The 65,043-nt window shown below is 29.7% G+C and overlaps 6 protein-coding genes across 7 annotated transcripts in view; 1 reads left to right on the plus strand and 5 right to left on the minus strand.

Annotated features, from left to right (window-relative positions):
- Positions 1-31,022: 31,022 nt before the first annotated feature.
- On the minus strand, positions 31,023-36,581 carry LOC123294650 (phosphoglucomutase-2). The gene is made up of 8 exons (XM_044875749.1): positions 36,243-36,581; positions 35,640-35,808; positions 34,620-34,972; positions 34,426-34,557; positions 33,834-34,039; positions 33,234-33,532; positions 32,371-32,597; positions 31,023-31,948 (listed from the first exon to the last, which is right to left on the minus strand). Exons 1-8 carry the CDS (start codon positions 36,575-36,577, stop codon positions 31,846-31,848), a joined length of 1,824 nt encoding a protein of 607 aa, XP_044731684.1. The 5' UTR covers positions 36,578-36,581; the 3' UTR covers positions 31,023-31,845.
- A 296-nt stretch (positions 36,582-36,877) lies between these two features.
- Positions 36,878-39,382, plus strand: LOC123295801 (START domain-containing protein 10-like). 2 transcript variants are annotated; one of them, XM_044877260.1, is made up of 6 exons: positions 36,878-36,938; positions 37,253-37,362; positions 38,046-38,244; positions 38,311-38,443; positions 38,505-38,769; positions 39,251-39,382. In XM_044877260.1, the coding sequence occupies exons 2-6, from the start codon at positions 37,255-37,257 to the stop codon at positions 39,302-39,304; spliced, it is 759 nt and encodes a 252-aa protein (XP_044733195.1). In that variant the 5' UTR covers positions 36,878-36,938; positions 37,253-37,254; the 3' UTR covers positions 39,305-39,382. The 2 variants fall into 2 exon arrangements, with proteins under 2 accessions (XP_044733195.1, XP_044733196.1); XM_044877261.1 differs by lacking the exon at positions 36,878-36,938 and adding an exon at positions 37,061-37,121.
- A 4,481-nt stretch (positions 39,383-43,863) lies between these two features.
- On the minus strand, positions 43,864-45,346 carry LOC123294486 (peptidoglycan recognition protein-like). Its single transcript, XM_044875533.1, has 4 exons — positions 45,197-45,346; positions 44,930-45,137; positions 44,685-44,803; positions 43,864-44,173 (listed from the first exon to the last, which is right to left on the minus strand). The coding sequence occupies exons 1-4, from the start codon at positions 45,255-45,257 to the stop codon at positions 43,992-43,994; spliced, it is 570 nt and encodes a 189-aa protein (XP_044731468.1). The 5' UTR covers positions 45,258-45,346; the 3' UTR covers positions 43,864-43,991.
- Positions 45,347-47,366: 2,020 nt separating this feature from the next.
- Positions 47,367-48,871, minus strand: LOC123294485. The gene is made up of 3 exons (XM_044875532.1): positions 48,642-48,871; positions 48,477-48,573; positions 47,367-47,763 (listed from the first exon to the last, which is right to left on the minus strand). The coding sequence occupies exons 1-3, from the start codon at positions 48,759-48,761 to the stop codon at positions 47,387-47,389; spliced, it is 594 nt and encodes a 197-aa protein (XP_044731467.1). The 5' UTR covers positions 48,762-48,871; the 3' UTR covers positions 47,367-47,386.
- A 6,890-nt stretch (positions 48,872-55,761) lies between these two features.
- LOC123296430 lies at positions 55,762-57,379 on the minus strand. The gene is made up of 4 exons (XM_044877902.1): positions 57,204-57,379; positions 56,864-56,989; positions 56,404-56,499; positions 55,762-56,033 (listed from the first exon to the last, which is right to left on the minus strand). The coding sequence occupies exons 1-4, from the start codon at positions 57,295-57,297 to the stop codon at positions 55,861-55,863; spliced, it is 489 nt and encodes a 162-aa protein (XP_044733837.1). The 5' UTR covers positions 57,298-57,379; the 3' UTR covers positions 55,762-55,860.
- Positions 57,380-64,861: 7,482 nt separating this feature from the next.
- LOC123294880 overlaps positions 64,862-65,043 on the minus strand; it is a 14,445-nt gene continuing 14,263 nt past the window's right edge. The window contains exon 4 of the mRNA XM_044876064.1: positions 64,862-65,043. This exon is cut by the window's right edge and continues 469 nt beyond it. The gene's annotated coding sequence lies outside the window, so the exon portion shown is untranslated.

Consider the following 65,043-nt stretch of genomic DNA (forward strand, 5'->3'; position numbering starts at 1 on the left):
GTGTTTGTACAATTTGTGTTTAGAGAGTGAGCAATCCGGGGATGGACTTGCAGGTGGCCTTAGCGAGCGGGCTAAGCATAAAGAAATTGTAGGTAAAACGAAATTCACTGAGTCTATTATTAATCGAGTATTCAATAAAGAGAATGTGGTATCCGAAAGAAGGGTACTTCTGTCCGACTTTATCGGCATAAATCGTACAAAAGCACAGGTTCGTGTAAATGTGATTTTGTTGAGTACACTCATAAAAACATTTTCCACAGGCTACTCTAAAAATCTACTTGGGTGGAGTCGATTCCTGGGTGAGACTGTTTTTTCGGTTTAATTTCCTCGATTATATACCTGCCCGTTTGCTTTATTCTAATACCACTCTTTCTCCATACATACATTTCAACTTTTTATTTGAGTGCTTGTTTAAAGATTCATATTATTTGTTGTTGATTCTTATGGGAAATCGAAAAATATATACATACAGAGTAGGTAGACATGGTACTCTGAGCTGTGAACAAAAAGTCATTGCCATACAAGTTGATAAAATGCTATGTAAATAACATTAACAAAAATTTAAGCAAACATGTTCCAAACGGCACTCAATGGGATTCAAGTTGTACACAAAGTGTGATAAATTTCACTAATTATTTCAGTTTTCAACTCAGAACAAAGATTTTAATAAGAAAAATCTTGAAAGATTTTACAAACGTTTACATTCTTCACGTACATAGTAGTGCGCCATTTTAATTTCTCTTTAGCTTACGAACTGGAAAAACCATGCTGGAAATTCCTTAACTGTTAAACTTACTTTTTTCTTCGTTTCATGCTCAAATCACGAATAAATTGAAGAAAAATTAGTTATTCATTTGAGGAAACTACCAAATGCCTAATATAAGTTTTTAATTTTTGCGATGTATTTTGAATAACGATAGACTTTGAAATGATAGCTGCAGCGCAACTCTTAGACCATAAAAGTTCTCTATAAAAGTTCGAGTAGTAAATATTCTGACATAAGCTTATTTTTTATACTTCAAAATACAAAGACAGTTACACTTAAAGTGATTGGAGCACACTGATTTTGTGCATTCTGAGTAATATATTTAAGATTGTTTTAAATTAAGAACCTCATTATTTAGTTTCTGCCTTGAACGGGAATGCATTGCGTATCAGAGTTGGCTAATTGGCTAAAATAAGTTGAAATTTGCGATTTAACTTTTAGGACAAGATATCCATAATCTTACTTGAGAGACATCTATAATCTTCCTTGAGCATTCGCAAGCCTTATACTATATTTTTGTGTATCTCATCAACTTCTAAAATTCTAAAATTCAAAATACAAAATCCCCTGTTAATTAAACCCATATTTGTGTTTTATTTTTATCTACGGATCCTCAAACACACAATCACGAATAACAAGATTGATTGACTAGTGGGTATACCCTAAATAAAGAATATTTTCAAAGGTTAGAAAAAATTGTAGCAAATAAAATACAAGTTTGTTAGAAAATCTTTTGCGGTTCAATTTTTTTATTACTTTAAATGAAATCCTTATTTATCTATCTATCAAGTAAGTCCCCTAAAGTAGGTAGGCATATGTGTAGAATATTTTGGTGTAACTTGTTATTTCTGGCAAGGCCATGGTTGGAGATTAGATAGACGTACTTTTAAAAATACAGGATGATTTTGAAAAGTTTACAGCCTTTATTTAAAAAACGGAAAACAGGTTTCGGCTCAATAGTTTTCTTAGTTTTTTTATGCAAGGGTGCCTTCATGATCAAGGGTATAACTTTTGAAGCAGATTCTTTTTCTTTACCGTAAAAGAAGCAAATTTCTATCTTTAAAAAAATTTACCACAGATTCTATTTGTTAACACCTGAATTTATGAAATTTTGATTTCAAAGTTTCCACCAATAAAATTTTCATCCAGCAAAATCTCAAAATAAATTCTTATCAAAAAATAAATAACTACGACAAAGAAGGAGATTCTGCTACAAAAAAATGCAGTCCTGTTAAAAAAAAAAGTAGAACCCTGTTTAATCATGAAGACATCCCCCTATAAAAAAAATCTAAATACTGTATTTTCGTCCTGAAAATAAGCCGATTCGTATTTTTGTGACTTATGATTTTCCATTCCTTATAAAAGCCGTAAATGTGGAAACTTTTTAAAAAATCACTCTGTATATCTCGTTTATAAATCTCGTTGGTAACAAAGCTTACCTTGACTTTCTTGGAGGCATTTTATATAATATGATGTTACAAATTTCAATCAATCTGATTGATTGAAATATTTATATCAACCATATGTGTTAACAGTAAACAGTAAAGTGGTGTTAAAAAATATAAAATATTCAAAAAATTATACTTAGAAATTCATCTTTTAGGGATTGGTTGGAATCGATTCTTGAAAACTCAAACCACAGGAAGAAATATAAAAATCTGAATACCCTATACTACGTTCAATCGAGCCAAGTATAAATGATTTTTTTTTTCGATTGACGTAATATAAAAAGTTGTCTAATATATGTTCTATAAACATGAAATTAAATTTAATTGCGATAAAGAAAAAGTAATTTTGATTACAAAAATATATCCGATTACAAAAAATATCGAATATTTTAAATTATACTTCATTTATTTCCATAAACATGTAATATTTACGTTTCCTTGTTATTAAAAAGTAAACTTAATTGCTCAATTATTAATGTACCAACAATATTTTATTAAAATACTTTTTTTTTAATATTTTTTTGTGGTCATAATAATGTTCAAACATGCGCATTAAATATTTTGATATTATTTATTATTTATATATCGTTAAATATGAGTTCATAGATTGTATCCCAGTGTTGTCAACTCTACTAGTGACAGATTTACACACTTTCCGCTAGTAGGCTAATCAATTTTTGCCACCTTTACTAAACTCAAAATAAATTCCCTTTATAGACCAATAGTTTTTACTTTCTTTCAAATTTTCACACCTTATTCCTTTTTTTGAAGGTTAGGTTAGGTTAGAGTGGCTGTGCTGGAGTGGGACGCACTTAGACCATGAGGTCCGTTGTAATACCGAAAGAGGGTTGGCCCATCCCCGGCCACTACTCCATGAACCATTTGGAGCTGTTTAAGAACAGCAGAAGAGCTTTGGCGCCGACGGACTTCAGGTCGGAGAGGTCGTTAAAGAGAGGCTGGCTCAAGTAAGTCCATTTCCTCATGACAAGAGCTGGGCAGTGACATTGTCCCCTCCTCCTCACCAGTGTGACAACTCCTGCAGTAGTCGTGATACACTGCCAGGTCCAGGCGATCAGCATGCCTGCCGCCCAACCAGTACTTTTTTGAAACTTTGTACTAAAACTTTATTTTTTAGCAAAGACCAAAAGTTTTATAGCTAGCATGATGCTTTTAGTTTTCAAATACCAGTTTTCCTTTGCCCTTTTTCTACGCGAAATACTTTTTCAATTCACACTTATCATATATCTTTACTCCATGTCTTATCTCATGTCTTATCATCATTTGTACTAATTTAACCAATTTCATGTTAAAAGTCGTTTACCTAAGTTAAAAGTCGTGATCTTTTATCTATTTTAATCATACTTTTACTTGTGTCAGATCGATAAATAGTACATGCATCTCGATAGTACTTTCTAGCTACACTTAGATAAGTACACCAAGATAAAAAGTACATGTACCTACACTAAGACAATCTCATAATTATTTCATATAATCTATGTCAACAAGTTGAAAATTTAAAAATTTCATAATAATTTTATTAAAATATATAAATTATAATTTTTAATAACATATATATGAATTAAAACATTTTAGTTGAAACAAAGGAATTCATATGAATGAATGTTGGAATGAGAAGAATAAGTGGGTATATTAAATTACTTATACTTAAAACATAAATATATTCACGTAAAATAAAGGATTTTTTTGTATTATATACTTTGTACGTTTAATGCTATAACCAACTCCTTAATACATATTTTTATATATATTCTTTTTAAGTACGGGAGAGTATTGAACCTTGGGTCATTATTAACATGAGCTAAATATGACAGCACGTCAATAAAGATAATCTCTCCTTGTAACACTATTATATCTACAAATTATGTATTTTTTTTGAGAATTTAATAAGAGCAAGTAAGAAAATTCCATAAACTAAACAAGAGGTACATTATGTTTAAAAATAAAATATGGCATAACATTGTCTGATTTAAGTAAGGCGTTTCGTTACCAAAAATCTGAATTTTCGTGTGTCAATTAATGTGTATTTAATACGCCTTTTGTATAAATTTCAAGTCAATTCTCTGAAGTTTCTTGAAGTTTTAAGATTTATAATCTTACATACCATATAAGAACTTTTTCAGGTCTCATTATTTAATAATTTAAATAAAACTATGCATAAATATAAAATATAAAAAAAACTCAGTTAAAAATAAACGCAAAACGTAAACCATTCTAAGTGCTATTTCTATAACACTACATGCAATTCACATGTACTGTTATAGTTATAACACTTAGAATGGTTTACGTTGAGTGTCACTCTTTTATACGTCTTTTGTGAAAAATTCATATCCATTCTCTGTACGGTTTGTGAGAAATATGTTCTTTACTTGGTAAAAACACTTTGGTAGTTTTTTTCTGATCAATGATAGTTTTTTCTCATAAATATCATTTTTACGGTATCGAAGGTTAGGTTAGAGTGGCTGCCCTGGTGGTTGGACACACTTAGACGATAGGGAATTTTTTCTTCAACTAAAAATTTTTATTTTCTCTTGTTTATCTTCTAGTAAGTGAAGTTTGTCTTTATAAATTTGCTGCCTAATAGATGATAAAATCTTTGAAGGGTTATCCACAAGTAAATTTCCCCAAGGCACAACATTTTACCTACGTATTATATGCGTTATACATATACGTATTTATATAAAGAAAGAAATTGTTGTTAATGTCGGTACCGTACCTTTAAACTTTCAAATACATAATTACCTTATAATTTGTGTTAATTAAAAGACATATTTTATTAGGTTTATTATAAAATTGTATTCGTTTCGTTTGTAATTAAAATCTTATATAACAAACAAAATACAAAAATCAGAATATATATTCATTCCTACAGAAGAGAGATTAAGAGAGTATTATTTTTGTTATAAAACTGTTGGAGAATTTTTTGTATTCTTTACTTTAAGTATAGTAATCTTATTTCGTTACGTCTACATTTTATGTCTTTGAATTCTATGTACAGAAATAAGAAAGTATTTTATAATCGAGAATATAATGTTATTTTATAAAGATATTTACTTTGGTTATATCTTTCTCCAATGGGCTCAAAAATGTTTAAATTTCATTTTATTCATAAATTGACTCATCTAGAAAATTTGTTTATTTAAAAGAAAAAAGATAAAAATAACACTTAACGCAAACAATTGAAAAATAACAAAATATTCGGGCCATTGGCTATGGTAAAATATTATTACTAACAGATATAGATTTTTAAGGTAGCTTTGATAATTTCGACATGCATATTTTAGAGTAAATCAAATAGTTTTTTCTTGTTTATCATAGGAAAATACAATTTTCTCGACCGCATTTAGCTCCGAGAAGAGCGACTATTATGCTATTTTTGTGACTCGGTAGTATAGTAAATCATTTTTCAACTACGGAACCCTAAAAAAGCATATCTAAGAACACTCTCCATTAAATTGCCTTTCAAACAAAATCAAATAAATCAAAATCGATCCATTCGTTTAGGCGTTATGATGCCACAGAGCGACAGACACATACACATACACAACGGTTAAACTTATAAGATCCCTTCTTTTTAGGCCGGGGGTTAAAATAAACAATATATATTATTCAAAACTAAACTTATTTTAACATAAATTGTATTTTATTTTGTTAAGATAATATAATTTTATTTTGTTTTCCCAAAAATAATTCATAAATAAAATTTTGATTTTATTTTCACAGTATTTTCATATCTCTTGTCATATCTCTTTTCTGTATTTTGTGAAAATAAATACCACAAAATATTTTAGTATCTACCATCGACAGGCAATCTATTATGGGTGTAGCTTACGTTATAAATACCCATTAGTAAATCTATAATGTCAACATTACATTTCCTTGTGTCAAATTTTGCGATTTACAATTTTACTGCAATACATTTTATAAGGCGAGTAATATTCACCGTTTATTTCATGATTGCAATGTGTGTGTGTCTGTCTGTGGCAACGTAGCGCCTGAACAGATGGAACAATTTTAATTTTTTTGGTTTTATTTGAAAGGTAATTTAACGGAGAGTGTTCTTAGCTATATTTCTAGTGCGAGCTTAAGGTTTCGTACCCGGAAAAACTAAAAAATTGGCAATTATGACATATAATTTTAAAATTTAAATAATAATTACTATGGAAATGAATGGTCAAATAAACATGGCTCAATTCATTTCGAAAAGTGAAATGGTAAAATAATTAGAGAATTCAAAACAATAATTCAAAATAACAAGATCAACTCAAATATTTTAATTTCAATTAAAATATTTCCAAAAGTTTGTCCCAAAAAATGATAGCTCTGTAAGTATCCTTTTCATCTCATCTGATGTCCTTGATCATCACTTTGATATTGATTTAAGAATGAGTGTTATAAGTTTAAAGTGTTTATCTGTGCGTCCGTGTGGTTCTCAGTGGCATCGTAGCACCTAAACGGTCAAACCGCCTTGATTAAGAACATTTAATAGCTAAATTTTCAAAATTGCAAGGAATAAATCGCATTAGTCAGGGGTTTTTTAAATTTTGTAAATTTCACGAAATTCTTGCTTATTATTTTGTGGCTGGAAGTCTGGAACTCTAAAATTACAGGTAATTCAATAATCTTTACCTGAGATGGTAGAATAAATTTAGTCAATCATCCCAATTATCTACATATTTTTCGTTAAACAACTTGGAATAAATTATTTTTGCTATATAACCAATATCTTTTATATTAGTCCAGTAAATATGTATGAAAATATGGGGTTGCTGTGCAAAAGGTCGGGTAGTTTTGATTTTTTCCTATGTTGTTAGTGTTAGGCCCATGACTTAAAATCCAAGTTTTCCACCTCGGGGTGCCAAGGCGCGCCGCGGGGCGCGCCACTTTTTAATGAAATATCAAAAATTTGACTATTCCTAAGTGAAATCTCGCGAACGGTTTATTTTACAGAAAATATTATTTTAATAAATTAAAGGGTAATAAATTTGTGACAGTTTAAGCCCAACACCAGGTTTGTAGCGTAAATAATGGCTGAATTATAGATCTTCAAAATAAATTAACTAAGATAATTGGGATCAATGATATAGGTTGGTAAACCTGCATTATTAATTGATCAGCTGAGTGTTAGTAGTTTAGTAAAAACAAATTAATTATTAATAATTTATATTTATCCCATGAGATAATCTTCAATGAAAGCACATGTCCAGTAAAATCTCAAGAAGAATTTTAGCTAATGAAAGCAACAAAGTGCGTTTCATTGAGCTCTTGAAAACATTTCTGCAAGAAGCAAATGTAACAGTAAAGCAAGTAGAAGAAGATACAGATGTACTAATTGTTGACACTGCTATTTCTGTTACATCTCAGTATGACAATATTTTCGTGATTGGCGAAGACATTGATCTTTTAGTTCTCATAACGGGGTTAGCTTCAAAGAAAGAGAATCTGTACTTCCGAAAATGTGGAAGAGGGAATACGCCTGATGTGTTATATTCCACAACATCATTTAAACACCAATTCAGTGGAATAATTTTGTTCATTCACGCTTTCAGCGGATGTGATACGACAAGCGCATTATTCGGCCATGGGAAGAAAAAATTTTGCTCTCTCATAGAAAAAACCCGACACCTGGAAGAAAAAATTCAAGTGTTCTTCGACCCTGATTCTACCAAAGACCAAGTTGCCAAGGCAGGTGAAACCTTTTTAATACATTTATATGGAGGTAATCTCAGAGAGCCTGAACGTGATCTCAATCACTTGCGCTACACGCTCTTTACAAAATCAGCAATGAAAGCACGTTTCAATCTAGAACGTTTACCCCCAACCGTAGATGCAGCACGATTTCACGCATTAAGATCTTACCTTCAGATACAGAAGTGGCTAGGTCAAGAGAAAAACCCTCTTGAATGGGGCTGGGTATCTACCAGATTTGGGCTCTCTCCCCTCAAAATGGACAGAGATGCAGCTCCTGAATCCCTTCTTAAAATGATATCTTGCAATTGTAAGAAAGCGTGCAAGAACTCATGTGGTTGCCGTAAAGCTGGTCTTATATGTTCTTCTCTATGCACCTGTTCTCTAGGAGAATCTTGCGAAAACGTTTCGGAAATAAATCCGTTTGAGGGGAGCTTTGAAGACGAAGACGACATGCTGGCGTCAATAAATAACTCTAAACATGAAGATATAGGAGAGTTAAATTTTCCACTGGATGAAGAGAACAAGGAGCATCAGGCAGAGCTTGAGCATTTCCATCCTGGCCCATCAAAAATGCGAAAATTAACTAAATAGGACATTGATAAAAAAATGTTAATATATAACTCCTACAAACACACTTTTCATTCTTTCTTTCATAATTTTATTAATACTTTCTTTTATTCTTTTATAGCAAATAAACTAACATACACAATTAATTTATACGGCGTTTGATTTAAACAATTATATTGTGGAAATATTTTTAAAAAATCACGATTTTCACAAATCTTTGAAAAATTGGTTTATTTTGAAGGTTTGTATTTCAGCCATTATTTACGCTACAAACCTGGTGTTGGACTTAAACTGTCACAAATTTATTACCCTTTAATTTATTAAAATAATATTTTCTGTAAAATAAACCGTTCGCGAGATTTCACTTAGGAATGGTCAAATTTTCGATATTTCATTAAAAAGTGGCGCGCCCCGCGGCGCGCCTTGGCACCCCGAGGTGGAAAACTTGGATTTTAAGTCATGGGCCTAACACTAACAACATAGGAAAAAATCAAAACTACCCGACCTTTTGCATACCACAATGTATTATTTTACTGGATTATATTTACTAAGTCAGATCTTCTCTAATGGTTGTGTAATGTTCTATCATCCACACTGAAGTACCTATTTTTTTCGAGTATTCGATATATATTAAATGAACCACATCTTCAAAGAGAGCTCTCGATATATTAACGAAGCCTGACATACTAAATAAAAATAAACACTAAAAGAAAGAAAAGCTGTCATAATATTTGTCTTTTCACATGATAACTATGTTCAGATACATACATATATTCATGGCATGTTTACAAATCGCTTAATTTGTAAATCAAATTAAACTGCACCAAAAATATTTTCAATTAAATTTAAATCAAGAAGTAAACATCTGATTATACCATGTATATGAAATATATTAAGGTATACTAAGTTTAGTCCCAAGTTTGTAACGCTTAAAAATATTGATACTATGAACAAAATTTTAGTACAGGTGTTCATAAAATCACCTAATTAGTCCATTTCAGGTTGTATGTCTGCCTGTCTGTCGTCTGTCTGCCCGTCTGTCATCACGATTACTCAAAAACGAAAAGAGATATCAAAATTTCCGTTTCGGACGTAAAAAGTGAGGTCGAGTTCGTAAATGAGCAACATAGGTCAATTAGGTCTCGGGTACGTAGGACCTATGTTGTAAACCGTTAGAGATAGAACAAAAGTTTAAATGTAAAAAATATTTCTTATAAAAAAATAACCAACTTTTGTTTCAAATATTTTTTCGTAACCATCACTGTTTACCCGTGAGAGCGCAAATTATGCCCAAATTGTATAGTGTGTAATATATAGAAAATAAGTTATATATGTGTGACATGTATGTATGTATTATGTGACAGAGTAATGAACCATAGTCTATACATGGTATTTCAACAATTAACTCAGTCAATTGTTTGTTTTCACTTTTTTTTATAGAATTTTTAATAGACTTAGAATAGGTACAAAGTGCTTGGCAAAGGGGGTAGGTGAGAGCAGCTACTTGCCGCAAAGATTCTCGAAAAAGTTGGATAAAATGTCCCATATATGAAATATGGAATTTAAACACACCCGCGTAATAAAGGAGCCAGCAATTTGGAATCTCACTTGCTCTTGTTAAAAGAACAAAAGCAATAATTTTAGAAAATATTCTTTACATGATTTTAAAATTTGCAAGTTTAACCTTAGGTGCCAGCTTTACTTTAATTCTAGCCGAAAAGCAACAGGTTACGGCAAGCAGCAGCAAATTGTTTCTCAGTGCTCCTTTAATTTAGACTCAGTTCTCTACCAGAAGCTACCAACAGAATTTTGGTGTAAGTAAAAACGCATGTCCACCAATTTTTTTTAATCTTTTTTCTTTTTGGAAGATAACATTCAATCTAATTTTTCGAATTAACAATCGAACCACAAGAAAGAACCAGTCACGAGATTTGTAGTTATATAAAAGATAGTATCGTTTGATAATAAAAAGTCGAAACCTTTTCTATTAATTATTGTACTAACATAGTAGATCAATTTTTATGACTGAATGTGTATAAAAAACATTCATCTATCTTACAAGCGTTTCCTTACTCAAAACAAAACAAAAAAATCACTTATATCCCCAATTGAATTTATTATTTGAATAAATAAAACCACACACTAAAAAAAAACTTTTAATGTGGCTATTTACTTATTATGCCATAATAGTCTTTGTGGAATATGGAATGGAATAATAAAATTAATGTTTATGGTGAGGTGAGGTTGAGAAATATAGGTACAAACCTTCAAATACAACCTACGTCAAATACAGAAAAAAATAGTTTTCTTTTTTTCATATATAAAGAAATATGAGATACTTTCTTTCCTCTGTAACATGAGGTGAAAAATGAAATAAAACTTAAACAAAAAAACTAAATAAATAAATATAAAAAAAAATATATAAAGATGATGACTATCCGATTTCCGAATTCCTCTGGACAAAATTAATTAAAAATAGTATGTATAGGACTTAGAAAGTTAGAATATAAGGTATAGCATGTCTTGTGAAAAATAATTTACATTCCCGCTTCGACATTTACTTTAGTGCCTTTTGCTTATGCGAAATGATTTGTAAATGAAATTGCCTGACAAAAAAAATCTTCAAAATTAGAAAACATAGCACAATAATTAAAAATTCGATTTCTACAAACACGATTCACGACTTACACCTCATTTTTGTTTCCAAAATTACCTTTACCTACAAATCGTTCAAATGGAAGAAAAACATTCTCTTTTACGACATTCGCTTTCGCAAGAAACGATGCAAATGTTTCAAGAAAATGGTATATACTCTTGGCTTCAATTATATATTTATAATAGCAAACTAACCTCAAATCAAATCAGTAACTTTTTATTGGACTTATGTGTTTATTAACTTCCCAGAGAAAGTTGATGTAATGGGACCGATTTTAAAAATCTCCAGTTTTACATATTTCCGCGGTTTCAAGGTCGCAATATCCGAATTCAAACTTCTTCAATGTGATATCTGTGTGTGTGTGTGTACGTATATGCGAACCAGTTAAGACATTAAAATTGAGCTTATTCGACGTGTAATCGAGTATTAAAGAACTGAAAGAGTTTTCACCAGAATTAGTTGAGTCGTTTTTTAATGGTAATAAAAACAGAACTCAAAGGGGATAAAACACACCATTTATCAATGGAGATAATGATCGTTCCAGCATAAGCTGCAGTACATGTTCGAAGAATTATCTAATCTACGTTTAAAAGTTAATAGCCGCATTCGCGAATATTGAAGATAAACATTCGAATTAACTATCAATAGTGAGGATAATAAAATATAAAATGTAAATTATTGAAATTGTGAATTCGTGTGTGTGAGTGAAACACAAAAGAAATGGTGTGCCATTAGTTTTCAACAGGTTTCATCCAGCGTAACAATAACAACAAAAACCCCGTAGAAAAGATAATATAACAAAATATATCGAGGTGCTATACAACTAAATATGGTCTATAAGAGATGACAGGGGTATAGTGGGTGAAAGAATGAGGTGGAATTGAATAAAGAAAATAAGGAATGGAGAAATATATGAAGGAGGTAAAATACAGACTATGTAATAAATGTATAAAAGGTGCGGCATGGTGGTTGTTGTAACCTTACATCGAAGTTATGTTGCGCCTTCTATATATAAAACGAGTTTTGTTTGATAGAAGGTAGAGCGCATACATATAGTGTGTCTCCCGGATAGGGGTAACTATACTTGTAAATTTTGCATTTAAAGAAAAAAAGTCATTCTTTATAAAAAATTTTGCTTTTTCTGAAAAGTATGTTGGAATAATTAAAACTTCTAAATAATGTACAGGATAGCCAAAAATCACTTTTTTTTTGAGTAAACTACCCTTCCCTTTTATAAGTTGACAAAATGTTACTAAGAAGAGTTGTTCGAAATTAACAATTATGACCCAAGATGAAATTCCATTCTTAGTGAATGATTATCCGAGAAAATAAATTTTCTTTTTAATTTTTTAACCTAGTCCACAAAAAAAAATACACTCTCGAATAGTACATGTTAATTTATTTATTATTATTATCTTTGTTACCTACGTTTTTTTTTTTGTAATTACAACTTTTGTTCAAATAAAAAATGATGCTTTAATTAAAGTACACGGATCCTCTTGATATTTTGTATATAGAGTTATAATTGTTAATTGCGAGCAACTTTTCTGAATAACATTTTGTCAACTTATAAAAAGGAAGGATAGTTTACCAAAAAGAAAAATAGTGATTTCAATTTTTTTATTTTTAAGTTTTAAATATGCTTACATACTTTTCAGAATAAGTAAAATTGTTTATAAGAAATGACTTAAAATGCAAAATAAGACAAGTGAAAACAAACAATTGACTGAGTTAATTATTGAAATACCATGCATAGTCAGTGTTGATTTCTTTATCATATTACACATACATACATGTGACACATACATAACTGATAATCAAGTATAGTACATATCATAAAATTTCCGCCTAATTGGCGCCCTCACGGGTAAACAGTGATGTTTACGACAAAAGTTGTTTAATTTTTAATAAGGCACATTTTTTACATTTAAACTTTTGTTCTATCTCTAACGGTTTACAAGATGGGTCCTACGGACCCAAGACCCCATTGACCTATGATGCTCATTTACGAACTTAACCTCACTTTTTACGTCCTGAGTACGCTGTAAAAATTTCAGCTCGATATCTTTTTTCGTTTTTGAGTTATCGTGTCCACAGACGGACGGACGGACGGACAACCGGAAATGGACTAATTAGGTGATTTTATGAACACCTATGACAAAATTTTTTTCCTAGCATCATTATTTTTAAGCGTTACAAACTTGGGACTAAACTTAATATACTATGTATATTTCATACATACATGGTATAGAAATAGTGATTTCAATATTTTGGCTACCCTGTACATTATTTAGAAGTTTTAAATATGCCTACATGCTTTTTTTATAAGGAATGGCTTTTTTTCTTAAAATGCAAAATAAGAAAATTTACAAGTATATAGTTACTTCTATCCGGGGACACACACTGTATATAGAAAGGAAGGAGCTATATAGAAACTAACACACTTACATACACACATACACACATATATATATAAGAGCTACCTAAATATATATATATATATATATATATATATATATATATATATATATATATATATACAGTGTTGACTGTTTTGTATGTAGGACAAACTAGTTGCTTACACGCCATTTCTAAATTATTGAAAACTTTGTTTTAAAAACATTTCTCACTCATTCTCTTACATTGTTTTAATAATCAAAAATAATATTATTATATTTTGTTCCCCATTTTAAATGAATAACTTGTTATTCATTGTTTATGCCTTGTGTGTACTTACATAGACATAATTTAAATGTGAACCGTAAGATAAAAAGCTTGATACTGCGTTTCATAAATTATGTTTAACTTACATTGTTTTTTATGTTATATGTGGCATAGTTGTTTCTTATAATTGCTGAAGTTGCATTAAACATACAATAAACATTTTCAGTCAAGAAGAAAAGAAGAAAATACCCCATAAAAAAAATACAAAAAATCGAAAAATTTTTCTTTTCCAATTTCGATAAAACTCAGTATATAAGGTAATTTTGATCCAAAAATTACAAAAATCGGGTGCATTTGTTGACTGGTCGAATAGTTTTTGAGTTACGGACGAAAATCGATCCAAATATTGCGATATCTCAGAAACTCTGCATCCAATCATTAAATCAACCAGATTTTTATACTTTTTGGATCAAAATTACCCTATCCACTGAGTTTCATCAAATTCCAAAACAAAAATTGTTTTCCCGATTTTTTCGATTTTTTCAAAGGGAAAAAAATTTCAGAAAATCGAAAAATTTTTGTTATCTCCGATTTCGATAAAACTCAGTATATAAGGTAATTTTGACCCAAAAAGTACAAAAATAGGGTGCATTTGTTGATTGGTTGAATAGTTTTTGAGATAGGGACTAAAATCGACCCAAATATTACGATATCTCAGAAACTTTGAATCCAATCATTAAATTAACCTGATTTTTATACTTTTTGGATCAAAATAACCCCATCCACCAAGTTTCATCAAACTCCAAAACAAAATTTTTTTTTGCGTTTTTCTCGAATTCTTCAAAGGGAATTCTTAAAAAAATTTCAAAAAATTGAAACAAAATTTTAATCTTCAATTTCGATAAAACTTTGTATATTGTAAGTTATTTTTGACCCAAAAAGTACTAAAATCGGATTCATTTGATGACTGGTCGAATGGTTTTTGAGAAACGGACTAAAATCTATCGAAACATTACGATATCTCAGAAATTCTGCATTGTAACTTATTATAGGGTGAACTAATTTTTAAAATCGGATAAGTAGTGAATTCAAAATTTTCATACAAACTATCGTCCTCTTTTCGGCACCAAAATTACGTTTCATATAAACTTTTATCCCCAATTTGACCTTCTTAAAGAATGAATTTTTTGAAAATCGTAATACAGGAAACTTTTGTAGTGAACTATGCTCATATATCATTTTTTACATTTCTATCTTCAAAATTGACCAAACTTTGATACAAACTTCCAACAATCATTTTAACATTTATTCTGAGTCTGTAAAAAATAGTAATCCAAATCTGTCGACAAGTACTTTCATGCTAGAAACACCTTATGCTACACCCTGTATTAAAGGACACAAAGAGAAAGTTCTCTGAATTTATATAATTCGATACAAAACAGCCACAGAGAGGCGTTTTCACTTTATATACGATAACATAATGAGTATAACAAAAAAAACAAACTTTATACCAAATTTCAGGAAAATTATACACATAGCAGCAGCTATCTTCCGACATTTATATAAAATAAAACACATACTAATTATGATCGATGTGTTATGTTTTTACAAAATATCTGACCGTCTATATACCTAAAAAAAATTTTTTTTTTTTGGCGAAATCATTTTTTTGTAAAATTAATAATGCTGAAGAAGCTTTTTCCTTCCATGCTTAAAATTGAATTCAATTCATTCACTATTCACTATTCATTAAAAGCTTTCAACATTTCAACAAAATTTCTCAATTGAATTAATTTTATGATATAAAGACATAACAGGGTGATTCCATATATGACTGACACTACATTTGATCCGAAGTGCGTTTTATTTGGAGCCATATTATGGATACTTTTATGTTAACTGTTTTATTTTAGCATAGTTTTATGGTTGATACTGCATTTATCTAAAGGGATCGTTTTACTAACCTTGTAAGAATAGGTCGGTAAAATGTTGGGTAAATTGTTCTTTTACATTGCATCAACGATTAGAATGAAAACAAAAATCACTGGTAAAATCAGTAAATCAACACATTCCAGATCCGCCACATGATGAGAGATCATTTTGCCTATTACAATTATACACACAAAATAGGGATCATTTTAACGTATATAAAGGGGATCATTTTACCCGTAGCGATATATTTGAATATCGTCATAAAAACTTATCTTAAAATTTATTATAGGTACGCCTATCAAAATATATTATAATATTATATATTAAAAGTCAACAGAAGTCAAGAGTCAAACAGCCAGTCAGCGAAAACTAACACGAAAAAAGAAATTTTACGTTGAAATTTGTCTTACCATTGATAAATGATAAGTAATCAGGTGGTCTAAATTGGAATTACTGAAAAAGCAATCCACTTCCTGTTCTGATTTGAAATTGAATATACTTTTATTGACCTTAAAAAATAGTATGTACAAGTATTGCCATCTGGTAGTTTAAATTGTAACTACTAAATTCGGGTCTTCTTCTGATTTTAATAAGTACGAATTATTATCGCCAGGTGGCGAGTTGCAACTCACAATTATCAACAGATCTTATTGTTTCCTAAGCAGTACATTTTTAGAACTATTTTATGGCATTACCCAACACAATAAGCCTTAAAATGAGCGACAAATCATAAAATTTGATAGAGGAGGAGAGCTTATGATCAGAATCATCCATAAGAACATTTTCCTATCTAATATTGCGGGGTCCTGTAAGCGGAATATTGAAAACCAACTACTGATATACCATCCTGACGTATATACAGGGAATATAAATAATTATATGTGTTAGTTTTTACACTTCTCTGCTTTGAAATAACTAATCTTTTTTTTCAACTATCTTCACGAAAAGAGTAGAGTATATATATATTGTATATAAATACATTCTAAAAGTATAATGAAAAACTATAAGATTCTGCTTTTTCTTTTTATATTAAACGATATGATTTTTTCCCTTTTCATAATATGAAGAAAACATTTTTCTTAATGAAGTTATTTATCTTTGTAATCAACAAAACATAAAAATAAAATTGAACAATATTTATATATATGTATGAGTAAATTCTTGTTTTTTTTTTCTTTATTTCTTTATGAATTTGTTTATTTTATTTATTTTATCACCATTTTTATTGTACTTAAAAAAGTAATAATAATAAAATGCTGCAAGTTTGTATTAAAATGTCAACAATCATGAATATAAATATTATCGAAGATAATAAATGAGAACTCTAGGATATGTCGAAATAAATTTCGATTTTTGCCCCAATTCCTAGATCAGTTTTTTGTATTTTTAAAATACGTATTTTCGACTACCAAGTAGTCATCATCAGTAAGAATTAGCTAGTGAATGTTACTCTTTGCTAATTTGGTGGCGGACTGCACGGTGCAGTCCGCCACCAAATTAGCAAAGAGTAACATTCACTAGCTAATTCTTACTGATGATGACTACTTGGTAGTCGAAAATACGTATTTTAAAAATACAAAAAACTGATCTAGGAATTGGGGCAAAAATCGAAATTTATAACAATCATGAAAGCTATTAAAGCTAGCACATAAAAGAAAAAAACGTAGGTCAAAGTTTCGGATTCGAATTTCTGACATATTCACGCTCGAAAAACGTGCTTTAATGAGAACCGATATTTTGCGGTTGCCGGGAAAATGGTAATTTAATGGAGAATGTTGTTAGATACGTTTCAAGGGCGAGTTTAGCGTTTCGTACCCGAAAAATTTGTCGTGGTTTTTTTAAATTTTGTAAATTTCACTTGTTACAGCCACTTAAGTGTGGGCTCTACAGCCACCCTATATGTGTTTTACCACCTTTCCGCTGACAATTTCATTTATCAGCTCCTCAATTTCAGAGGCTGAGTGCACCTCCTTCATGCATATACCATGCACTACACCAGCCCATCACAACTATTAATCAAATTAATTTTGTTGCGACGGCGAGATTTAATTAATATTGTACATTTCTACTTCTGATTTGTGCAGTTCTAGACTATTTTCTTTGCAACTCTCAAAATTCCTTTAAAAGTATTCTGATTTATTAGCTCCAAGACTGTATATTCAATGAAAATTTATGGAATTATGTCATTATCGATCACTATACCAGCTTAGATAGTTTTAATTTTTTTTTTTTTAGTGAAAACTACTTTTGGCACGGTGGCTTTGTAATTGCCAGGATGGATTAGATCACAATTCGGTCCACTACAAAAGTGGACCAAAAAATTAAAACCCATAAATGGTGGAAACGCATATAAATGATGCATTATATTACGTCTGACTATGCAAAATGTATTTATTTGCGCTTCCACCTTATTATTATCTAAAATTGAGACCAGCTATTTGAATTGCATTGAGGTACTTATTATTTATTATTATTCAGGTATTGTGAATAGGTATTAATTAGAGCTATATGCAAGCTCAACTGTTGATGCTTTCAGCCAGGCCAAAGGCTAGTTACTTAAAAGTTTTAAGTTTCCACTTTCGTCGACAGTTCCCATAATTAACTATCTTTTTTTCCATAGAAACGAAAAAGTCGTTCAGGCATGTATTATTTTAAATAATATTTTCCGTTCATAAAAATAAACAAAATTACTAATTTATAAGCTTCATGACAGTATATTTGATGAATATTACAATACAACATAATGAATGATATGGGTCACTATCATCATCCACATATACCTAAATATAAACCTTATGTAGGTACCATATTTATTATTAAATATAATTTTTTATATAAGCCTTCTTCCATTGTATATCATTAATTTAAAATAAATAAATAAATTTTAAATGGAAAAAAAATCTCATAAATAGCATAAACAAACTGTTATAGTTTTTGTAATGTATCATTTTTTGATTGATTTTAAAAAATTAATGAATATGAGTTATTATATCCAGCTTTTAACATGCTTTTATTAGCTTTACAAGCATGTGTTGAACGTCCTCAATGGAAATTTAATACTTTTTTCACTTACTCTTGGGTGTCTGAATGATCTGACATTATTAACGTCTAGCTGATTACATAGCAGAAATCAAAAATACGGTCATAAAATAGGAATTATATTAATGATGGTGCAAGGAAGAATGGTGCGAATATGGAGAGCACTATTTGCTTCAAACATTGATTTATTGGTATTGAAAAATTTCCAAGATTAATACTACTTATTATCGGGACTTTTACAGTTTTTTTATAGTTGACTCAATCGACATTGAAAAATTTTATTGGATTTCAAAGTAGAAAAGTATTCGAAGTGTAATATAACGAAAGTTGATATGAGTTAAATTCTCAGTTAAAGCAGGAAAATTGTTGAATGAGGCAGATAATTTTTAATATTATGATCCGCAAAAAAAAAAAGTTTTCTGAAGATCTCTCTTTTCTGAAGAATTATACGGTAATTTAGTTAATACCAATTGTTGCTTTAGGCCATAAAGAGCAGATTTTCTTTAATTTTTATTGTAATTTCTTATCTAATTATTGCTCATTGATCTATGTGTCTAGCTTGTTCAACTACGCCTCGATTCTTGTTTGCATTGTTTTTGATATCGAAGTACCAATAACTTTTGTTTGGAAAACATATTTCTCTTCAAGTTTGATATTAGAACTTAAGGGCGTTTCCAAAAAAAATGAGTGTATGTAATGATTGAGACTTCCGTTTCAAATTTTGAGAGTGGTTCCTGTTAGAACTTGGGAAAATCAGATAAAAAAAGGAGAAAAATTTTTCGATATATACCATAGTTTTGAAATATTGATGCCTAAAGATTTAGAGATAAAAACGCAAACTTTAACAACTCAAATCTATAAATTTAACACCGTAAGAGGTATTAAAAAATTTACCTGCTTATAAAGGTTATAAATGAGAACGCATACACGATTTAAAAATGGTTCTAAGAAAACGTAATTTTTTAGGAACATCCTTAAAATATAAAAAACTTTTAATATTTTTTCATGAGTTTTTTTTACAAAGAGGTTATATAAAAGTTTTTTATCAGCTTTAAAAACCACAAAAAAAACACTTGTTTGTTTCACTATACCCCCCACCTTCCCCTAATAGGTATGGGATATAATAACCATGTCGTTTATCCTTGGAATTTTTTTACCATCTCTTTTTATTAAAAAGTTTTTCACAAACTTTTATGCAAAATAAGATTTTTACGATGCAAATAAGTATGCAACTTGGACTAAGCAAAACATGGGGTTCAAAAATAGAGCTTCTTTTGTCTTGAACTTCGAGCTATTCTTAAAATTATGTATAGTAATAAATTTTTATTTAAACATCAAATAAAAAAATTTATTTCTTATTAAATAAATTTCATAGCTTTATTAACCACCAAGTAAAAAAGTTTTTCAAAAATCGTGAATTACAGAAACGTTACAAAAACAGAAAAATCAATTTTTCAAACTATAATTATTGATTTCAAAAACTTTATTTTTTCTTTCCAACTTCCTCAATTACTTTAATAACTATTTATATATGAACTTTCAAACTCTTATAAAGGCATATTTGCATACAAGTAAAGTGTTAACGTAATAAAAATAATATTACCGCAATGCAGTTACTATATCCTTAAACGTACGACAAAAAAATTACGCTTTAAAAAAGGTATAATGAGTACCAGAAAATATTAATTAAAAGTAGGGTACATTTATATATATTTTTTTTAAATTAATTATTTCGTTAGATAGTTAAAAATTAACATTCTAATATATGTAAATATTGTTTAAATCACGCAACTACGAATATAAACGAACAAAGTCATTTTTGTTAACTTTGTTGAAATTTAATTAATTGAATTGTAAATATTTACGTAAAATTGTATTGCTTTTGTTCATAGAAGGTAGTTAATTAAAAGTTAATTGTTTTTACATTTATATACCAATAGTATGACGTTATTACAAAAAAGTACCTACAAAAGTTGTTGCAAACAGGTATTTTTATAAAAAGTTTAAAACATCACCAAAAAAAAATCATTGCTCATAGATAACATTTTCAAAATAGTGGGTTCATTTTATTATGAATCATTAAAACCTATGATTTGGAACAATGGAAATGTAAAATTTGAAGTAGCCATATTGATTTTTCAATAATTACCCGGCGTTTTTAATTAACTTTGTAATTAATTTATCTAAATTGGTAATTTCCATCTGAATAAGTTGTAAAACAGTTACAAAATTAGTACAAAATTCTACAGAGAGTAATACTTAAAAAAAAAGTATTTTTAAAAGCTCAAATTATTCAAATTTTATTTATTTTTTTTTATTTAAATATTATTATTTTAAATAAATAAATAAATTTGCGACTTACCACGTTTTAAAAATTAAATTTTGTTGAAAAGAAAGAAAAACTAAAAAATAAATAAAAATTAAAAAGATATTTTGAGCGCACTTTCTATATATTGTTGAATTTGAATGAAAAACGGTGACAACATTATTTTAAAACGCGCGAACTGAAATTGAACGAACAACGGAAAGGATAGTAATAACACCACTATACTATACTCGAATATTATTCGAAGAGAAAGCTTAATGTATATACCCTTTTATAAAATGTATGTATATGGGATGTATGTATGTACATGAAATATACCCTTGTTTCATATAAAAAGCGCAGGCCAGGATTCAGTACAATCGCCGGTGGTTGACTGGGCGACGTTCATATTGTAGACGTCCAATATTCTCAGTCTATGGTTGTTTTTTTTTTGGGTTGATAGTGCTGCCATATCACGTCGACGCTTTATACTAGGAAACCGCGCGCGTCATTGGGTCAATACCGAGGTATGTGTGTATATATCATTTGAATGTATAAAGTATAGATGATTTTTTTATTCAACTACACTTATTTTTTTTATTGTATAAATACAAATTGAAAAAGGATTTTTTTACAACAATTGAGAAAAGTTTAATATGTACATTCCAAAGCATATTATAAAGAATTCCTTCTTCTAGTATTTGATTAAAATGCGTTCAAAAATGTACTGTGTTGTCAAAACGACATTAATGAAATTGATGTTTCTAGTATAGATCACGTAGCCTCAACCCAACACGTAGCTAACACTACATCCTAAGTAAATTTGCCTAAATCAATGAATGCAATAATATAAATTGATAATTAATAATATAAATATGTATTATCTTCAATAATACGATTCATAAATGTAGGTTAATTTTGATCACAAATTTGAAAAGTATGACCCAAATTTAGTAGGATTACATACTTGGTTTATCAAAATTGTATAAAATTTCGATGTGATAGAGCAAAATAAAATTTTTTGGATTCTAATGACGTCATAAAGTTAAAAAATTCGATTTTTTTGATAACGCATTCAAATTTGATCCGATCTTATTGAAATTTTTTTGGAAACCCACTAATTTTGGGTCATTCTTTTCAACTGTGATATCAATTTTTCCCTAGCTATAACTTATGTGCTTAATTCCGGGACCAGGCCTCCAAATACTTGAAACCTATTAGAGCTAGAGTAATTTTGATCACAAATTTGAAAAGTATGGCCCAAATTTAGTAGGATTACATACTTGGTTTATCGAAATTGCATAAAATTTGAATATGATAGAGCAAAATTAAATTTTATGGATTCTGATTACGTCATCAAGTTAAAAAATTCGATTTTTGTGATAACGCTGGCAAATTTGATCCGATCTTATTGGAATTTTTTTTTGAACCCACTAATTTTGTATCATTCTTTTCAGCTGTGATGCCAGTTTTTCGCTAGCTATCACTTATGTGGTTAATTCCGAGACCAAGACTCCACTTTCTTGAAACCTATTAGAGCTAGGTTAATTTTGATCACAAATTTGAAAAGTGTGACCCAAATTTAGTAGGATTACATACTTGATTTATCAAAATTGGATAAAATTTGAATGTGATAGAGCAAAATTAAATTTTTTGGATTCTGATGACGTCATCAAGTTCAAAATTTCGATTTTTTTGATAACGCAGGCAAATTTGATCCGATCTAATTGGAATTTTTTTTGAAACCAACTAATTTTGGGTCATTCTTTTCAGCTGTGATGCCAGTTTTTCGCTAGTTATCACTTATGTGCTGAATTCCGGAACCAGGATTCCACATTCTGTAAACCTATTAGTGCTAGGTTAATTTTGATCACAAATTTGAAAAGTATAGCCCAAATTTAGTAGGATTACATACTTGGTTTATCAAAATTGGATAAAATTTGAATGTGATAGATCAAAATTAAATTTTTTCGATTCTGATGACGTCATAAAGTTAAAAAATTCGATTTTTTTGATAACGCAGTCAAATCTGATCCGATCTCATTTTAATTTTTATTGAAACCCACTAATTTTGGGTCATTCTTTCCAGTTTTTGGCTAGTTGTCACTTATGTGCTGAATTCCGGAACCAGGATTGCTCATTCTGGAAACCTATTAGAGCTAGGTTAATTTTGATAAAATTTTCTTCGGCAACTCAATTATATTTCATAATCACCTGTGATATATTAAATGTACACACCTGTGTCCTCTAGTTTACTATATATACACCTTACACCTTTATACATACATTCGCCTATTTGATCATCATCAAATAAACCATTCACGTTTTCCTAAAAACACCCTACAATAGGAATGAGTCAATATTTTCTTACCTATTCTTCTCGTAGTGTTTTTTTTCTATACAGTAGTTCGTTCATTCCTTCATAATATCTTATCACCTGTTTTTTTCGTTGGGACCCCTACACAAAAAAGTACATACATACATACATACATACTTGCTATCTATTGTATTATTATTCATTGATTTCATGATGAATTAACTCTCTATTGAATTTTCTTTACCTGTTAGAAATTATTAACAAATAAGTACATTTTCACACAATACATCTAGTTAAGGAAATAAGACTCTTGAGGTCGGAATTTAAAAGTACACATCCGATTTGTACGGTACCGGACGCAAACTTTTCTTATGAGGGTGTAGAAAAAAAGTTAGAAAGTGTGGTTTTTAAATTTACGTGTGTGAGCGAGATTGCAAGTTCGTAATAACCAATCATGCTGAAAAATCCTGAAAATAGGAAAAAAATATGAATGTTTCATTTTTCCTGTACCTCGCCGTTTTATAGATACAAGCGTTAAAAAAAATTCGTCATTTTTAACCCCCGAACCCAAAAGAGGGGTGTTAATAAGTTTTATTGCTATGTGTATGTGTCTGTCTGTCTGTTTGTGGCATCGTAGCTCCTAAACAGAACCAATTTTTTTTGTTTGAAAGGTAATTTAATGGAGAGTGTTCTTAGCTATGTTTCAAATGCGAGTTTAGGATTCAGTTCCCCAAACAACTGAAAAAGAGGAGATGATCTTCTTAATCAGTAATTTAATGGAAAGCGTTCTTAGCTATGTTTTAAGTGCGAATTTAGGGTTCCGTTCTTGAAGTGGTTGTGATCGGGGGAGAGGGTGTCTTAAATTTTGTAAATTTCACTTGTGATGAAAACTGGATATTGACAAAATTAACTAACTTGACTATTGTGTGGTTTTGATCAAATATTTGACCAAATATTGGTTTTTGATTAAATATTTGGCTTTGATCAAATATTGACTTTGATCAAAACCAATTAGATCTTATATTATTGGACATTCCTAAGCAATTTTTGTCCCGTGACTTTTTTCACCAAACGTTTCATACCTATATTCAAGGAACACGAATCTGCTCAAAAATTTTGCATTCCATTTAAAAAACTGAAATTGACACTCATTCCTCCTACAAATGACGAAATTTTTATACAAAATATTTTTTAAGGCACCGAAGTGGTTTATAATGATCCCTCAGACTAAAATGATCCCTCGTTGTTTTAAGTGAACCATTAAAGCCATCTACTATAGTTATCGTTATGACATGGCTTCCACGTGATCAAATTAATCGAATTAATCGAAACCAAAGACTTATGGCGATGTATAAGCTATTAAATTTCTTTATTCACTATCGTAATCGCGTTTTTATATATAAGACTTTTTTGGACACGGCTATACTTACCTACAACGATAAATATCAATATGCAACCGATAAATAAATAAAAAAACACATTTTGATTTAAGAAAACTAATATAATTAATACATAATAACACACAAATTATAATAATATTTAAATAGATATAACAATAATTATAATTTTTATATAACATTATTTAAACTCTTAAATAATTTTTAAAATTAGAGGCTGCGAATAAATGCACAATATTTTACTTGTTTTAAAAGTATATGAAAAATTATTTATTTTCAAACTTATTCGTATACCTAGGCAAATTCATTTTCAATAAAATAGTAAATTTTAGTAAATAGTACAGTCAAAGTTGTAACAGATAAAGGAAAATGAAATAAATCGCTCATTTTTTTGGTAAAACCAAGTGGAATGTGTTTCTTAGAGTGTTTCTTTATTTGTTTCCAAAGTATAAATTGCTAATTAAATGAAACGGTTCATGTAAAAGTTGACTTAAAAATGTAATATATAGGCAACTTGTATTACGTGCATGTTATAAAATTGTATTTTTCATGACTGAGTGTTTGTCGAATACACGTAACATATAGGAAATACAAGTTGCCTATATATTAATTTTTATGTCAACGTTGTATAGAAGGTTTTCATTTAATTAACAATTTATTGTTAACTTCCCAGTAAAGGAAGTTATTGTAATGGGTCCCATTTTTGAAATGGAAATTTTCAACACATCTCTACTTTTCATGATCAGGACATCCATTAACAAAAATTTGGAGACAAAAGTATGTGTGGTGTGTGTGTGTGTGTGTGTGTATGTACGTTCGTGGTCATTTTTTTCGCCATCGATTTCGCGAGAACAAAAACTTATATCGATTTCGTTGAGGTGTCGATCGAAGTGTATTAACAGAAATATGAACCGAAAAGAATTTTATAACATTCGATTGAGTCATTTCTAGTCGGACTAATCGAAATCGCGCGAACTAAAAATGATATCGACTTCTTTCAGTTGTTGATCGAAGCTAATTAACGGCAATATGATCCGAAAAGAATTTCATAACATTCGGTCGATTCGTTTGAGTTTTTTTTATAACTATTTACTATGCTGGGAAGTTGTGGGTCTCAAGAGTCGCACCAGACCCTACCCACGGCTTGTTTATTAACAAATTTGCGCAACTATCTCCCGAATTACGAATGATATTTGACCTCTAAGAAACACATTCCATCAAGTTTTATCAAAAAAGTAAGCGATTTATTTCATTTTACTTAATTAGTTTTTTTTTTTATTTTACTGTACTGTAAAATAAATAGAATACATTTTCATTGATATTACTAACTATTGAAATTATGTTATACGTAGAAAATATTGGGGTTTTTAATATTACGGTATATTTACGTTGTTTCGTTATTAGATTGAACTTTAAGGTAAAAATTCGATGAAATACTTTTAAAACAGTTTTTGTATCACAAAGTTAAGAAAACTCTACGCTTATTTTTAAAATCCAGATAGTGAAAACAGTTGCTTGTTGCAATATAAAAGCATAGATAGGTTAAAACTTCAATGAAAACTTTCACAAGTAAGACCGATTGTACACACAAAGTGTTCGATTTACCGTGTATGACTTTGAACATCCAATAATACCGGTGTGTGTACAATGACTCACCAGTGGATTCATTTTTATAAAGCGGGGGAGCAAATCAAAGCTTGCTTTTTCTGGGGTGCTAACAATTGTTAATACTTCAATTTTGGAAAAAGATCTGGAAAATTAATACCGAAACTTGGAAAAATTATTGAACTTGATTACAAAATTAAATTCCACTCTTGCAGTGCACTGGGTGCCTGGAGTGCAGCGTCGGAGCGTAGTTTATTTTCGAAGTTAGGAAAACTCTTAACACGTCATCCTGTATCAAAATTAATAATTGATCAAGTATCTTTAAAGGAATTATCGCGATTTTGAAATTATAAAATTTACATAAATGCAATGACAAATTATCACATAAGATAATAATTATGAATACTAAATTCGATATATGCAGTATTCTTACCACCTGCAAAGTCGATGATTTCCAAATACTGGCGATATCGCTCGCTACGAAACTATCAATTGATCTTGTGGTGGCAAGCATTCTGCATAAATCGAATTTTTTTTATAACAAATGCATTTTTAAAATATAAAATTCGATATCAAATATCTAAACTGTGTCTAATTTGTTGCCAATCTATTATTAACACTAATGATTTGATTTGAGGCTCTACATATAAATATTTATTAGCCATTTCAACAATCAATACTAACAAAGATTAAATATTATATTCAAAGAGCATATTGTCTTGATAAAAGTCATTAAATCACAGTATGTTCCTTGTCTATTTTAAAAGTACATTATGCTTATATGTTTACGAAATTAAAGATTAAAAAAAACGCTGGAATTATATTTCCGTATTTCTTATTTGAAAGGAAAATTCTCTTGATTTAATTCCCAGATTTTGAATAAATTATGTATGGCACATTAGCTGACCAGAAAATAAATTGAACTTATAGGCTATTTAAAAATTATGATGAAAATATTAGGAATCATTGAATTATTGCATTAAAATTCAACTCCTTTAATGATTTTAAAAATAAATTAGTCGAAAACAATAACAATTTCAAATTTTCCAGGAAATCACCTGGAAGAATACAAAATTTGGGTAACAAATTTATGTTCATGCTTTTGAGCACAGCATTGGGTAGGTCAAATAATAAAATACAGGGTTATTCATTAAGATAGTACGGCGTAAATGGGAGACTTTTCGTTCAAAAAGAGGTTACCACTTGAATGGCAGCGATACGTTTTTAAATGAAATATTACTTTCGTATCATGTTCTTAAATGAAGTGTCTCATCCATTTAAGTGACAATATCTTTTTGGATAATGTATGGCTCACATTTAAGTGATAATATCTTATTGAATAATCCTGTTGAATAAAAAAGGTGGTTAAACGACAAAGCGAAACTATCAGGAACAACATGAAACAAGTTAAAAGCGATGACGTCAGACATAGTTAGGTGACATCGTATCATTACAGCCTTAAGACCTTGAACAAGAGTCACGGTATTCTTATATTTACCAAAATGGTATACAAATATTATAAAATATTAATAAAGTTGCTATATTTATCTAAAAAAAATCTGTGTTCATAGATCTAGAAAATATTAATGATTAAAAACAATAAGATTAGACCGAGCGATTTTAACAAATACTGGAATGGCAGAATGTACTCAGTCTGCCCTTTTGAATACTTAAAATAAAAATAGCTTTTAATTTGGAATGCGAAACTTAAATGTTACATAATGCAGCTCATATCTCTAGCAAAAAGAAAATAACATTAAAATCGTAAGCGCTTCGCAAATTTTAAAGGAGTTAATTTTTGCAACATGATATAACATAACAAAAACAAATCTTTTAAGTTAATGCCATAAATATTATTTTAATCTCTGCCATTTAAAATCGATTAATTTGAATAATATAAGCGGTAAAATGTATCAGTTTTGTTTGTATTTGAAAACTATGAATTTTGGATGCCTTCTACTTTATTATTCGTTGTGTTTTATATAAAATATCAGCACCTCAATTAAAATATTATATAAAAAATTAAAATATTTTTCATTGCATTAGTTTTAATTATTTGTTCATCTCTGCATCGCTACTACAATAAATTCCGTTTTTATATAAAAGTTAATTAGGCCTTGCTATTGTCGAAATTAATCCATATAACTTTTATTAAACAAATGGCAGTAAATATTAGCAAAAAACAGTAGCTCTAGGTTATGATGTGTTTCGTTTTATATCGAAAAAGATATATTATCAACAGAAAAAATACTTAAAAATAATATTCCCACTTCAAGGACCTATTGATAAACATCTTTAATGATTAGTCGTTTTAATTTAATGTTTTAACTATTTTCTTAGCTAAGTGGATATAAAATTTTTAAATGAAAACAACAACTCCATGGCATATTATAAAGAAAATCTAATATATCTCTACATTATAGTGGCACAGAATTTTGAAAATTACAGTCTATCAAAACAGTGTATCAAAACAACAATTCTATTATTTAAAAATATACAGTGTGTCCCCGGATAGAGGTAACTATACTTGTAAATTTTCTTATTTTGCATTTTAAGACAAAAAGTCATTCTTTATAAGAAGTTTTGCTTATTCTGAAAAGTATGTAGTAATATTTAAAACTTCTAAATAATGTATAGGGTAGTCAAAAATTTGGAATCATTATTTTTATTTTTGGTAAATTACCCTTCTTTTTTATAAGTTGGCGAAATGTTACTAAAAAAAGTTACTCGCAATTAACAATTATGACTCTATACAAAATATCAAGAAGATCTTTCCAACTTTGACAATTCCATTCTCATTGTATGTTTATCCGAGAAAATAAATTTTCTTTTTAATTTTCTAAACTAGTCCACAAAAAGTTACACTCTCGGATAGTACATGTTAATTGATTGATTATTATTTTCTTTCTTACGTTTTTTTATAATTAGAGCTTTTGTTCAAATAAAAAATGATGCTATAATTAAAGTACACGGATCTTCTTGATATTTTGTATAGAGTCATAATTTTTAATTGCGAGTAACTTTTCTTAATAACATTTCGCCAACTTATAAAAATGAAGAGTAGTTTACCAAAAATAAAAATAGTGATTCCAAATTTTTGGCTACCCTGTACATTATTAAGAAGTTTTAAATATACCTATATACTTTTTAGAATAAGCAAAACTTCTTATAAAGAATGACTTTTTTTCTTAAAATGCAAAATAAGGAAATTTACAAGTTTAGTTACCTCTATCCGGGGACACACTATATATGTCGCAGTCAAATAGCTTAATTAGCCGTTCAATTAACAGCCTAGCATTTTTACTAAACGGCGCTATGTTCTAAGATAATATTCATACCATCTCCTGTAGTATAATTTAACTATTAGAGAGCAGGTCATTATTTTGGAGTCGCGTATATTCATGCCTATTTTAAATCTAAATTATACCTAATTTTAAATCTTAAACAAGTGAAAACAAACAATTGACTGAGTTAACTGTTGAAATACCATGTATAGGCAGTGTTGATAACTCTGTCACATTTCACATACATACATATCTGACATATTTAACTGATATTCTCATATAATGCGCAAGTGTTGATGCGCAATCGTTTGTTTTTTTTGACGTCATGTAAATAACAAAAGATATTCACTTTGATATTCCTATATTAATACATACTATAAAATTTGTACCTAATTAACGCCCTCGTGGGTAAACAGTGATGTTTACAAAAAAATGTTTCAAACAAAAGTTGTTTATTTTTTTGTAAGGAACATTTTTTACATTTAAACTTTTATTCTATCTCTAACGGTTTACAAGATGGGTACTACGGACCCATGACCCAATTGACCCATGTTGCTCATTTACGAACTTGACCTCACTTTTTACGTCCTAAGCACGAGTTAAAAATTTCAGCTTGATATCTCTTTTCGTTTTTGAGTAATCGTGACCACAGACGGACGGACGGACGGACGGCCGGACGGACGGACGGACGGACAACCGGAAATGGATTAATTAGGTGATTTTATGAACACCTATACCAATTTTTTTTTTGTAGCATCAATATTTTTAGGCGTTACAAACTTGGGACTAAACTTATAATACTATGTATATTTCATATATACATGGTATAATAAATACATTCTGAGGTTTGTTTTTCCTATCCTTCTATTTAGGCATATGGTTATGTCTTAGCCTGTGAAAACTATTGAAATCTTTTGATCGTTGTTTGAAAGGTTTCAAATTTTAATTTTACCATACATTTAATTCCATGGACTAGCTTCAAACAGTCATTTTTAAATTTATACATGAATAATTATTTTGATACACCTGATATGTACCCGCAAGCAAATCGAAATTTGTGCTTTATAAATATTATATAATGAAGACAAATATTTGTTTTATTTTAAAAACATATCTTTAAATTTAAAAGAAAACATATCTACGAAAATATATTAATATACAGTCTCTATATTTTTAAAGCTACATCCGAAATATCTAAAGTAGTAATTTTAGTTTACAACAATTCCAACAAATAATAAATAGTTTTTTTTTTAATTTGGTGAAAGGAGGAAAATATAAACCTACTTACGGAAATTAAAATTTTTTACATAAATCTTAGAAATATTTCTTTTTTGCATTAAAAATTAATTGATGTTGCTTTCCCAAGTAATTTAAGCTTAGACGAATGGGATGAGAATTTGATTAAACCAAATGGGGATCACTTTAGCGTGTATCAAGCGGAAGTGATGGCTATTTACGAGGTATGCAAATGTAAGACTGAACACTCTCATGAGCAGAGACATTAAAACCTCACCGAGAGCCAAGCAGCGCTAAAATCCTTCAACTCAATCTATCTAACCTCAAAGATAGCATTGAACTCAGCGAGCTTGCTGGAAATGGCATAAAGCTGTCGAACACAAGTTTCAACAGGCATCCTGGAGTTCCACTTGTGAACTGTAACTTGAACGAAGATATCTTAAAAAAGCCCAATCTTAGATGAAGGAACGGACTTGTGGTACTACAAGACAAATATGGTCTAATTATAATCGTAGACGTTCCGCAGATCTTATATCGCTTCAAAGCGCCTCTATAAGCAAAATCGTTGCGGCTATTATAAGACACTGGCTAGGTGGCAGGCACGCTGAACGACTGGGCACGATTATTACAGGAGCTGTCACAGTGGTAAGGAGAAAGAAAGATGTCTCATCCTCAAAAAGTACAGCAGCGAGTCACTTTATTACTTAATGTAACTCAAGCAAATTATTTTTAATTGCTAAAAAAGAAATGTTTTTAAAACTACTATATTAAAATTGGTCCGATAGATAAACTACACAGTATAAAATTAAAATAAAAATCATTTTTAAAGCTTTGGATACTTTTTTAAAATTAACAATGTTCTTCAATATTTCATCATTTACAAATTACTTGTTCAGTTATAGTTTTTTAGGTTAGTAATTTTAATCTGATCGAGGCTCTAGTCCGTTTTTAGTAGGCTCTAAGAATTCATCAACAATAGCTGAAACCATATCACGTAATGTTTCTTCGAGTTCTTTTCGATCCCTGTAACATAAATATTTTTAAATTACTAAACACTTTATTATGCATAGGTCAACGGTAGTTTCCCGATTCTTTTTTGTCCCACAAGAATGTTTATATTTGACTAGCTGGATCCGTGCGGTACCCGTGACCCGTATAAGTTATAAATATCAACAATAATTTAAGGTCTTTGTATTGTGCATTCCGGATATGCAACAAGAAAAAATCGATTCTTTGAAAATTCTAACTAGATATATCCCCTTAAATAATACATTTAAAAACAACCTGTCAATCTGTACTTCATACACTTTGGGGTTACCAGATCAAAATGTAAACAAAACTATTCCGCAAAAAATAGAAATAATAAAACTTTTCATAAAATCTCATTGAACTAAACGGAAACTTGTATTAGATTATAAAAAACAAATTACATGAATTACACTTACACTTGTGTTGGTCCAGTACAAAGTTCTGTATAATATTTAACTTTTGGTTCTGTACCACTTGTTCGTAATGTTGCAACCAAACCATTTGAAAACGTAAATGTTATCATCTGTGAACTTTTCGAAACTGGTAAAATTGCTTTAAAATCATTCTGGGAATTGTCATAGCCGGTAGTTAGATCACGTACATTTTTGATTTTGTATTTTCCATTTTTAATAGATTCTGGATACTGAAAAGAATGAAATTAAAATTAGTTTCTTTACTTAAAAATAAAAATTATTATTTTCCATTGAATCAATCCCCAGTTAAAACATTTTAATTTTTTTCTGTCGACCTCTCCGACCTAAAGTCAGTCGACGTCAAAGCCCTCCTGCTGTTTTTGAACAGCTCCAAATGGTTCATGGAGTAGTGGCCGGGGACGGGCCAACCCATTTACGGTATCACAACAGACCCTATGGTCTAAGTGTGTCCCATCCCAGGACAGCCACTCTAACCTAACCTATTGAAAAATTAACAAAATTGGTAATCGAAATATGTATTTATGTAATGCAAAAATTGATCTAGGAAATTGGGACAAAAAATTGAAACTTTTTTGGTTATATATTAACCATTTTGAAGTGACAAGGAGTCACAAAAGAAGTGTTCAATTTAAAACTTTAGTATCCCTCAAATAAGTTAATAACAGTTAGCACGACATTCGAAAAAATGGATAGTAGGCTAATAGTTGAAAATTTGCGTTAGTCTTCTTTCATTGATCACCATGAATAAATTAATCAACACGGATTGGTTAACTTTACCAGCCCATAATAATATTTTCTATTAATTATTGATTCAATTGAATAATAAAATATAAATAAATTCTTACACTTCCGTCTCCATTAAAATTCCGTAATCTATTGAATATTTTTTCAATAACTGCTCCATCGTGACAAATAAAATATGAATTTTCTGATATATGATAACCATATTCTTTATAAATTTCATCCAGCTGTTGTACCAGAGTTAAACCATGTTTATGTAAAAAGGCTGCCAATGTTGCTAAATGTACAGCTGCACTAACACCATCCTTATCTTTGACTGCTGTACCAAACATGAAACCTATTGCTTCTTCAAATGCAAAAATCACTTGCTTTCCATTATTTTCCAATTCATGAGTTTTATTACCTGTGCGTTTTGAAAAACAATAAGTCCTCAGAATCCTTATTAATTTTATGAAGCTTTTTTACATGCTTTTTCGAATCACTAATGAAGTCAAGTAATCAGAATGGCAGTGACCTATTAATCTTAGAAATGAAGCCGAATCAAGACTAAGAGGTTGCAATTCCAAAGTGCAATATGATTATTTTACGTCATATTGACTAGAAAGTGGGCCTTTACCTTTCGCGGTTGCTTAAAAATTCGCATCTCAAATATATGTGAGAAGCTGTAAAAATATCAAAAAATAAAATAAAAAGAACAAACTTACCCATCCATTTAAATCCCGTTAGAGTTTCCACGAAATTTAGACCTTCAGCTACTGCAATTGATCGTAGAATTTTTGAACTGACAGTGCTTGATAAAACATATACATCACTTAAATTTGATGAAGGATTTTTCATCTGAAAACAATGTAACGCCCACCAGCCAAGAAGGGCACCTATTTCGTTACCATTAAAAACACGCCATTGTCCACTAAAATTCAAGAATATCGAGTAAATTAATTTCATACAGAAAGGATTATACAGGATACGCCATTTTTTATGTCAATTTGTAAACATAGACCTTTTCATTGATTTGCTTTTGTTTCGGACAGTTGTCAAAAAACTATTCAACTAAAGAAAATCTAATACATTTTACCGTTATCAAAGAGCGACATCCAAGAAAAGCTATTGATTGTCCAAAAAGTGACTGCTTGAGCCAAAACTCAGCAAAAGGTAAATTTTTTTTGCTAGTAGAGGTGACCACTTTATTGACGTTGTATTCAAAAACTACTTAGTCCAAATAAATCACAAAGGACCAAATTGAATAAAAATACCTCATATACAGAAATGGGTTGTTTTTTCGCACCCGTTACTTACTTAGAAAGTTTTTCAGCACAAGCTAAGCGATCAGCGTCAGGATCATTAGCCAAAATTATTGTACTGTCATTGGCATCGGCAGTTTTGAACGATAAATCTAAAGCACTTTGGCCCTCCTCAGGATTTGGAAATCTACAATGAATTATATATATATTTTCTTAAGTATATAAAGTGTAAAGAAAATTAATTCTTACTTAACAGTTGGAAATTCTGGATCTGGATCTTGTTGTTCAATAACTGGAATTAATTGTAGACCAGCTAATTTAAAACCTCGTACCACATAATTATAACCAACTCCATGCATTGCAGTATATGTAAATTTTAGATCCGATACACCATTAATTGCTTTATGTTCATTTAATAAATCTTTACCAAGTTTTAGGTAATAATTTACTAAAGTTTGTGGTAATGGATCCCGCAAAAAATCACAACGATGTACAATTGCAATATCCCAAGACGTTTCAAGTGGTGTTAAATTTTTTAAAATACATTTTGTGACTTCTTTATCAGCCGGTGATATAATTTGACTACCATTCCAACCATAAAGCTATTCAATATTTTCATAATTTTCATTTAGAATAGGAATGAAAAAAAGGTTTTTATTAGGGTTGAAAATAAATTAATAGGGAATATTCATGTATTTTTTTTAATGTTCTTAATTCATTGTTTACACCGTTATAACAAAGTAAAAAATATAAATCCTGCTTAAAAATGCTGTATTTAAGTGTAAAAAAATATTTAAAATACATTATAATTTTGAGATATTTAAACGCAGTTTTTTGGCGCTCCCTGTTGATGACGTATAAGTACGTGATCTGTCAATTGGTGACAGTTCAATGTATAATTTACACTTTAAAAAAATGAATTTACACTCGTTATTATTAAGTTTTCTAATAAAAAGCCGTAGAATAATATAATTTAATGCAATACCATATAAAATGTAAGTAATTAATATCATACAGTATGTCAACAAATTTGACAAGCCCGTACTATGATGTCACGTCCGTATAAAAATTTGAATTTCCGTTTTAGAAATTTTTAAATGCCCTCACTGAATTTGTACTTTTATTAATTAATTTTAAGTAATTAAAAAGATATTAATTACTAAAATAATGGTTTAGTTGAAATGTCCAGTCATTAAAGTTACGGAAGAAAAATATTTGAACCAAATTTTTTCATGAATATTCCCTATTAACAAAATTCAAAATACTTACTTTATACCCATTATCCTCTTTAGGATTATGGGATGCAGTCACCATTATACCAGCAGCACATTTCCATTTGGTTGTCGCAAATGGTACAAATGGTGTAGGAACAACAGTAGAAAACAAATGTACAGTAACGCCTTCATTTAAAAATATAGCAGCTGTTAATTCGGCAAACCTGAAAAATAATAAATTATAATAAGAAAAATCCTATAAATGAATTTCGAAAAACCAAGATTTTTCTTAAATAGGATATTATCGTTAGTCAAAAATAAATCACGAAATTTGAAAAAAGTTAAAATTTATGTAAAAATATACTTAAATATTCTGATTTTGAGTCATAAAAGCACATTTTTCTCTTAAAATATTAAAATTAAAAATCGTAATTTTTAAAATGTATATCACGTGACCTAAAACGCGGGTAAGCCCGGGTGTGATGTAATAGCGGTATGAGTCATAGACCATCAGTTAGTTCAGTGTAGACAGTTGATTAGATCAATATTAATCTGGGATGGCGGGTTTAATTTTTATCCGCTTACTAGATACCCATTTGATATTATCTTACCCACTTGTATTCCCCAATAATATTTGCCTTTTTTACAAAATAAATACCGTTTGCTATTATGTCTCCCATCATATCCAATGACAATTCCATTATCAGTCAACAATTGATTATGTTTATTTTGTAAATATTTTAATAAACCTTGTCCAGTTTGTATAATAACTAAATCATTCATATTAGCATATCCTGCAGCCATTTTTCCACGCAAACCAGCTGTACCGAACGATATACGATTCAATAAAATTTTTGATAATTCATTGAAATTTTTTTCGTTTACAAGTTTCTCTATCTCGAGTTTCGTTATTATATTTCGATCCCATTTTAACCATTCAGATATCTTTTCATCTAACAATGGATTGCTTGAATTAATTTCTATATTACTCATGGTTTTTTTCCTGTTAAAAAAAAAAAATTAAAAATATAAATCCTACGCAAATAAAAACATGTTTGAAAATTAGATTAAATTACTTTTATAAATTTCTTAATATGCTACGTAAAATTTTATTTTGTAATAATCATCAAAACGTATATCCTCTAATTAAAAAAAAATTGTGACCTACAGTTTTATCACTACTAATGATAAGAATTATTTTACCTACGTAATAATATTTAAAAAATTTTTTGATAAGTTGTTTTTGAAAAACAACAAACTTTCTGTTTTTTATTTCAAATATTCACTGTTTATAAAAAAAATTTGTTTATTTATTTTGTTTATAAAAATTTAATTTAAAATTTATTACGGCAAAGTAAGTAAAGATTACAAGTCAATTATTGCTAAGCATATTACTATGTGGATTAATGGAAACTATATAGTGAAAATTATTCATCTGTAAATTTATATGCAACGTTTTATTGTTGCATTAAAATATTGATTTTATGCTATATAGCCAACATATAAGAATGTTTCCCTAATTTCCACACATCTAAACGTTGGTTTTTCTTTCAACATATGTTTATCATATAATTAATAGTTTTGAATTATTTTTTTAATTTTAAATAAAACATGGTTACATAACAGTTAAGTTACGTAAATTAACCACTATTTTATTTTATTTTTAAGGAATGGAAACATGCATTAAGATTGCGGAAGACCGCGACTTTGAGATATTGAAGGAATTAATAGATTTTCATGAAGGATGGTCTTTAGACTACAACAAAGAAAACATAAAGGTTTTTTTTATATTACTTGTAAATAGTAGTTAATATTGTTGCAATTTATTCAAAAAAATTGTTATTTTTTGTTCGTTGTAAACAATGGTTGAATTTTATGACCATTTATGACAAAAATATTACTAACCTATTGTCAAAATTGTCAAATACTTTGCTTGATAACTAGTGCCATCTGTTGTGTATTTTATTAACAATCGTATTTAAATCTAACTACTCAATTATAATTTTTTTTATTTTTTATATTTTTACTCAATGGAAAGCAATTTTTTATTAAAAAAAACCTTTAAATTCAATTATTACATGTGGTCTATGCTCGTAAATATAAGTAGAGTATAATAAATATTAAAAAATTAAAGTTTCGAAAATCATATTATTATTTGCTGTTGTTTTAAGATTTTTATTAATTTTAGCTAACTTAGGCACTCGTGGACTTTATTCTTATAATATCTCTATGGTAATTGATCTATATAAATCAAAATTCCAACTAAGGAAAATTTATTTTAAGACCATAGATAAAATATAGTAGTTTTAAGACAAAGCGAATCATGTGTTTGAGTTGTATCAAGGAACTCTGTTTTTAGAGAAACTTTAGAAAAGATTAAATTTCATAAATAAGCTCATTTTTTTCCCGACATATATCAATAAGTATATAATTGTTTCATGTAACTTAAATGATTTTTCAGGTTTGGTCCAAATCAGATGATGAAAGTAAATCAAGTTGTAAAATGTTAAAAATGCATACAGTATTTCCTGATGTTACGGCAGCAATTTTATTTGATGTTCTTCATGATCCTGAATATCGAAAAGTTTGGGATACCCATATGCAAGAATCATTTGATATTGGATACTTAAATCCGAATAACGATATTGGATATTATTCAAGTTTGTATTCATTTTGAGACATTTATACCTAGTAACAGTTTTATTTTATGTTTTTTGTTTTTTCAGTAAAATGTCCACCGCCTTTAAAAAACAGGGATTTTATTTTACAACGATCGTGGCTTGATATAGGAACTGAAATGCTAATTTTAAATCATTCTGTTGAACATAAAGATTTTCCCCCCAAAAAAGGATTTGTAAGGTAATTTTCAAATATACCATAGATTTTTTAAAATTATAATGAAGAAATGTGTATTTTTCAGAGCGACGTCATTGTTAACGGGGTTTGTAATTCGTCCAGAAGGCAGTGGTTGTTTTTTTGGATATATTTCACAAACAGATCCACATGGAAAGATTCCATTATGGGTAGTTAATAAGTGCACACAAATATTTGGACCAAAACTAGTCAAAACTATACATACTGCAGCTCAAGGCTATGTACAATGGAAGGAAAAACAAGTAAATCCATGTTATAAACCATGGATTTATCCTGAACAAATGACTGCACCAAGAATTTCAATTAGTGATGTAAGTAAATAATGTCCTTTCGTAATTGATAATTCTAAATATTTAAACAAAAGCTTAGGAATACACAGGGTAAGTGGGAACAATGTAGGCTTAGCTCAAAAGGGGTGAGTGACATAGCTGCAATGGTGCACGAATTTGCGGCGGTTGTAGTTGTACCGAGTACCATTTTCGGACATTTTTAATTTTAAAATTAATAAAGTAATTGATTATTTATAAATTGGGTAGAAATGCTTAAATGCCAAATGTTAAAATCAGTTCTAGCTTTTTTTATCTAGAAGAATAATGAAAAAAAAATTATTCCTAAATCGAAGATTGTAGTTACTCAATCAAGAAATAACTCAAAGAAAAGTTGTAGAGTTTGATGTATTTGATCATGTTCAGAAATTAGATTAGACCCAGTTCTCTGGGTGGCTTTAATAGTCAATTTATATCCTAAAAGGTAAGAAATAGAACAGTATTTTAAATTAGAAATTTTTTGTAGTGTGTTCCAGACAAATCAGTTGATAAAACCAAAGGATCTCCACGACATAAGTAAGAAACGAATTTCTCTAACAGAATTTATAAATAATTTTTAAGTATTAAAAGTATTATTTATGCCTTATTCTTACAACTATACTCGAAAATTTTTTTATAGTAAAATTTTTTGTATTCTACTTTTAATGTCCAAATGAATTTTTAAAGTTAAAATGAACCGTTTCCTTAATTAATATTTATTATTCGTTAAATTGAAGCCTCAACTTGTAAATGATTCATAATAATTTTGGAAAGATTTCAAAATCTCATTTATATGATTTTATAATATAAAATGCGTTTATTAGTCGTATTTGTTTACAAAAATTATCAGGAGACATCATAAAAAATATTTAAAAATGCTAAAAATATTCCATTTTTGTTTTAAACTTTGAGAAAATCATTCTTATTACAAATATTTAGTACATACTGAGATGAAATTACCGATCTAATATACAGTTAGAAAAATTGGCAGCGGTAAACAAACAAAATTCATCATTTCTAATAATAATAACTAACTACTTCTTACTAAAATAGGTAATCTTCAAATTCTGAAACAGTATTAATATTTTTTCGACCATTTTATTAAGAATATTAATAATTTACTTATGTAAATGATTATACTTGCCAGAAGTATTCTAAATATGTAATATTTTGCCTTATTTAATATCTTCCTAATAGGGTATTATCGTTAGTCAAAAACAAATCATGAAATTGAAAAAAGTTAAAATTTATGTAAAAATACACTTAAATTTTCTGATTTCGAGTCATAAAAGCACATTTTTCTTTTAAAATATTAAAATTAAAAATCGTAATTTTTAAACTGTATATCACGTGACCTAAAACGCGGGTAAGCCCTGCTGTGATGTCATAGCGGTATGAGTCATAGACCATCAGTTAGTTCCGTGTAGACAGTTGGGTATAATATATACATAGATAAGTATTTATATTTATATTATAATCAGATGTCTATGAATATATCTGTCAAAATTATTTGTGTTATTTCATATAGTGATACCCATATTACGTCATCAAATTGGATGCCTGCGTTTTTGACAGTTTAAAAAAGGTTTAAAATTTAATTTTAGTTTTTGGCAAGAAAGCGTGTGTATTATTCCAAAATAAATTGTTAGTGGCTTTTTATTAGCAAAATCTACATTTTGAAGTACTTTTTCAAAAATAGTGGAATACGATATTCTCTCCTTGTCGGAGTGCGATTTCCATTAACTTTTAATTACTATAAATATTTATATCGGTAATGGCTTTGAGACTATTTTTTGCTTTAAGAATTTTTACACTATTTATGTACTTAAAGTTTTTATTTCTATTTTCTACCTTAAGTTAACTGCCGATTGAAAATATAATTTAGATATCTTTGATCGAATTAATTAAGATTTATTCGTGGCCAGTGTTTATCTGTGATGATTGTTATATTACAATCAACTTAATTTTTAAACGTATTAATTAAAATATTTTGTTTATAATAATAAGTTTAATGTTAAAAACATGTGGCCTAAATTATACGGCAATATACAAATGAAAAAAAAGTATTAAATTCTAAATAATTTACCATACAGGTAATGTTTTTCTTACTCTGCACATTTGGTTGCATTTAATTGTGAGGTTTTTTCTATATACTATTAAAAAATAAATTTAATATTAATTAATATGTGATAGTTTATGGAATTTATCTTTTAAAATGAATTAAAATTCTAAATAAATTAAACAATTAAATTTTAGTCAGACTGTGACATTTTTCAGCTGAAAAGAAATAGGAAATATTCACGAAATTTAAATTTGGTTCAAATTATGTTTTTTCCGTAACTTTATTGGCTCGACATTTGAACTAAACCATTATTTTAGTAATTAATATATTTTTAATTGCTTAAAATGAATTAATAACAGTACAAATTCAGAGAGAGATATTCTAATTTTAAAACGGACGTGACGTCATAGTATGTGGCTTGTCCAAAGACGTTATATATAATAATAATGTTATTACTTCTATGGGCTTGTCAGACTTGTTGATATACTCTATGGTATTAATTACTTATATTTTGTATGATATTACCATGGATTTATATTATAATTACTACATCCGTGGGTATTACACCTGTAATAAACAGTACATTGAACTGTCAAAAACTGACAGATCACATATTAAAAGTAAAAGATCCTAGATATTATTTTTTTTTAATTTGTTTCATTTTATAAGATAAAATCTTTGAACATATTTACTAAAACGTATTTTTATTTGTACAGTATTTTTAATGTTTCAATTTTTCATGAAATGTAAATAATATAGGGTATTTGACTAGTAGTGTGATCAAATTAACTTTTTGAATAATTTAATTCTGAGTTCGGAGAAAAAAATTGAATTTAGTAGATCATTATGATACAAATTGAGGAAACTAAAATCTAACATTTTTTGATGGTCGGAAGGGGTCCAAAAAAAATGGTAAAGTGGCCTAATCCGGTCTTTCGCGTCAGACACCGTCGGATTGAGTTAAAAATAAAAAAGTGTTTAATAAGCTTAGGCGCCGTAAAAAGGCGAAAAGAATGAGCTGCGAATGAACCCGATTGGTCCATCGATGTCCCCACAAATTGCAAAAAACCATCGATTTTGCTCGAAATTTCAAAACTTCATAGCTCTTGTTGTTTTAAAGATTTAAAGCTGAGATTTAAATGGATTGTAGCTTTTGTACCCATGAAGTATCACACACAATTTCAGCAAGATCGAATGTATACTTTTTGCAAACCGCAGCTGAATGCAAAAAACAGGACTTTTGTAAAATGGCCCTAAAAAAGTTGTGGTGCGGTAACGCGCTATTTTTTTTACGCGAGCATATGCTTCAATAGTTAAAGTAATACCTACTAAAGTGCCAACCTCTCATCTTTAGTAAAAGTTACTAAAATATTAATTTTAAATTACTATTATTTTAAATTATAACATTAAAAATAGGATGGAAGTAATGGGAGCAATTATTAAGACTATAATGTCACATAACTTCTGTCTCTTAATAATTGCTCCCATTACTCCCATCCTATTTTTAATGTTATAATTTAAAATAATAGTAATTTAAAATTAATATTTTAGTAACTTTTACTAAAGATGAGAGGTTGGCACTTTAGTAGGTATTACTTTAACTATTGAAGCATATGCTCGCGTAAAAAAAATAGCGCGTTACCGCACCACAACTTTTTTAGGGCCATTTTACAAAAGTCCTGTTTTTTGCATTCAGCTGCGGTTTGCAAAAAGTATACATTCGATCTTGCTGAAATTGTGTGTGATACTTCATGGGTACAAAAGCTATAATCCATTTAAATCTCAGCTTTAAATCTTTAAAACAACAAGAGCTATGAAGTTTTGAAATTTCGAGCAAAATCGATGGTTTTTTTGCAATTTGTGGGGACATCGATGGACCAATCGGGTTCATTCGCAGCTCATTCTTTTCGCCTTTTTACGGCGCCTAAGCTTATTAAACACTTTTTTATTTTTAACTCAATCCGACGGTGTCTGACGCGAAAGACCGGATTAGGCCACTTTACCATTTTTTTTGGACCCCTTCCGACCATCAAAAAATGTTAGATTTTAGTTTCCTCAATTTGTATCATAATGATCTACTAAATTCAATTTTTTTCTCCGAACTCAGAATTATCTAAAAATTGACGCCATTTTTTTTAAATTTGATCACAGTATAGATACTTAATTTTGAAATTTAAAATGGAAAATGCAATATGAAGAATTCTTTGTCTGACACTATTTTCAATTAATGCAAGGAAACATGAAATTCTAATATAAAAAGGTTTTTGTGAAGGGGGGTGTTCTATTTTTTACACAATTAAGGCCGTTCCCAAAAAAATTGCGCTTGTTATTCAACAACACATAATTTATAATGAAAGTAACATAGCTCCTACCGGGTTCTCAAGACGCATCTCGTTCTATTTAAAGTTAAAGTTAAATAGTAAAAATAAATATTGGATACTAATTGATCAATCTGAGCAACTTTTTAGATTTGGATTACTTTTAGTGGAAAAAAGAAAATATATAAATTTTAGCGTAGTCAATTACCCTAATTATTTTCTTTTAACAATCAATCTTGAATATTTCAAAAATGAATTTTTTTTAGTATAAATTTTTGCTGTAATTGAAAAAAAATTGTTTACTGTTTTACAAATTTATTATGTTTGTATGAAAAAAGCTTTGAAATAAGGAAATATTCAAGTTCTTTTATTGAAATCTTCCATAAATATAATATAATAGTTAAAGTTTTAAAAATTTTATCAAATAAAATTATAATTATACATAAATATAATATTGTTGTATATAAAAATGAAAATATTAAAAAAAAAAAACTATTTTAAACGTTTCACATACTTTTATTTCTAGCTGTTACCCGTCCTCTTTGTTCGAGGTTTTGTGCTAGCAAAAAGTATGTTCAATAAAAGTCACTCCACACTTAATTTTTGGCAACGTTTCAAACAGAGAGTAATAGTACATGGAATAATTTTTCGATATATTAGAAATGAAAATTTTCGTTTCGAAAAAGACTCTAGCATCGGTTTACGGTTAATAAGGAAGGATCTGTTTTCACAAGTTTATTTAAACTGTAGGTAACTACAAATATATTTCATGAATACTGATTATTAATCACAAGTGAGTGAAAGTTTTATTGAATACGTGTCGGATGGCGAGCCCAATGATATGCATCTTAATAACGAAACCAATGATCCATTAATTTAATTTCATTGTAAAGCTGTGTACCAGGACTTAATGTATTTACAAGTTGTCGTTGTCCAACCAATTTATAATCATGCTTCAATGCACCAATAAATACAGCACATTTTAATAATTTATCTAATGCTTCCAGTTGTTTTGCTTCTGGTGGAACATCTAAAATTAGATTTATTTATGAGATTATATAAAATGAAGAATGAAGCTCAAAGGCGTCCCTAGGATCAAATTATTTGGGGGGGGGGGGTTTACCAATAGTAGGAGGCATCAAAAAATGGATAATTAATTTAAAAAAAAAATTGTAGTTAGATAAACACGTTATAAATTTTAAGTATTTATGGATATCACATTTTTTAAGAAGTCCAGAATAAGGACGTCTATGATGAAGCTAATAGCTAATACAGTAATGTGCAATGAATTTTCAACAATCTTAAAAGTTCAGGTCGAATTCGAGATCTTTGTGGGATTGTCTCCTCCAAGTAGAATAACTTTATTAGAGTATTTGTTCAAAAAACAATTTGGTGAAGAAAAATTTACCGGGGGAAGTTAAAATGGCTCATCCTATGTATAGAAGATATAAATTTGGATAACTTAACTTTGCAAAAGCTAAATTGAACCAAATTCAAAGATTGATAAATAATTACGACATAAAAATAAATTAAGTTCATACCATTAAAATTTCCAATGAATGCAATCCCGATGGATTTCGAATTATAGTCCCTAGTATGCGTACCTACACGATCGAATCCAATACCCTCGTAAATTTCTCCATTACCTCCTATTAAAAAGCTACAAAAAAGTTCTTTGTTTAGTAATTTTTCTAGTAGGCTTGAGAAATGAAAGTTAGCAACACTTATAGCACTAGGAAGTTTTAATCCCTAATTCGATTATCGATTCTAAACAGTGTGAACTTACTTATATGCAATATCATTCCATTTTCTTTGATACAAATGATCATCTTGAATATTTTTAATTAAAGATGCACAAGTAGCAAAGCAAAAACAATTCCTTGTCACAGTGTGTCCAATAATAGCATAGTCTACAGGTATCGAAGCCAATTCATGTGTCTTTCCTTTTGCTGCTTCCCATTCAGAACGTTTTCGTATAGTTGGGCATACTTCAGCTGAATATCAAACATTTGATTAAATAAATATATAGAAAATAAAATAATATTATACTTACCGCGAGTAGAATGTAGGAGAATATTGATTATTAGCAAAGTAATAAAACTTTGTAGATTCATTATTAATAATTATAGGGACTTCAAACTAATTTATTATCCAGAAATTTATTAGATATTTCACATTCATAAAAATAATGCTGTGTTTATGATTGAAATTTTCTTATTTATAGTAAGTTTATCACTAATCAAATTTATGTGCATGAATTTGGCTCCCCCACTGAAAAGTGGTCCAACGGCAAACTGCAAATAAGTCTGATGAAAACTTTTTGACAAGTAAATTTTTGATGACTACATAGGTACCGTTTTAATCTATTATGGCTAATTTTGTAGTTAACCAATTAAAAAATAACTTGAACAACTTATTACTTTGATATACATTTGATATATTGTTTGACAGACCCACGACTCTCGTTGTTGTTGGAGGCTCTCACATTCCACCATTATATGTGGAACGATCAGTATGGCTCCACAATTTTGACATGCCTCTGGGTTTGTCTTCGTTATCAGGTACGTGTGGGTGAGTTTTGTGTGTCGAATTCTCATCCGGCTACTTTTGTTCAAGTTATTTTTTTGATTGGTTAACTAAAAATTGAGTCAAATGCAAGCAGCTTTATAACATAGATTAAATGTACGGTATTATGTACAATTTATCCAAGCTTTCCAATTAACACTTTAGGCGTTAAAATACTTTCATGACTTTACATTAGAATTTAGTGAATTTGAAAGATATAATACAAACTTCTTAAAAATTCTATTTATATAGAGGTTCTACTGTAAATGAATAATGATAATAATTTCCTAAAAATTAATTATCAACACAATATGATTAAAAATAATCCCCCATTTATCAATAAATCTGAAAATGGAATTCCCTGAATTATTCAGTCAGTTTGCATTTGGGTAGTATTATACAGCCCCTTTACTTAAGGGGGTTTTTTTGATTTAAAGAATTAATTTTTTAAGAATATAAGAATACTGATAAAATTTGTCTTATTTTTAGGTACTATTTATTTATGTTATTTATTTGTACTCTGATTGTGAATGCATTACGCACCAAATACTACATTAATCGGCTGTTTTGTTTCATTTTGTTGCTGTTTTTATTTTGTCAATAAACCTTGAAACTCAAGATAAAATCCTGAAATTGGCTATTTGAAATGGTTTTGTCATATAAATGATAGTAATTTATTTACACTTATTTATTCTGATAAAATAAGCCTTTGCCTTTGACTTATTTATCTTGATAAAATAAGTCAGAGGCATTATGAAACGAAACCTTAATTGAACAAAATTTAAAAATTTTGAGTGACTCGTGAATATTAGAAAAGTGTTCTCTCTTAGATAATATTTTTCTATCCACTTTTCATTTAAAGTAGTCGGGTTTTATTATTTAATAGAGAAATTTTCAAACAAAAATGCATACATACAAGATACTAGCGAAAAACATAACCACTCCTTTCAGTCAGACAGTCGGGTAATAAACAATGTATGAAACAAATTATCATTTGATCTTTTGTTATGTGAGTATAATATTTAAAGAAATATTACCGGTTTTAATGTTATTATAATAATAAAAGCCATTGCTTGGTTAAATAATTCACGAGAAACTTATAGTAATTAGTTAATTACCTACTTGAAATATTTATTTTAAATGTGATCTGAAAACGCCTCATTTTCCAAATTATGGTCTTAAATAAAGAACTTTTATAAAACGCTATTTAGACCGCAAAGTTGGATCGGTTTTTTATCCCTATAAAGTGAGTTTTTTTGGCCAAAAATAGCACGAATTTCGAACTGGAGTGATTGGGGAGATTGAAACTTCCCTAATTTTCAAAACATGGTAGAAGTTAGTCTTGATGTATGTTCCTAAAGGTCTAAGGAACACGGAGAAAAATGTCCGGCAGGTTTTCAATATTTTCCGACTGATTATTTAAATAAGTAGTCGTATAGTATTTATCACCATGCGCGAGGTCTGAAATTCCAACCTGGATTAAATTGAAATGGTCTGATTGTCTGCTGGCAAGCTGATTGCCTGCTGGCAGGATGATCAGCATGCTAGATTGTTTAAAAAAATTTGTGTTTGTGTTTGAAAAAATTTTATACATACATTTTAATTAAATAATTTTATTAAATTTATTTATTATTTACAATTTATTTTAATTAATTTCCATAAATAACCTCTTAGTTAATCATTTAACGATGACAGAACGATTACATTTACCATTATAATTGCGACGGCTATTTGAAGGGCAAAAATCGTTGTATATTGGATCGTTATACGAACTTAATTGTGGACTTACGCTAGATGGTAAACATTCAACATCAAAAGTTGTACTATTTACACCTAATATACCATTTCCTGTACTTATTAAACCACAAGGTCCATCTAATTTTCCCAATTGATGACACATGTTTTGATAAAATACGTAACCATTTCTTTGACATGGATTCGATATACATTTTGGTATGGATGAATCCGATTGTAATACTAAATATTGTTTTTTTTCACATGGTCCTTGTTTATATGCTGGATAACATAAATTTCTTAGTGGATAGTATAAGAAACCTGTAACAAGTGAAAATAAACAATTGACTGATTTAATTGTTGAAATACCCTCTCGAGAAAAACTGGATTATATATCAGGATATCTCCGATAATTTCTTCCGATCAAAAAAATGGTAAAACTGAGACCATTATAAAACTAGTTATATCTTAGTAGATGTACACTTGTTCATCTGTGTAGATCTACTTACATCACAATTGATGTACAGTAGTTCACCTGTGTACATCAGAGTACATCAACGTACATCAATGCTGATGTACATCATCGACTTAAAAATATGGTGAACTTTAGGAAAAAATAACAAATAGCCTTTTGAACCACTAGGGTTTCCGGCCCATCCAGAATATTAATCTATAAGCTTTTCTGAACAAGAATCATATGCAAAATGCGGTCCTCTATTTTTGCACACTCAACTCTATCTTGCGCCTGATCTAAACGTTAAGTATCATACAAATTGCCATACAGTTGATTCGATTTTTTTTTAAAACAAGTGTACATTATATTTTTCGTATATAATATTCATAAATTATAATATTTGTAATAAATTATAATCATTCATTAATATTTATAACTTTAATGACAGTGACAGATAGATATCATTCTCAAATAAATTAAAAAAATTTAAATGACGTATTTGGAAAAGATTAATTTGTCGAGAGATAGTTTGAGATTATTGTCATACAAAAACTAACTAAAACTAAATTAATTAATTTACCTGGAGCACAATCACATATCCAATCATCCGCATGATCTCCTGGATACAATAATTCATTTTGTGGACACCTTCCTGGTATATAAATTGGTTGACGATTCTTAATAACACAAAACACAACAATCACAATTTAGTTAAAAAATATAAAATTAATTGACTTGAACTTACATTTTTGTTTAGGAATTCTGGATTTTGTTCCTGTTCAGGAAATCCAATGTCTTGCGTTAATACACAAATATAATTTGTAATAAATATAAATAGAATATTAATTAATTTATGCTTATTCATTTTAATAACTGATATACTAATTAATATTTTATTTCTTGTTGTTTATCGTAAGTAGTGTTGGTTGGTATCAAAGCAGCATTCATTTACTACACATCAGTGGACAGTTCAAGTCTATTTAACTTCATTCTACTATTAATATATGACTAAAACAAATTTCCCAGGGATTTTTGATAACCTTTGTTAATATTTGGTAATTTTTTTCCTCAAAATATTCATTTATATAATTTATGGGAGATATTAAAATTATTATTAAGGCAGATTGTTAACTATAGTCTTGTCATGCCATCTGTGAGTGAATTAAACAAGTTATCAGAAATCTTAGTGATGAAAATAAATCTTTACGAATGGATAGAACGATTCTTGTTAAAACTCTGCTAGAGTATAGACGCATTTGTTTTTCGTCTACAACAATATCAAGAATTTTATTTTTATCAAAATAAAAACAACAATATTTCAATTATTAATTGTTTACGACAGTTACATAAGTATTTTTGTTTGTGTTTAAATTGTTACCTTTTTTACCTGGTGAGTACATACAATAGCTGTTTACTTAGTAGTTAGTTAATTTTTGTTTTTGTTTTTGTTTTTAATTTTTTTTTTCGTATATACATACTTTTAATAATATACTTTTTCAATATTTTTTTTACTATTATAAACTATTAGGAGGTGGCTGGAAATGAATCTCCACCAGACCCTTCTCGGATGGGTCTGGAAAACCCTACTCCTAATGTACCAAATAATGATAAGCCATTAGTCCTACCTGATAATTCCTCTGTACCTACCAAAGAAAAACCTATTTTTAAATACCAAAAAAATGCACTCGGGCCTTTTAAGATCTTCGTGGAATCCAAGGATCAAAATATAGGACGCTTACATCCTTTAGCCGTTGGACGTATATTATACTCAAACAAAGTACCGAATATAGCCAAGATTGAGAATTTGGGTCGCAATAGGATTTGCGTCCAATTTAAAACTTCCACATCAGCAAATGCATTTCTTGAAAATCCTATCCTAACAACCGAAAAACTCCATGCGTATGTTCCTACCCACTGTGTAACTCGGGTAGGTGTTGTTAGAGACATTGACATAAACATTGATGAACAAACTATTTTAGAAAATATGCAAAATAACAAGCAAGTAAAAATCTTGAAAGTACATCGTATATCTCGAAAAACAACATCTCCCGAGGGCATACCGTCCTATAAACCTACCACCACTGTACTTATCACATTCGAAGGCACCTTTATTCCCGATTATGTAACAATGTTTTACTGTTCCCGCCCCGTTGAAACATACATCTTCCCAGTGACCCAATGCTACAATTGTTGTAGATTTGGTCACATTACCAAAAACTGTAAAAGCTCTCCCCGCTGTGCCATCTGTTCCGATTCCCACAAATCCTCCGAATGTGATAAAGATGATTCCCTACTAAAAACATGCATTAATTGTAATGGGGCCCACTCAGCCACATATAAAAACTGCCCTGAGTATAAACGCCAAATAGCAATAAAGAAAATTATGGCCTCCAATGGGGTTTCTTATTTTGAAGCTTGTGGTGAAGTCCCCAAAATCCTGAGTAATGATACCCTTCCGAATCCAACAATAAACGTTAGCTCAACTCCCCAACAATTTCCCGCACTATCTTATTCTACTTCTCCACTACCCACAACAAAACCTATTATCAGAAGAACATACGCTAAAATAACATCCCCAACCTCTGCTCCCTCGAATCCCAAAAAACGTAAAGATTCCTCTTCTCCTTCAAATTCTATTGCGGCTCAAATTGATAATATTTTGTTAAACCCAAATGGTAGATCCAATACCCCTATTAATTATAATCTTCCTTCTACATCTACTGGACCCTCTCCAACTGACCCATTCTTCACTATTCTCATTTCCGTTTTAAATTCTGTTAATCTCGACCCAGCTATCAAAAAAAATATCTTACAAACTTCAATTAATTTATTAAATCATGGATCAGTTGGCTTCACAGCTGAACCTGCTTCAGTGGAACATCCGCAGTCTAAATCAAAATAAAGTTAACCTTTCCCTTATTTTATTCTCTTATCCTATTGACATTGTACTACTAAGTGAAACTTGGTTAAAAGAAAATTCAACAACAAAAATTCGTGGTTATCAAATTTTCCGAAATGATAGATATGACGGTTATGGTGGAACTGCGATTCTTGTAAGAAGGGGTCTTTCTGCTCAAATCATTCCTGTTGAGTCGAATGACCGCTTTTTCCAGGTAATCGCGGTTAAAGTTGCTGGCATATCGATAGTTTCCATCTACAATAACTCCTCTCAAAACATTGTACCCTTAGATCAACTTAGCCTTATGTTTCGTAATGTACCTGAACCCATACTAATTGCTGGTGATTTAAATTATCATCATCCTTTATGGGGTTGCCATGCATCCGATAGAGGAGGTGATATACTGACGGAATTCATGGATTCCAAAAATTTGGTTTGCATGAATGACGGATCACCAACAATTATTCCTTCACCTCAACATAGATCATCTGCTGTTGACATCACCTTTTGTTCCCCCCAACTCAGTTTAATTTCCCATTGGAATATCCTCAATGATAGTTATGGTAGCGATCATATTCCTATTTTAATAACCCTAAATCATCGTCACAGCCTATCCCAACCCAAACATTCACCTCGTAGACAGTGCGAGAGAGCAAATTGGGATTTGTACTCTCGTAGTGTAGACGATTCCCTTCCAAACTTCATACCCGTAGACAATCCCTTGGAATGGTATTCGGTCTTTCAACAAACTATCACCTCTGCTGCTGATCGGACCATTCCATATTCCAAACCTCCTAAAAAGTCAATTTCTCCTACACCCTGGTGGGATAACGAGTGCAGAATACAAATAAAAACAAGAAAAGAGGCCTTGAAATCTCTCAGGAATAATTTTACCCCTGAAAGATTCTGTACCTTTAGAAGGCTTCAAGCACTAACCAGGCGCCTATTTAAGGAGAAAAAGCGAAATTCCTGGAAGATTTTCTGTGAAAGTCTATCCAGGAATACGCCTATCAAAGAGATTTGGAATAAAGTCAAGATGTATAGCAGGTCTATTAACCCCTATCCCCAGACTCCTGTAAACCAAAACTGGCCGTTATCTTTCTTAGAAAACCTGACTCCGGATTTTGCTTCAATACCTATACAAATCCCGTTTGTCCAGAACGATCATCCACTGGATTGTCCGTTCGAAACTTGTGAATTGGAGGGAGTTTTGTCTGGTCTGGCGGATTCGTCCCCTGGTCCAGATAATATTTCCTATAGCATGTTGAAAAACTTATCTGACAACGCTAAAAGATCTTTTTTGTCAGCATTAAATCAACTCTTTATACATTCATCTGTTCCGAACGAATGGAAACATACGACGATCGTTCCAATACTTAAACCTAATAAGGATCCTAATTCACATCAATCCTATCGTCCAATTGCGTTAGCCTCGTGCGTATCTAAAGTTATGGAACACCTGATAAAAAACAGGTTGGAATGGTGGTGTGAACACAACAATATTATCCCACCGTACTCGCGAGGCTTTCGCAAGAAATCCTCTACTCTTGATAACCTGTCTATACTCATGACCGATGTTCAGATTGCTCTCTCCGAAAATGGATACCTGGTTTGTTGCTTTATAGACGTGAAAGGAGCATTTGACAATGTTGATATTAACACCTTAATCAACATCCTCACGTCTTTGTCTGCTCCTCCTAGACTAATATCGTTCATTTATAACTTTCTGAAAGCTCGTTATCTCACTGTAAAGTACCAAAACCATTTATCTGGCCCTAGAACTGCATTCTTAGGCTTGCCGCAGGGTGCAGTTTTAAGTCCCCTCCTTTTCAATATCTACACCACTGGTCTACAAATCGTAAATCAGCCTCCTATCCAGCTCCTGCAATACGCAGATGACTTTGTCCTATATTCGTCCTCCAAATCCTTACAAACAGCTGTCGATAATGTTTCAAACGCTTTGTCCACATTACAAAACCATTTAATTTCTATCAATTTGGAAATATCCGTTACAAAAAGTTCAGCCATGGTTTTCACTAGGCACAGATGCAATGTCGAATCCATTCCCTTTCTCAATACATCCATTTCCTGTCAAACGAACGTAAAATTCCTAGGAGTCATTTTTGATAAAAAATTGAATTGGAATTCGCATGTCGACTATATTATAAGTAAATGTACCCCAAGAATCAACATCATACGTGCTCTCACCAAAGTTTGGTGGGGGGCCGATCAGAGTACTTTGCTTATGATATACAGACAAATTATTCGAAGTTTTATCGATTATGGTTCCTTCCTTTTGTCTCCACTTTCTAACCAACGATCTTTAAGGTTAGATAGAGTCCAATTCCAAACTTTACGCATTGCTCTTGGACAAATGCGCTCCTGTCCCACTAACTCCTTACTGATTGAGGCAGCGGATGCTCCATTAACTGTCCGTCGTCTGTATTTAGCTAAAAAGTTCTTCCTCAACCAATATTCTTCCTTATCCCATCCCTTAATTCCGAAACTTATCCGATTAAACAACCACTGTACAAACTCCCCCTATTGGAGAAATAAAGAACTTCCTCTCCTTGTGGTGGCTTATCGTGTCTTTGGTATAATTCCCATTTACCAATCCTTATTACCACCCTTTTTTTCCTTTGAGTTTGTATCCCGTTATTCAAAAATCCCGGTGTTTGTTGATTGTGGCCTTGACAAGAACGATGCCGTTTATGGTTCTATTTTTGTCAATTCCACATTTAATAATTACCTGGACTCCATTCTTCCTAATTATACATTCATCTTTACAGACGCCTCCAAGTTGGACGCAGACGCACGTGTGGGAGTTGCGTATCATTGTTCCTCTAGCGCACATTCTGCCTCTTTAAGCATATCAAAATTTTTTTCCATCTTTTCAGCAGAATGTGTAGCTATTTTGGAAGCACTCTCATACGTGGAGTCTGAGGGTATCAGAAAAGCAGCTATTGTATCTGACTCACTAAGCTCCCTTTCCCTTCTCAAACAAAATTCCATCTCTTCCAAAACTCCATTTCTTATAGTATTGATAAAAAACACCGTACTAAAACTAATTCAAAATCGTTTCTCCGTTGCCTTTGTGTGGTGTCCATCACACATTGGTATACGTGGAAACGAGTTTGTTGATATGTTGGCTAGGGACGCAGTTCAAAATGGTGCAGAAGATAACTCACCACCACCAGCACAAGATCTTTGGGCCGTCTGCAGAACGTCTATGTTGAATGATTGGAACCAAATATGGAGAAATTCAACAAAAGGTCGTAAACTATATGCACTACAGCCTGCTCCAGCACTTCAAACATGGTTCCATGAATGGGATGTGGGCAGGAAAAATATTACAATGATTGGCCGCCTCAGAACGGGGCACAACAGTTTACCCGCTCATCTACATAAAATAAACGTTGTCCCCGACACAAATTGTAGATGTGGCTACCCATACTGCGACATAAATCACGTCATCTTCGCCTGCCCACTCTTTAATCAACATAGACCAATGCTCCTAAGCTCCTTAGCCCGTATGGGTGTTTTTGGTCCTTACTTTATACCCCATCTCCTATCCTTAAATAATTATGATATCCTCTCTACAATTTGCAGCTTCCTTAATAAGACCCAACTCCCAATTTAAACATAAATAAAGTGTTTTTGTGTATCTTATGTAAAAACCCTACATACTTTCTCTATTGTAAACCTTTCCGTGGCCCCCAACCTATGTTATTATTGTCAACCACCTTTGTTAAAAGTCTCGATGGGCCCCGACGACGAACATCCTTCTAATCTCCTTTGTGTCCCCGTCTCTATAATTACTTATAATTTCTTGTTATTACTCTATAATTATTCCTTCAATTAATAAGAATTTCCCTTTTTGTTTTCAAATTCCAAAGTCCTTATTAAGAATATACATTATTATTTGTTTGATTTTTTTTTATTCTTGATTTTTTTTTTTTTTTCTCGAATTAAAATTTTTTTTTTTAGGACTTAGTAGAATATTATATATTGTTTCATTTTTTTTTTTATGACTTTGTAGAATATTACATATTGTTTCAATCTTTCTTTTAAGTTTTGAATTGTATTTTAATTGTACTTTGTTAATGGCTGTATGGCAATTGCTGAAGCCAGTTTTTAAATAAAAAAAAAAAAAAAAAAAAAAGAATGGATAGAACGATTTATATGAATGTGTGGGTAAAAATAAAAATGTATACATGCAGAATGGATCGTTTTAAGCTTGTTTTATAAGTAAATCAAACAAAAAATACCTTAAACAAAACATTGCATTTGATGGGAGGTATTATGTTCTTACATCAGCTTGGATCTACTTCTCTGGGTTGTTTTAAATAGCCAATTTAGTCAATTTAACACTTTAAATTAGAAAGTTGATCCTAACAAAAATTTTTTTATTAAAACTTACAAAAGAAATTTACAAAATTAAAAAAAGATTTCATCTGATAGATGAAATCCATTAAAATGAAACTCCATTAAACTTTCCACCAAATTATTTTGACTTTTTAAAAACAACAATTACCTTTCCATTTATCTTAGGGTTGGCAATAAAATTAACGATAAGTATTAAGAGTTGCCTAACAAACAAATTGTTTTGTCTTATTTACAATAAATAATGTTGTAAAAAATGTGTTTGTTCAAAGTTAATCTATGCTCTGTTCCAACAAACATAGGTGAATTTATTATTCTATCAGGTACACACTCAATTATATAATCTGCTTTCACCTGTAGAATGGTAGAAAAAGGAAAAAATTACGCACTTTTGCCATCCTAGGCGGGGAACACTTGTTACGTTAATATCTACTTATGCAACATAAACTTTCGAAAAGAGAGGTGTTATTTTCCTGAAAACTTTATGTACTCAGTTATGGGTGGCAACGCAAAGAAATATGATGAAAAAAAAAAAAAAAAAAAACAATATTTTTTAATGCTAAAACATTTTTCATGACTTTTTAAATATTATTATTTACAGGTTGTGCCATGCTTATACTTTTAGTTCGTTACAACGTAATAAAGTCTTTAATAAAGTATTTTTATTTCGTACTACTTTGTTTTAATTTTGTCTGCACTCATTTATTTGTTCATCCCAACAATCATTTTCTCGACATCCGCATCCATGATCACAAGTTATTTTACAATTCGATGTGTTTTCATGCTTAGTGCATAATCTTTGACATTTATTATTACATGATGAATAAATTTGATTCTTTCCAAACAAAGCACATGCTAAAAAATTGTATAAAAACAAATATTTAATAACGAAACATAAATATATATAAACTACTTGAAATATGTTTCAAAATGTATTGTGGCTGCTACTTCGTTTTTTCGAAATATAAAGTAGAAAAGGTGTGAAAAATCAAGAGCAATTTACACCAAACAAACTAATTACATTTCGATCATTGCCGATAGCACGGCCCGATCTAGGTATTTTGTCGCTCTGGGCAAAAATAATGTTGATCTCATTTTTCTCTAACACTATATAAGTCATGAGCTTGTTATTCCAAAGGTGGGATGTTATAATATTGTGGGAATTATATAATATTCGCATATGTCAGTATGGGGTAAGAAAAATGAAAAAGACACAATTACATACCTACATCTTTACACAGATTCATAAACTTTTTATTATTACCCGACATATAGTCCGTCGTATCCTCTGGTTCTAATCCTTCCACTTCTTTACACATATCTAAAAGAAAACAAAACTACTAAAATTAATTCCGCAATGCGATACTAGAATTCCGCAGTGTGATACCCGTGGCTAAAACAGAGAGATAGTGATACGAAAATTTACTACTTTTTTATAGGCAATTTTATTACAGATGTGATATACATATTATATAACGAACAAAATTAAATAGTAATATTATTTCTCTAGTCTGGTTTTTTCCTAAACGGTACATTTAGACCGAAAGTCTATTTTTCACAATAAGCTTGAAAATGAGAGGTAAATCATGGTCAATTTGATAATACCTTCTAATCCGTTATAACTTTCAAAACTAATAACTAATAAAACAAATATCAAGATACCTACTATTACTGCAGAATTATACCTTTTTCATTCGAATTTAGCCTGTTTAAGTGTTTTGAATTACATACAATGTATACCATCTTTACGATTTCTTTATAAACTTCCATGTGAATCGAGTTGTTACCTCGATCTATTTCCAAACACGTCTCTAGAATTAAAAAAGAGTTTTTCAGGTGAAAATATGGAATTTAATTTTTATTATTACGTATAACAAATTGGATAATTATTTAAAATAATGTTTTTCTAGAAATTCTTCATACACAGATTTTTTTTTTCGTTTAAAAATTATATTGATATTTATACGAAATTTTTTTTTAGCTAAGAAGGAATGCTGAAGCGATTTGCAATTAATGCATACGTACCTAACATTAGCTGATTATTTATCTTCCATTGTTCACTTAAATTTACGTTTATAAATATTAAACCAAGGATTAAAAAGAAATTTTCACGAATCATTGTTGTTTTATTAAGAAATAAAAATTAATTTCACAAAGTTGATATCAATTTAATAACATTACAAAGTACATGAAACTCATTGAAAAGTTAACGGTATAATTACTGTAAAGCTATATTTGATAAAATCGTTTATAAATAGTTGTAATACTTTCTTCAAAACTTCACACTGTCTTCAATAATAAAATTATCTACAACTCAAAAATTAAATTTTTATTTTCTCTACTCTTATTTTTTGCAGGTAGATATCTATACAATCATATATTATCTCTTTTCTTATTAGTTAATTTAAGCCTTTTAAGAGCAATTTACACCAAAAGGGTTAAGGGTTTTAGGTAGGTTGTTACCCAAATTATTTAAACCTGGCCCCACATTTTTTTTGATTTATTCGAAAGATTATTCTTAAATACATCCATAGAAAAAAAAAACAAAGTTTTTTACCACATGGTTCACGAGATATAATTAATTAAAAGTGAAGACATCCTCACACTTTCGTCATTTATAGAAATATCGATTTGAAAATTTGCACAGTAATATAGGGGAGTTGGTTACATTTTTAAGATAGTTAACAGAAACCTGGACTTTAAACTCACTCACAAGCCTGCTACAAATTGACAAATAAGGCAAATTCATAAAATTTTGCCTAGCACCAGAGATGGTTAGAGATATCGAAAAAAATTATTAGAAAAAGTTGCTTAGAATGTTTTTTATATATCAATTTTCATGACAAAATTCGCATTTTTAATTTTTCATTATAGGTAAAGGTAAAGCATAAAAACTTATTATCTTTGGCCAAGGTTTGGGGAAACTTAGCTGACCAATTGCTTTCTAGAGTCTTGGACAATGCTATTGCACCATTTGACTCGATTGTTTTGTAGTACACATACGTATTTTTGATGTACAAATTGATCTAAACATTGCATTAAAATGTGTTAGAAACATCAAAAAAAACTTAGAATAATCTTTGAAAATTATACAATAATTTTTGTATATATCGATCGTATATATCGATAAAGATATGGTATAAATAAAGAATAGAATAACTAGGTAATGTGTATTTCGAAAAAAATAATTTTAATCATGTATTAAAGATCAAATTAGTATGATATACAGTAATAAATAATTAAATTGCTAATTTAATTATGAAGCTTAATGGAATAATTTATATAGGACGTATTATTTTTATATTGAAATGCCTTTTGCGTTTAGATCACAGTGACTTCATTTTTAATTTGAATGAGTTAGCTCACTGTAAAAAAAACAGTTATAGCTGAAAGGAATATGTTTTTGATTCTAGAAAATATGTCCCTTACAAGAAAATAGGCAAATATTTTCGTTTTTCGAGTTTTTAAATTGCATGTTTACAGAAATCAAATAATAATCAGATCTATATTGATATGTCGAAGCTAATCAAATAATATATGCATATTCTTAAACAAAGTACTTATTCTAATCTATATATATAAAAAGAGAATGTTTGTTTGTATGTCCCCGGTTTTCCCTAAAACTAACCATTGACCTTCGGTAGGGGATAATGTCATTGGGTAGCCCTTAGGCTACCATTGTGAATAAGGGAGTTTGGTGGGGGTGCATTGTGAATAAGGGAGTTTGGTGGGGGTGGAATTAAAAATGATCTAGGAATTCATAGAAAAATAGATTAAAAAATAGTTCTAATAATTTTCAATAGATGGCGTCACTGTCAATAGTACAATTTTCACTAGATGGCGCTACTGGCGCAAATGTCTTTCGATTTTTTAGTTCTAATAATTTTAAATAGATGGCGCCACTGTCAATAGTACAATTTTCACTAGATGGCGTCACTGGAATGTTCTATGGATTTCTATCGAATTTTCTAGAATTTTCTCGAACATTCTGGAATGTTCTATGGATTTCTATCGAATTTTCTAGAACTTCCTCGAATATTCTGGAATGTTCCATGGGTTTCTATCGATCTTTCCCTTACTTTTCCGTACACACAGAGAGTGTAGACATAATATTGGGATCGGCCAAAAAAATCTTACTGTTCCGTACACACAGAGAGAATTAAAAAAAAAGTCTTTCATTTAACAATTTTGATATTTAAATGTGCAAAAACAACCCAGCGAAGCGGGTTTAACAGCTAGTATTCCAATAAAACCTAACACAATTAAATAAATAATAGTACAAAAAAAGTGTTTTCTAGCAAAGTTTTTCGGGGTTAAAAGTGTTCTTTTCCTTTCACAATTATCATCTTGTCTATATATTCCGCAACTATTATTATCTGTCTTATATTTTCGACATTCAAAACTTTGTCCAGCATTCTTTCAATATATCCTCTCTCATTCCCTCACTTATATCCTGCCATTCTTCGCAAGTGATATCCAGAATCAAATCCTCCACATAAAACAAACGCTCGCTTACCATTCATTTTATTTTTATTCTCCCGTATATACCTCCCCCTTCTAAAATTTATGAATAGTCTTCTTGTGTACAAATCGGGAATGTTCTCATTCATTCCTATTTCATTCATTATTTCAATCACTCAATCTTTCATACCCAGCTTAAAATAATCTTTTTGAATTCTGCTTGTGAAGTTATGATGATGGCAATTCATCCAATTCTACTAATGTCGATTCATTAGCAGTATACGCTATCCCAAGTATATGTTTATACGCAGAGCAGACAAGGTTATTTAATTTTGGATCTATTTTTCCCATTTTTCAAATTTTATCTATAATAATATGCTTAAAATCTTCTACCAATTTTCAACTCTATGCGAACTGTTCTAAACTCACCACTAGTTTCTATACATGGGATATTTGGATAATTCAAAATGAAGACACTGTAAAAAATATTTCAAACAATTATAATTATTTTAAATATGAATAAATAATTATTATTTATACGAACAAAACATATATAATATAGGTCAGGATGTCAATAATAAAAAAAATAATACCAAACATTGAAAAAAACTTAATTAACAAAATATGTAATGAAAAACGACAAATCACAGTAGATGGCCAATTGATTTATATTAAACAATTTCAACAAGAGTTTCCTCCATTTTAATGAAATGTTAAAGCGGAAAATGTCTCTTTATGATAACAGTCATTAGTAATAAATTTGTATATTTACGGTTTAAGTCATAAAAAGTGGATTATGCAAAAATAAATAAAAGTAATACAAATATAACATTTATTGTTTTAATAAGAGCTAGGTTAATTTTGATAACAAATTTGAAAAGTATGACCCAAATTTATTAGGAGAACATACTTGGTTTATCAAAATTGTATAAAATTTGAATGTGATAGAGCAAAATTAAATTTTTTGGATTCTGATGACGTCATAAAGTTAAAAAATTCAATTTTTTTGAAAACACAGGCAAATTTTATTCAATTTTATTGGAATTTTTTTTAAAACCCACTAATTTGAGGCCAGTCTTTTTAGCTGTGATGTCAGTTTTTCGCTAGCTATCACTAATGTGGCTAATTCCGAGACCAAGTCTCCACATTCTTGACATCTATTACAGCTAGGTTAATTTTGATCACAAATTTGAAAACTATGACCCAAATTTATATTAGTAGGATTACATACTTGGTTTATCAAAAGTGGATAAAATTTGAATGTGATAGAGCAAAATTAAATTTTTTGGATTCTGATGACGTCATAAAGTTAAAAAATTCAATTTTTTTGATAACACAGGCAAATTTTATCCGATTTTATTGGAATTTTTTTTAAAACCCACTAATTTGAGGCCAGTCTTTTTAGCTGTGATGTCAGTTTTTCGCTAGCTATCACTAATGAAGCTAATTCCGAGACCAAGTCTCCACATTCTTGAAATCTATTACAGCTAGGTTAATTTTGATCACAAATTTGAAAAATATGACCCAATTTTAGTAGGATTACATACTTGGTTTATCAAAATTGGATAAAATTTGAATGTGATAGAGCAAAATTAAATTTTTTGGATTCTGATGACGTCATAAAGTTAAAAAATTCAATTTTTTTGATAACACAGGCAAATTTGATTCAATCGCACTGGAATTTTTTTTAAAACACACTAATTTTGAATCATTCTCTTCATCTGTGATGTTAGTTTTTCCCTAGCAATCACTTATGTGGCTAATTACGGAACCAAGCCTCCACATTCTTGAAATCCTAATTCTTTTTCGTTACCTACCTATTACTATACACTTGTCTTATGTAGTTTCATACTCATACATTGAACTACTCACTTAACTCTCTCACTTATTTTGTTAATACATGTTTTGTTAATAAGGATTGAGGAGATGTTAACGAAAACAATTTAAATATTTTTGTTAATCTTTATTTATAATATCACTAGATAAATTAAGTTCTTTCTCGTTTTTGTTTATCTCGAATGGAAACATATTGTTAGAATATCAAATATAAAATGAATAATGTTTAAATAATGAAAAATGATTTTTATGGTGTATGTATGTATGAAACGGATGTCGGAGCTCCAGATCTCTGGATAAAAATGCCAAAAAAATATCCAAAAATAAATACCTAAAAAATTATCCACTAAAAATTATTGTGAATAATAATACTGTGATTAGCAATTTTGTTTTGTTCAAAGCTGTAGTCATTTTTTTAAGGAATCTTTTTTCGCGAGTATTTTTTGAAAACTTTGTACAGAGATCTGTGTAGCACTATAACCTATAATGAATTGGAAATCGATTCTTAGAAATTAACTAATTTCGATATTTTGTTCAATGCTTTTAAAATTAACAAATTATGATAAAATAGCGTTTTTATACGGTATAGTTGTTAACAATCTTTACAGATAATTTTCATATATAACAATACTTATTTATATATAATAGTTTTAATTATTTATTCTACTCAACGATTATAGTCCCATCAAGTTAGATGAAATTTACAGAAGTTGTTGGTAGAGCCACTTATGTCAATTTTTATTGACATAAGCGGTGGTGAAAATCAAAGATTTTCCACAATTTTTTGCAATATACTCGAAAACTATGCATTTTATATAAAATTATATATTTTCATTTCAAAACTGTGCCTTTTTGGGCAAAAAATACTTGTATATTTGGATTGTTTCCAATCTTTTACATTTACGAAAAAATCGATATTAAATAATCATCTAATTTGATAGGACTATTATTTATTTTAGTGTTAAATGTCTTATCTATATCAATTTGTATCACACGCAGTCTTGAGCAAGTAGCTGAATATTTTTTATTCAAACTGCTAAATGTATGAAAAAATTAAATTTTTATTCTAAAACCTGCCTCACACGGTCAATTTTATTGACGCATTATTATGTAAAAGGCGAGTACCTTCATGCGACTCAATACTTTTAGGATCAGGGACAGCGTCTACTTAAAAAAAAGAGCGTATTTTGACTCGCTCGTACAAAAATTTGTTTCATTTTCATTTTTTTCAATATTTTCAATACTACCGTTTCAATAGAGTCCTTAGACAATCAATATATTGATCAATATTAATATTGACCAGGTGAGGTCGACCTTAAATGTCAATATAGTTTTTGAGAAATTTTTTCATTACTAATTTTGCTTCGTTTACTTTTGTTTAACTTTTTTCTCGTAGGCACACAATGAGTAAATTTAAAAAAATGTGAAATCAAATTTTTTCATATTAACGGATACCAATTAGATAAATAAATTGAATACATTTCTCGTTCAGCTGATTAAAGGAATATATTTCCTTTCTCCTTCTCGGTCAAGTCACCAAGCGCCGCAAATCCAGCTTTTACTTACTAAAATTGTATAGCTTAATAGTATATTTTAAATAATGCCTCCGAGTATATCAACGAGCGTGACAAAATATACATAATACATTAGTAGTAAGCATATAATAGCATCTTTCTTATACATATTGCTTAATGTATATGTACTCTCTCACACTTATTGATGTACTTAGCGAAATGATTTAAAAACAGTAAGTATAAGTAGAAACAAGATGTCTGCATCATGACTTCAACGAGATACAGAGAAAATGACATAATCCTAAACCTGGAATAACGGTATACAATCAATTATCATGATCCTTAGGTACTATTTTCAATATTAACTGGAATTAATTTTTGGCAAAATAATAGATTTGTTCCTTATACTTACAAACATGCGGCTTGGATCTGAGTAAAATCAAAGAGTAATTGAAAAAAAAATTAAACAGACACCAATCGATTATTTTAAGATAAAATATTATTAATGAAACATTTTTGGAGAATGTGAAACGCGTAAATAAAAAAGAACAAATCTAATAATTTAACTTAAAAGCGCTTTAATTTTTTTTTATTCTAACTGTACAAATATAAAAAAATAAATAATAATTTTAACTGATCAATTTATAAATTTTACGTTTTTCATTTCGCCGATGAAATTACTAACTGATCTATTTAATTAATTTATAATACAAAGTAATGTCTACATATACAATTTATAAAATTATAGAATAATTTAAAATAATATTACAATTTTATTATTAAATATTTACAATTTACCAAATTATTGCTACGTTCTATTATAGGCACTCAAGAGTCATTAATATTTAAAAATCGTGATACATCAGTATTAGGTCCCCTACTATGGCTTAACCCCTAACAGGCGGGGTTCCAAGATTCCGCACTCTTTTTGAAGTGAAAACTTCTTTAGCGGCGTTGTACACTTTTTTTGTAATGGGTAAAAAATGTTAAACTCGCGTCAGGACACGTGGCCTGATCGAAAAAGCGTACGACTATGTCACAGTCAGTACACCGGCTCTCGTCCGATCACTGAAGTTAAGCAACATTGGGTACAGTCAGTACTTGGATGGGTGACCGCTTGGGAACACTGTGTGCGGTCACCTGATAATCATTTTCAGTAAACTTAGGATAAAAGAAAAGACCCAATCTGTCAAAGCCAAGGTTTCAAAATCAGATGCCTCATACTGATATACAAACGTCTTCGCATAGCTTATTGTCTAGTTTAGCTGACCGCTCAACGATAATTTTGTGATCATTAAGTAATATAATTTAATATTTTTAGTTAAACTTTTAAAACTTCTTCCCAGTTGTTATACGAACCTGTTTCAATTTGTGAAAGTTGTGTTAGGTTGAAGAGTTTGTTTCGCTAAAACGCGAATGTCTCACTCTCGACAACCTTGGCCCACAAGATTTTTTTTGAAACGATTGTAGCATCCTCGCCAGAAGTCATTACTGGCACTAACGTAGATAAATCAGGAGAATTACTATTGTCTAAATATTTTAGCGTCTGACAACACGTTGGAAATACAAAATATTAAATCAAGTTTTCCAGATTTTCAAATTTTTAGAACGTTCCCGAAAAATCATCATTTTGGAGAAGTGTATACATGCATTCTCATTAATGCAAGCGGTACTCGTTTTTCCATAAAATACATTTATGGGAATGAAATGAATGGCATTTGTGTGTTATTTCTTCTATAATATTTCCAAAACTATGGTATATATCGAAAAATTTTACTCTTATTTCCCTTCTAACTTTCCCAAGTTCTAACAGAATCCACCCTCAAAATTTCAAATGTAAGTCTCAAATATTTATACAATCATGTTTTTTTAGGGAACGTCCTTAAAATAACAACATTCTTTAAGTTTAAGGAGTACTTTTAATCACAAATTATTCCAATACTTTCAGATCAGTTTTTAAATTCGAGTATACCAGCATTTATATTGTTGACTCTTCTCATGGAAACTCCATCATCACTCGTAATCAAATCGAAATCGCAAAGTTATTTCCACAA

This window comes from Chrysoperla carnea, chromosome 3 (genome assembly GCF_905475395.1).
Source record: "Chrysoperla carnea chromosome 3, inChrCarn1.1, whole genome shotgun sequence".
In the NCBI taxonomy this organism is placed as follows: domain Eukaryota; kingdom Metazoa; phylum Arthropoda; class Insecta; order Neuroptera; family Chrysopidae; genus Chrysoperla; species Chrysoperla carnea.

What these genes read in the sequence shown, in the direction of transcription:
- LOC123294650 (XM_044875749.1), bottom strand. Translation starts at nt 36,577, where the DNA reads ATGAGTAATATAGAAATTAATTCAAGCAATCCATTGTTAGATGAAAAG. An exon ending in GGGAGACATAATAGCAAACG is followed by an intron (nt 35,809 to 36,242) that starts GTATTTATTTTG and finishes ATTATTTTTCAG; the next exon opens with GTTTGCCGAATTAACAGCTG. An exon ending in AAGAGGATAATGGGTATAAA is followed by an intron (nt 34,973 to 35,639) that starts GTAAGTATTTTG and finishes AATATTGAATAG; the next exon opens with CTTTATGGTTGGAATGGTAG.
- LOC123295801 (XM_044877260.1), top strand. Translation starts at nt 37,255, where the DNA reads ATGGAAACATGCATTAAGATTGCGGAAGACCGCGACTTTGAGATATTG. An exon ending in ACAACAAAGAAAACATAAAG is followed by an intron (nt 37,363 to 38,045) that starts GTTTTTTTTATA and finishes ATGATTTTTCAG; the next exon opens with GTTTGGTCCAAATCAGATGA. An exon ending in CGATATTGGATATTATTCAA is followed by an intron (nt 38,245 to 38,310) that starts GTTTGTATTCAT and finishes TTGTTTTTTCAG; the next exon opens with TAAAATGTCCACCGCCTTTA.
- LOC123294486 (XM_044875533.1), bottom strand. Translation starts at nt 45,257, where the DNA reads ATGAATCTACAAAGTTTTATTACTTTGCTAATAATCAATATTCTCCTA. An exon ending in TGGAATGATATTGCATATAA is followed by an intron (nt 44,804 to 44,929) that starts GTAAGTTCACAC and finishes ACTTTTTTGTAG; the next exon opens with CTTTTTAATAGGAGGTAATG. An exon ending in ATTCATTGGAAATTTTAATG is followed by an intron (nt 44,174 to 44,684) that starts GTATGAACTTAA and finishes ATCTAATTTTAG; the next exon opens with ATGTTCCACCAGAAGCAAAA.
- LOC123294485 (XM_044875532.1), bottom strand. Translation starts at nt 48,761, where the DNA reads ATGAATAAGCATAAATTAATTAATATTCTATTTATATTTATTACAAAT. An exon ending in CAGAATTCCTAAACAAAAAT is followed by an intron (nt 48,574 to 48,641) that starts GTAAGTTCAAGT and finishes TGTGTTATTAAG; the next exon opens with AATCGTCAACCAATTTATAT. An exon ending in GATATGTGATTGTGCTCCAG is followed by an intron (nt 47,764 to 48,476) that starts GTAAATTAATTA and finishes CACTTGTTACAG; the next exon opens with GTTTCTTATACTATCCACTA.
- LOC123296430 (XM_044877902.1), bottom strand. Translation starts at nt 57,297, where the DNA reads ATGATTCGTGAAAATTTCTTTTTAATCCTTGGTTTAATATTTATAAAC. An exon ending in GCTAAATTCGAATGAAAAAG is followed by an intron (nt 56,500 to 56,863) that starts GTATAATTCTGC and finishes GTTTTCTTTTAG; the next exon opens with ATATGTGTAAAGAAGTGGAA. An exon ending in GAATCTGTGTAAAGATGTAG is followed by an intron (nt 56,034 to 56,403) that starts GTATGTAATTGT and finishes ACAATTTTTTAG; the next exon opens with CATGTGCTTTGTTTGGAAAG.